At 35.0% G+C, this 63,074-nt stretch overlaps 2 protein-coding genes and 2 long non-coding RNA genes across 4 annotated transcripts; all 4 read right to left on the reverse strand.

Annotated features, from left to right (window-relative positions):
• Nucleotides 1–7,627: 7,627 nt before the first annotated feature.
• Nucleotides 7,628–9,117, reverse strand: LOC128554900 (uncharacterized). The gene is made up of 2 exons (XR_008369725.1): nt 8,755–9,117; nt 7,628–8,173 (listed from the first exon to the last, which is right to left on the reverse strand). It is a non-coding gene; the product is annotated as an uncharacterized LOC128554900 (long non-coding RNA).
• A 1,094-nt stretch (nt 9,118–10,211) lies between these two features.
• On the reverse strand, nt 10,212–19,985 carry LOC128554902 (uncharacterized). Its single transcript, XR_008369726.1, has 3 exons — nt 19,845–19,985; nt 13,072–13,157; nt 10,212–11,910 (listed from the first exon to the last, which is right to left on the reverse strand). It is a non-coding gene; the product is annotated as an uncharacterized LOC128554902 (long non-coding RNA).
• Nucleotides 19,986–28,646: 8,661 nt separating this feature from the next.
• On the reverse strand, nt 28,647–30,389 carry LOC128554901 (uncharacterized). The gene has a single exon (XM_053536237.1). The coding sequence runs from the start codon at nt 30,387–30,389 to the stop codon at nt 28,647–28,649; it is 1,743 nt and encodes a 580-aa protein (XP_053392212.1).
• A 16,987-nt stretch (nt 30,390–47,376) lies between these two features.
• On the reverse strand, nt 47,377–49,683 carry LOC128554899 (zinc-binding protein A33-like). The gene has a single exon (XM_053536236.1). The coding sequence runs from the start codon at nt 49,648–49,650 to the stop codon at nt 47,908–47,910; it is 1,743 nt and encodes a 580-aa protein (XP_053392211.1). The 5' UTR covers nt 49,651–49,683; the 3' UTR covers nt 47,377–47,907.
• Nucleotides 49,684–63,074: the final 13,391 nt, after the last annotated feature.

Genomic DNA, 63,074 nt, shown 5'->3' on the forward strand with positions numbered 1-63,074 from the left:
GATCAGAACAATAACATTGAGCAGTCTTCGAATAGTCAAGCTAGTCACTATTTAAAAGTATACATAAATGTATATATACCCGGTGTTCTACGGAAACAAGCTTTTACAAGACTTTCTATGTTAGCTGAGACTGCCTTGATCTTGTTTTAGTGCATCGACAGACCAGTCGTGATAACGGTATTCTTTCCATGTTTAATTGCCAGATACCAAGATATTAACCTGACCGGAAATATCCCTCTAATCATCAAGAGGATAGTCATGGCCCACTATCGCTCACATTAGTAATACTACACTAAACATGTTATTAAATCTGCGGTTTTTTTTTGCCATTTCAGGGGCCATAACTCTAAGACAAATAGCGTGATGTGGCTACTCTTCGAGGAAAAAAAAACAAGATATTAATGATATATAATTTCAATGCAAGTTTGGTCAAAATCAAATAATATATGTGATCTATGTCATGTTTACAATGCTTAAGTCAGCAAATTTTGTCATTTTAGGGGCCATAACTCCAGGACAAATGGAGCTCTATAGCTGGTTTTCGCAAGGAACCGAGATGGTATAGATATATAACTTCTGTACAAGTTTGGTCAAAATGAAATAATAAATATGGTCTCTATTGTGTTCACAAGACTAAAATAAGCAAATTTTGCCATTTAAGCCATTATTCCGAGACAAATGGCGCGATATGGCTGTTTTTAAAGGAAGTGAGATCCTTTATCGGTTTAACAAGGCAGTCTGAAAGACAGCTAAATTCCCCGCCACTGGTATGAATAGTGAAAGGGTAAACCTTTGACCTTGAGCTGTGACCTTGACCTTGAACTGACATGGCTGACCAATCATATTCTGCACATTGTCTAGATGAGGTGATCATTTGACCCAAGTTTCATGAAAATCCTTTAAGGGGTTTAGGAGATACAGAGCTCAAACCTTTAACCTTGAATTGTGACCTTGACCTTGAGTTGAGATAGCTGACTCATGAGTTCTTGATGAGGTGATCATTTGACCTAAGTTTAATGTAAATCCTTCAAGGGGTTTAGGAGATACAGAGTGGACACGAAATGGTACGCTCAAACCTTTGACATTGAGTAGTGACCTTGACCTTGAGACGACATGGGTTCTGCACATTGTCTTGATGAGGTGATCATTTGACCCAAGTTTCATGAATATCCTTCAATGGGTTTAGGAGATACAGAGCGGACACGAAATTGAAGGCTCAAATCTTTGACATTGAGTAGTGACCTTGACCTTGAGACAAGTTTCATGAAAATCCTTCAACAATGGGTTTAGCAGATACAGAGCGGACACAAAATGTAACGGAAGGACGGACAGAGACCATTCCTATAACCCCCACCACTCGTGGCGGGTGATTGGGGGATTAATAAAAATTAAATATTAAATGTAGTTTCCATTGTGTTGACAAGGATAAAATCAGCATGTCTTTTTTGTTGTTGCTTTTTTTTTGCCAAATCAAGGACCGTTACTCCAAGTAAAATGGTGCAATACAATTGTTTTTGAAAGGAACCTAAGAACATTTAGATATATAAGTTGTGTGCAAGTTTAGTAAAAATAAACAAAATATGTGGTCTCTGTCTCGTTCACAAGGCTAAAATCAGTAATTATTGCCATCTCTGGGGCCATGACTTCAGGACGAATAACGTGATATGTCTGGTTTTTGAAAGGAACCGAGATATCATAGATATATAAACGTTCTGTGCAAGTTTTGTCAAAACCAAATAATAAATGTTGTTTTTATCGTATTCACAAGAAAAATGTGAACGTACGGACGGTCAGACGACGGACGACGTACAAAGGATGATCACAATAGCTTACTTTGTTACTTCTAACAAGTAAGCTAAAACATGTTATAAATGTGTTTCAGATGTAAAAATGCACCTTTTTGTTCATTTTTCCGATTGAAAATGACATGTGACAAATGTGATCAGATGTCACATCAAAAATCGGCATCGATCACATTTGTCTCAAAAATTGTTACAAATGTGCTTGATTTCTGTTATATATGCGATCTCATTTGTAACACGTGTTACATATGCGATCGCACTGTTACGAATGTGGTCTTACAAAGCTGTAATGAATAAAAGAAAATTACAACACTGCTGTGCTTGACATTCATAAAATTTCTGATGAATTATCCATTTATTCTTGCAATAGCTTACTTGCATTTTTCTCTCTTTTGCACAAACTAGGTGTTTAAAGAAGTAACATGCCTTTGATTTTTTAAACTGATCATTTTTTTTCATGATAAAGCAACATTAAAAGATTATTTCTTTTACAACTTTTGAAAGCTTTAAATTGTTAAAATATTTCATAATTAGACAAAATTGTTAAACATGATCAACTATATATTAGTAATGTCATTTCTCTAGAAAATTGGTATTAACTGAGAAGTATTATACTTTCAGTAAGCTGTTTTGACTAGAAATGCACCTTTATGAAATAATTAGAATGTGTCTGTAGTACACAGGGTGTGCTCCTACTTGTACATTTGTCACCAATAAGGGACAATAATTCAAATGTTTGCAGTTTTAAGGGGGGATAACCTCAACAAACATTATATGAAAAGGATACATTACGATAAACTAACGTATTTTGAACCGAGAAATATACTAAGGAACTAAGAGAAACTATCAAGGTACCTGCTTTTTTCGTATTTTTTATAAACAATACATTATCAGTTCATGAACCACTAGTTGCCATTAACAGCACGAGAGACATCTGGCATGGTGTGCCAGATGGGTTTGGCCGGCATGGGTAAAATCACCGGAAACGCCAGTCCGATGTGCAAGAAACATTATTCTAGGCATATACTTTTTCAGCTATGAGCATCACAAACTGTAATAAGCGCTAAGATTTCCAAAAAGAAAACCAAGTGTGCAAGGTCATATCATGGTAAAGACTCAAGCAAGGTTTCATGAATTTACATTAAATACTTTTTGAGCTAGGCACAATAGTAGGTGAAAATGTGCATTTTTGACTACTTCACAGGTCATAACTTTAAAAATAGGGGGTAGAGCCAGCCAAGAAATAAGTTTGTTTGTTTTGTTTGTTTGTTTTTGGTTTAACGCCGTTTTTCAACAGTATTTCAATCATGTAACGGTGGGCAGTTAACCTAACCAGTGTTCCTGGATTCTGTACCAGTACAAACCTGTTCTCCGCAAGTAACTGCCAACTTCCCCATATGAATCAGAGGTGGAAGACTAATAATTTCAGACACAATGTCGTTTATCAAATAGTCACGGAGAACATAAGCCTAGCCCGAAGATCGAACTCACGACCCCGCGATCCGTAGACCAACGCTCTTACCTACTGAGCTAAGCGGGCGGGTCCAAAAAATAAGAGGTGCGCAAGTATGTATCATGATAAAGACTCATGCAAGTTTTCATCCATTTACATCATATACTTTTCGAGGTAGGTGCGTCACTAGGTGAAAATGTGCATTTTTATTTATTTCAGGGGCAATAACTCTGGAAATAGGGGAGAGGGTAGTCACAAAATAGGACGTGCACAAGTTCATATCATGATAAAGACTCATGCAAGGTTTAATCAATTTATATTAAATATTTTCTGAGCTAGGCGCGTCAGAAGGTGAAAATGTGTTTTTTGGACTATTTCAGGGGTCATAACTCTAAAAATAGGGGACTGAGTCAAACGAAAAATAGGAGGTGCGCAGGTTCATATCATGATTAAGACTCATGCAAGGTTTCATGAATCTATATCAATACTTTTTTGAGCTAGGCGTGTCACAAGGTGAAAATGTGCTTTTTTGACTATTTCAGGGGCAATAACTCTATAAATGGGGGAATGAGGCAGTCACAAAATAGGAGGTGCACAAGTTCATATCATGATAAAGACTCATGCAAGGTTTAATCAATTTATATTAAATACCTTTTGAGCTAGGCGCGTCACAAGGTGAAAATGTGTATTTTTGACTATTTCAGGGGCCATAACTCTAAAAATAGGGGGTGGAGCCAGACAAAAAATAGGAATTTCGCAAGTTCATATCATGAGAAAGACTTATGCAAGGTTTCATCAATTTATATCAAAAACATTTTGAGCTAGGCTCGTCACGAACTTCACGGACAAGACCAAATCTATATGCCTTCACTACTCATGGGGGCACAAAAAAAAGTTACTATTATTCTCAGTTATATTGAAAGTGTAAACGTCATTTTGTATAAAACGTACATATAAATGCATACAGATTCAATAACGACACAGTTATGCTTGGCACTTGTAATTCAATTCATAACTTATTTTCACAATTTCACAAGATACAATATAATTTAATGTAAAATGCATGTGTTGGAAACATTTTTGGAAATCAATTATCTAATATTCTTAAGTGAACTATATCTTTTAGTAGTCATAAGCTCTATGATCGGCTTTTTATGTTATTTGTTTAGAGATTTGTATACTTTCTGAAAATAATAAAAAAGATGCAGTTTCATAAAACGTTCATAAACCTGTTAATACGAACACTATTAGAAAGAAATTTTAATGGACACTATGATCCCAGGATATATAACACCGATTTCAAGTAAGACGAAACTTATAACCGCCCCCAAGCGGCACTTTACCACTGTTGTTTTGATACTTAAAAAAATCTATAAAAAGCCCTTGGAAGCCTGGAACGCAATCAAACCACATACTAGGTGACTAATTACCGATATTAGCAGACTGTATTATATTTGACAGAGTCTGCTCATGATAAAAGAGAAACGTGAAGCCCCCTAGTACCGGCTGAAGCGGAATACTACTATAATAGTACTTTTAATGGACCTGATGATCCCAAAAGATGAGAATATAATATCAATTTCGGGGAGACGTTTTGCGGCCGCTACACGGCACTTTAAAACTGATGTTGTGATATTATATAAAGAAATATAGGCTATATAAAACTCATTTGAATTTTAAAAAGTCCATTGTCTATACCTACAAATCAGATCTTTCAAGCATATTTGAATTCTACCATTACCGGATATTTCATGCTTAGTAATTGTGTAAATAAACCAACAGAATCATGTGCGGATCCAGAGGGGGAGGAGGAGGGTCCGGGGGTCCGGACCCCCCCCCCCCCACCCCCACTGAAAAATCCAAAAATAAAAGTAAGAAAGAAAGAAAGAAAAAAAAGAAAGAAGAAAAGGAGAGAAGAAGGAAAGAAAATGTTTTTTTTTTTCAAAAAGGCAACATTAGGTCCGCATTCAAAGTGTATGTTGCTGCTGCTACATACGACCTCGACATAATTCATATGTATGTTTATTATCTAAAAAACAAAGATTTTTACCTTTAAGAAAAGATAATAGGTAATGGTAGAACTAAATTTTACTATTTTTCCGAAATTTAACAGGTGAGCTCATAAAAACATGAAAATAAGGGGTATATTGTATATAAAATTGCAGTGGAAAAGGTGTTCTTAAATGCTCCTAAAATGCCCCATAATGCAGGAAATGAAGCGCTGAATTTCTAAATTTTCCAGGGGGCATGCCCCGGATCTACTTCAGCCTGCTCTTAAAACAATTTGGGCAACCCTGTACTTGTAAACGGCTAGCATCTACAAAAACACACACAGCAAAAAATGTGTATAGGCACACAGTCATGTTTTCGTCGTACTTAGTGGTCGGTCAGACCCCTCTGGTAAAATTGGCTGGATCCGCGCATGCAGACATACAGTCTAATTTGTATTAAGAGACCTCAAAATAGGTTATATAAATCAACGTCTTAGAGCTGAAAAAAAAACAACAAGAAAAAAGTAGTTTTAACAAAAATAGCAGTCTCAGATCGATTTTAAGTACAACGTTCTAACAACTGAGCTAGGAACATAAGTAAGTAAGTACGTAAGAAAGAAACAAAGAAATAAAGTTAAGTAAGTAAGTAAGTAAGTAAATTTGATAAGTAAGTAAGTAAAGAAAGAAAAAAAGAAAGAAAGAAAGAAAGAAGGAAAGAAAGAAAGTAAGTAAGTAAGTAAGGAAGGAAGAAAGTAAGGAGGGAAGGAAAGAAGGAAGGAAGGAAGACAGACAGAAAAGAAGAAAGAAAGTTAAGTAAGTAAGTAAGTAAGTAAGTAAATTATTTAAAGAGGGTAACCCATTTAGCTAAGGTAATTGTCTTAAACTGTAATGAACAGTATTATAATCATAGTAACAAATATTTACTAGAAATCAAAGTAATTATTGTCCGTAAGTATTGACCTGACACTCATGAATATTTCCGTAAATTAATTTTTGGTGTTCGAACATAAATAGCGATATGATTAAATGTTACATATATCGTTCTTAATTGATACACTTTCGCATGTGCAGGTAGCTGTGCGGACAAAGCGTGCACCTGCCAATATCAGGATTGTAGGTTCGAGTCGTACGTCTGACCATATCTTTCTTTCCCCAATTTTTTTATGCAGACATACTACTCATTTGATCAAAGGTATCGTGATATTTATGGTTCATTTATTAAGAGTAATCATATAAATAAAAATATTTACCCGTTGTAAAAAAGTGGAATAAAATTGTTTTAAATTTATCTTAGATAAAAAGACAAATTATCTGTGACCAGCGTTCCAGAAAATAAATACTACAAGAGAAAACAATTAAAATTCATGAAATATGACACAAAAAAATAATGTACTTTGCTATTTTAGAGGTTTAAAAGTTTTTATAAAATGTTTCCAGTATTAATATAAAAGATAACCATGCAGTCAGGGAGCCAGGCTAATTAAGTGATTTCTGTGTTAACGTGTGTAGAAGTCAGACACCTTACCTCTACGTCACCGTGTCATCGATTAACTTTACATGTTACTTTAGTAATGTAGATACCTTCAGGCTACTAATATTGCGTGAATTAACGAAAACGCCCGAAAATATTGGCGAAGATTAATGAGTGCCAGATCAATACTTACGGACAATATAACTAAAGATATGAAATGTAGTTAAAAACAAATCCATTTATCTTTTTTATATTGTTAGTTAAAACGTAACAGAGAAGATGGAGATTTGGTTTCTACTGGCAACTAATTCCTAGTACAAATACTATCCTAAACGGCAGTGTCGGGTCTGAATTGTTATAACTCCTTTGCCACCGTTATTTTAGTTCTTTGCGTACTACAGTATTACAAAGTGTAGAGACAGGTTAACTAGACTAAGCCAAAGCATGCAGTTTCGTATATTAGTATTTCTGTATTCTCATAAGAATAATATGAAATAAGGCACTGCCTCAATCGGGAATCGATCAGACTTCAACTCATCCCTTTAACATTTAAAAAAAACTGTCTACTAGGGTGTTAACAGGCAAATTGTTGAGAAGCACAATGACAGGCAAATTGTTGAGAAGCACAATGACAGACTTAAGGTGATCACATCAGCTCACACTGTGCTCAGGTGAGCTAAAAATCATACAAACTGAAAAGTTACTAGATTGCAACTCACTGTTAACAAGACTTAACAGACAGACACATATCAACAATCTATTTGCACCACCGCAGGTTAAGAGCTCAGTCTAGGGAGACATATTAGCCTTCTTGTGCAGGCTTGATTTTTTTCTATTTGTGTTAAGTGTAATTCTGAAATTACTCGTAAAACAAATTCTAATTTTGCTTTTATATACACATTACAAAGACTTGCATTACACTTTATTTATTGAATAAAATGTTCACATGTTTAAGGTTTATCTGTATACACATTTATAATGATCACAGATCACATAATTTGTTTTATCCATACAAGAAATAGAGCTGAACTGTGAATAACAACTTTTAATAACAGTACTGGATACTTTTGTCAGGCTTTGAAATAAGTATTGTCAAAATAAAGAAAATGTGACTTGCTGTAATCTGTATTCTAAAATGTACAATTTCTCTTACAACAAGAACAAATAAACAAGAGGGCCATGATGGCCCTGTATCGCTCACCTGACATATTGACCTAAAGATCATCAAGATAACATTCTGACCAAGTTACATTAAGATATGATCATAAATGTAGCCTCTAAAGAGTTAACTAACTTTTCCTTTGATTTGACTTGATGACCTAGTTTTTGACCCCACATGACCCAGATTCAAACTTGACTTAAAGATCATCAAGATTAACATTCTGTTTAAGTTTCATGAAGATGCAGTCATAAATGTGGCCTCTAGAGTGTTAACAAGCTTTTCCTTTGATTTGACCTGGTGACCTATTTTTTAAATTTCCCACCTGACCCAGATTTAACTTGGCCTATAGATCATCAAGATTAAAATTCTGACCAAGTTTCATTAAGATATGGTCATAAATGTGGCCACTACAGTGTTAACAAGCTTTTCCTTTGATTTGGCCTAGTGACATAGTTTTTGACCCTAGATGACCCAATTTCAAACTCATCCAATATTTTATTGAGAGTAACATTCTGACCAAGTTTCATTAAGATTGGGCCAAAATTGTGACCTCTAGAGTGTTAACAAGCTTTTCCCTTGATCTAACCTGGTGACCTAGTTTTTGACCCCACTTAAGCCAGATTTTAATCTGATCTATGGATCACTAAGATTAACATTTTGACCAAGTTTCATTAAGATATGGTCATAAATGTGGCGTCTAGAGTGTAAACTAGTTTTTTCTTTGATTTGACCTAGTGACCTAGTTTTTGACCCTACATAACCCAGATTCAGACTGGACCTTGAGATCATCAAGATAACATTCTGACCAAGTTACATTAAGATATGATCATAAATGTAGCCTCTAAAGAGTTAACTAACTTTTCCTTTGATTTGACTTGATGACCTAGTTTTTGACCCCACATGACCCAGATTCAAACTTGACTTAAAGATCATCAAGATTAACATTCTGTTTAAGTTTCATGAAGATGCAGTCATAAATGTGGCCTCTAGAGTGTTAACAAGCTTTTCCTTTGATTTGACCTGGTGACCTAGTTTTTAATCCCACCTGACCCAGATTTAACTTGGCCTATAGATCATCAAGATTAAAATTCTGACCAAGTTTCATTAAGATATGGTCATAAATGTGGCCACTACAGTGTTAGCAAGCTTTTCCTTTGATTTGGCCTAGTGAGATAGTTTTTGACCCTAGAAGACCCAATTTCAAACTCATCCAATATTTTATTGAGAGTAACATTCTGACCAAGTTTCATTAAGATTGGGCCAAAATTGTGACCTCTAGAGTGTTAACAAGCTTTTCCCTGATTTAACCTGGTGACCTAGTTTTTGACCCCACTTAAGCCAGATTTTAATCTGATCTATGGATCACTAAGATTAACATTTTGACCAAGTTTCATTAAGATATGGTCATAAATGTGGCGTCTAGAGTGTAAACTAGTTTTTTCTTTGATTTGACCTAGTGACCTAGTTTTTGACTCTACATAACCCAGATTCAGACTGGACCTTGAGATCATCAAGATAAACATTCTGACCAAGTTTCATGAAGATATAGTCTTAATTGTGACCTCTACAGTGTTAACCAGCTTTTCCTTTTATTTGACTTTGTGACCTAGTTTTTGATCCCAGATGACCCAATATCAAATGTGTCCAATATTTTATTAAGGTTAACATTCTGACCAAGTTTCATAAAGATTAGGTCAAAATTGTGACCTCTAGAGTGTTAACAGTCAAATTGTTGACGACGAACTGAACGGACACAGGGCGATCACAAAAGCTCACCTTGTTGTATGGAAAAGGTTTAAATGTTCCCCGTCATCCTGACCTTTGGAACTCTAAATCAATACAGGTAATCTGCTGGTCAAGACCAACCTTGTACTAAATTTTGTGTTTCTCATCCCAAGCATCCTGAAGTTATTGTCCAAAAACTGTTTTAAAAGAACCGTTATTTTGTTGAATTTAACATCACACCGACACAAGATAGGTCATATGGCGACTTTCCAGTTTTAATGGTGGAGGAAGACCCCAGTGCCCTCCGTGCATTATTTTAAAGAACCGGATCAGTGTGACCTTGACCTGTGACCTACAGACCTCAACATCATTAGGGGTCACCTGCTGGTCATAATCAACCTCCCTAACAATTTTCATGATCCTAGCTCAAGCATTCTCAAGTTATAATCTGAAAAACATTTCACTGTTTTGCCTTATTGTGACCTTGACCTACTGACCTCAAAGTAAAACTTGACCTGTATTTCATGATGTGACACCTGTGTACCAAACTTTATCATCCTAGGCTCAAGGTCTCAAGTATCATTCAGAAACGTTCAACTGTTCAAGGTCACTGTGACCTTGACCTTTGATCTATTGACCTCAAATTCAAACAACCTGTATTTTATCATGTTACACCTGTGTTACAAAAGCTATGATCCCAGGCCAAAGCGTTTGCAAGTTATCTTGACCTTTGACCTACTGACCCCAAAGTCGTCTTGACCTGTACCTATGTACCAAAAAATATTTAAATCGGTCAAGCTTTTCATGAGTTATCATCTGGAAGCCATGAAAACCTACTGACTGAAAGACAGACAAGCTTACTACATGGGGGTATAACAGAACAGTCTCTTTAAAATCTCATGAAAAATATTACTTTACTGTAACTATGTTAATTACAATGTAGTAGACATTCTTTACAAAATAAACCAGAAAACAATTATCTAAAATAAGATTAATGAAACTTTAGTATGTTTTATGAGAACTAGATGCCCATGGGCAATATGTCGAGCCCGCCAGCTGTCAAAAGGACTGGGAGTCGTACATGACACTCCTTGTCTCACTGAGGCAAACATTTATGCCAAATAAAAGAGATTGCAAAAAGTTACAATATAGATTATTTACAGTAACAACAAAGGAACGTAAATTTAAAAAAAAATTTAAAAAAAAAAAAAAAAAAAAAAAAAATATATAAAAATTCTAAGTCCACACAAAAATCCGCACCACCAGAGATAGGTCAAAATACACCTGAAAATTGGATGTAACATGCATGTTGTACTACAGAAAAGTGGTCTTGATTTTTCCCTATGACCAGTAATAAAACAGTTACAAATGTAAGCTATTTATAGTAACAACAAAGGGAAGTAATTCTAGATCTTATGCATGACCCTCCGTCGCATGATGAGAACAATTGTGCCAAGTTACATCAAAATCCCTCTATGCATCAAAAAGAAATGCTCCAGACAAAGTCATTCTTGTATCTGACTTTTGACCTCTAAGTGTGGCCTTGATCTTAGACCTAGGGAACTGGTTCTTCCCCATGACACTCCGTCTCATGGTGGTGAACATTTGTGCCAAGTTACATCAAAATCCCTCCATGCATGAAGAAGAAATACTCCGGACAAAGTTGTCATTCTTGTATCCTTTGACCTCTAAGTGTGACCTTGACCTTAGACCTAGGGACCTGGTTCTTGCGCATCACACTCCATCTCATGATGGTGAACAATTGTGCCAAGTTACATCAAAATCCTTCCATGCATGAAGAAGAAATGCTCCAGACAAAGTCATTTTTGAATTTGACCTTTGACCTGTAAGTGTGACCTTGGCCTTTGAGATAGGAACCTGGGGTTTGTGCATGACACTCCGTCTCACTGAGGTTAACATTCATACAAAATATAAACAAGATTGCTCCATGCATGTCCAAGTTATGGTCTGGACAAACAAATCCGGACAGACGCACGCACGCACATACACCGAACAGACATTTAGACAACTATGTCTTCGCTTCCGCAATCGGGCTCGACAATAACAAAACCAATGTGATAATACATTATCTCTTAAAGTAACAGAGCTTAGTCAATCACTACTGCTCTCAAAATAAATTTAGTTTCCAAGTAAATCCTGAATTCCTATCCTTAAAAGTTTTTTTTTTATTCAAGTTCCCTTGTATTTCTGTCTTTTCATATTTTCTGGTGTTTCTTTCTTGCTTTTCAAGTATACTGGATTTGTTGACCTTCCATTTTGTAGCTGCCTGCTCTCAAGAAGTAAACCTGTAAAACACAAATCAAACATTGTAAATTGATAAAAAGAGACCCCAACCAACTTTCATAAAGATCCCATGAAAAATGTGACCACTAGAGTGGTCACAAGCAAAAGTTTACGGACGCACGCACGGACGACGGACGCAGCGCGATCACAAAAGCTCACTAAAAAATCAATATCTGAGAACCGCTTCCTCCAGTAATACTAAGCTGTAAACAAAATTAAACCATTTGTTGATGTGATTTTTGGGAAATGTTACCTTGCATTTTGGGATGCTGGGAAAAAAATGCAATATTTTTGGATTGGGAAGTGGCCGAATATAGGCCTCTGTCATATAAGGATGAAAAGCCCTGCCGGCTAACAATTTCTGACAAGAAATCATTTTCAAAGTTTTTCTTTTCGTTGAGTTCTATATGGAATTAAATTCTTTGGGTAATTTTGAAAGAGGACTACCCCATGATCATTCTGTGAAGTTTGGTGTAAATCTGCCCAAGGGTTCTGAAGAAGATTTTTTACAAATTGTTGACACATGACGAACATCAACTCATGTTGTCACCCTGTGACATGTGATCGAGCTAATACATGTAATTGTTTAAATTTGCATACATGTATTAATTTTTATGGTTTTGTCCAGAAATGTTTTTTCATCAAGAAAATGAAATGGGAGTCTTTACTAAGGCCTAAAAAATTTCTTTGTTTCCGGTAACATGCTAAAAAAAATTAGGTAGGTATGTCGGAAAAACTTTTTCTTTGGATTTTTTAAAATTATTTTTAGGGAGACTTTTTGGAAATTATTTTTGTGTCAAAAAATAAATACAAATAGGGGTGTTATGCCTCTAGAGCATTAGTAAGTTGATTTATAACATCACTGTCCTTGTTTAAAGCATAAAAAGTGCAGTTTTGCAACTTAGTTGAAAAAAAAAGTTCTCAAAGGCCATAAAAACATTTAGGGTCTGGCCAAAAATTTATGGTAGGTCAGGATACAGGAAACAGACAATTTTCTTTACGCCTAATGTTCCTTGGTATTTGATTCTGTGCACTGACTCAATTGCAAAAATCTGTCCACACAAATACTAATTTGTATACAGTAATTATCATGCTTTTTGAATGATTGAAACTGCTGCCCACAGCTGCAACTATATAATAAAGAAACAGAAAGATAGAAATACCTTATGAGCTGCAAGCAAGTGGTTTCAGTCTGTCAACAAGCACTTTCGAGCAGTACAACAATACTCTGTATAATAGACCAAGATGCCTGAAAATAGTGAAAAAGTGAGCAAATTAAGAAAACATGGACAACCAGCAGTTTTGAAATTTCAAAGGTCTAAGGGCTAACATCTTTTTTGCAGTTTTTCAATTTTCATGCCAGTAAAATGACCCCAATTATATTATTGGCATGGCGGGAGAATTTGTGAAATAAAACTTTTTTAATGAAAACTAGAAAATGCTTTTGTAAAAAAGCGCATGTCTCCCCCAATGCAAAGTCCTATAGGCACGAAGTCAATAGGGGTCAGGAGCGAAAGTCAAAGAGACACTGATGGTTGGCTGCAATAGGGATCATCTACTTGGCATGTCCAGTCATCCGGCTAAATTTCAACACTAGTGGCCTAGTGGTTCTCAAGTCACTGTTCAGGCTCCTGTGACCTTGACCTTTGATCAAGTGACCTCAAAATAAATAGGGGTCATCTACTCTGCATGTCCAATCATCCTTTTAAGTTTCAACATTGTAGGTCAAGTGGTTCTCAAGTTATTTCCAAAAAATGATTTTACATGAACAGGCCACTGTGACCTTGACCTTTATTAGTCTGACTCCAAAATCAATAGGGGCCATCTACTCTGCATGTTCAATCATCCTATGAAGTTTCAACATTCAGGGTCAAGTGGTTCTCAAGTTATTGATCGGAACTGGTTATCAATGTTCAGGCCCCTGTGACCTTGACCTTTAACGGAGTGACCCAAAAACAATAAGGGTCATTTACTCTGCATGAACAATCATCCTATGAAGTTTCAACATTCTGGGTCGAGAGGTTCTCAAGTTATTGATTGGAAATGGTTTTCCATGTTCAGGCCCCTGTGGCTTTGACCTTTAACAGAGTGACCCTAAAATCGTTAGGGTTCATCTACTCTGCATGACCAATAATCCTACGAAGTTTCATCATTCTGGGTCAAGTGGTTCTTAAGTTACTGACCGGAAATGGTTTTTAATGTTCGGGCCCCTGTGACCTTGACCTTTCACAGAGTGACCCCAAAATCATTAGAGGTCATCTACTCTTTATGATCAATCATCCTGTTAAGTTTCAACATTCTGGGTCAAGTGGTTCTCAAGTTACTGACCGGAAATGGTTTTCAATGTTCAGGCCCCTGTGACCTTGACCTTTATTAGTCTGACTCCAAAATCAATAGGGGTCATTTACTTTGCATGTACAATCATCCTATGAAGTTTCAACATTCTGGGTCAAGTGGTTCTCTAGTTATTGATCAAAAATGGTTTTCAATGTTCAGGCCCCTGTGACCTTGACCTTTGACGGAGTGACCCCAAAAACAATAGGGGTCGTCTACTCTTTATGACCAATCATCCTATGAAGTTTCAACATTCTGGGTCAGGTGGTTCTCCAGTTATTGATTTGAAATGGTTTTCAATGTTCAGGCCCCTGTGACTTTGACCTTTGACAGAGTGACCCCAAAATCAATAGGGGTCGTCTACTCTTCATGACCAATCATCCTTTGAAGTTTCAACATTCTGGGTCAAGTGGTTCTCTAGTTATTGATCGGAAATGGTTTTCAATGTTCAGGCCCCTGTGACCTTGACCTTTGATGGAGTGACCCCAAAATCAATAGGGGTCATCTACTCTTCATGACCAATCATCCTTGAAGTTTCAACATTCTGGGTCAAGTGATTCTCTAGTTATTGATCGGAAATGGTTTTCAATGTTCAGGCCCCTGTGACCTTGACCTTTGATGGAGTGATCCCAAAAACAATAGGAGTCGTCTACTCCAGCAGCCCTACAATCCTATGAAGTTTGAAGGTTCTAGGTCAAATGGTTCTCCAGTTATTGCTCGGAAATGAAGTGTGACGTACGGACGGACGGACGGACGGACGGAGAGACGGACGGACAGGGCAAAAACAATATGTCTCCTGGGGGAGACATAATAAAACAGTAGCAAATTTTGTCAAAATGTACAATGAAACAAAGTAAATGCAGTTAAAAATTTCAGTTTTGAAAAAGAAAAGTCACTGTATGAGTATAGGTTTGTTTACACGACTGACCAGCCAGAACTGCAAAACATTACTTTAACCCAGTGAATTCCAGGTACCTCTTTGACTTGGTGGTCTATGACCTTCACTTTGCTCGATATCATTAAAAGGCAAAAACAGACTTGTAAAGCAGCTAGAAGAATCTGTTCTGCCTTCCTCAGTTAAGTATGAACACAGGAGCCGACAAAATGCTACAATTGTTTATTGGTATGTGACGGTCATGATTCATAAATGTATAAATATAACTTTAAACATATTTGAGTATGTGTGCAGTGTACAAAATTCAGATTTCAACTAACCCATTCTGGCAACCAGATAGAAAATTTTCCAAGCCTGACACCAAATTATTATTTCACATGCCTGAACTTAAAGCTGAATTTTGAACCATAAAACAACTGGTCTAGCTCATACCCTCAAAATACTTCATCATATTGTTTGGGACATGATCGACTGGGGATTCCTAGAAGAACAGGAATTGAATGCATCGGAACAACAAGTAATGTGAGCGGCTTCAGTTTGCATTTGCAGAGCTCAAATTTAACTTTTTTGACCAACGTACTGCAAATTTTATCACGTAGCTTTTTTTTCTTGTTGCTAAATCTGACATCTACTTGCAAATTTAGACTTTCAATTAAAATGTTAGAATATCCTAAAAAATCATGCTAGAACATCAATATTGTTTGCAGGGTTTTCCTTGGCATACAATTTTGTTGCGTTATAACTCAAATGACCCTCAAAGTAATTCGGAACGCATCATTGATGGTGTAACTTAACTACTGGCTGAAACTACGGCAAGGCAAATTTTCGTACTTAATATTATAAATACCGATTCAACAGTATACATGTAAGAATTAGTAAGATAGCCTGCGTTCTAGATTTAATTATAAGATAGACCTCTACATTTCTTTTAATATAATCAGTAATCCATTCAACAAAAAATGGCTAACCAAAAAAGATGTTGTGTTTTCTGTTATCCTCAAATGAAAGCGAATCTACAAACATTAACCAAAACCGCAACAATTTTGACTACTATTTGTATTTGCAAAATAAATTGTGTGAAATTTTTATCTCAACTCGCATTCCATGAAACTGACTTGCATTTAGCGAGTCCAAAATTTGAGCCCTGTGATTTGTGAAAGTAATTACAAACTTCTGCATGATATGGTTCTGACTAACTCTTAAACTCTTGCGTTTATGGAACAGTTTGAATTCAATTCCTTCATAATTCTGACCAACTAATCGAGCATGCTTCAGAGCTCCAGATAAGGGCTGTATTTTTGTAATTACGAATTTGTTAGGGATCAGATATGACTTAATCTTAAAATGTGGCCATATCAATACGGATTTATTTTAAAATGTGGTTGTATCAGTACGACATGTAAACAGTATTACATATTCCAAAGAAAGATCGAGCTGAACTGCATGTCTGCGCCAAGTTGCGCTTATCAACGCTATCCCGACTGTTGACAATTTGCACGGTTTGTCAAATGAGTGTGGTATATACGAAACAAACGCCAATAGCATAATGAAATGATTAATGTAATGCATTAACACATATTTTTTTGGACTTCAAAAATTATGCGTCATAAAAATCTGAAAAGGGGAAATAATTCTACCAAAACTGAAGGCAACCAAGTTATTTTTATTTTAATTTGTGTCATATGAACCAAGTTTGAAAGAAATATCTTTACTATTTTTCAAAAAATGTTAGTTTTTATGTCGAAAGCCAGATCGGGCAATGTTACCAGCCTGTTTAAAATCTATATTTTTTTCTATTAGCCAATCCGATTCCCTATATTTAGGCTGAGCACAGCTTATCGGCAGAATCATAAGCTCAACTTGCTCGGTGTCAAATGAGTGTGGAATATACGAAACAAACGCAAATAGTAGTGATGGGCCGATTAGCGGATATAATCGATTGACGGCTAGAAAAGTCCAACCGATTCCGATAATCGATTATGTTTTCTCAGAGTCGATAGCGGGTACGAATCTACACGGGTATGAACGAAGGTTTCCGAAGGGAAATACGGTGCGTGAGAATCTATGTTTACCTTAGAACCGAAATATGGACTACCTGCATGCATAACGGATAAAACAGAAGTATGCCGACAATCAAACGTTAGTATTTCGTTTCAGTTATCCAATGAAAATGGATTTAACATCTTACAGTTAGGATCAGCTGTTAACATGGCGGCGTCCATAGCGTCAATAAAAGTGCGGCCAAAAAAATTAGCGAAACTTGATAAATTTCGTATTTTACAACGGTATGCCCGAGGGAATTTATCTGTTGAAACTGGACACTAATGCTGTTCAAATTTCCGTGTCTATTCGTAATTTCAATGGAAAGAACTTTGGTGTTTTTATGCAGTTGCAGTTGTCATCGAGTTTTGATTTTTTTCTGCCAAAATTCCGTTAACCCAGTATTGCTGACCAGTGTACATATGGAAACAGATTAAACTCTGATTTTATCTGATCATTTTTACCAAGCTTCATGACATTGTTATATGCCATAGCAACAAGTAGTTGGAACAAGGTGCTACTCAGTAGTGTCAGGCTATGGTAACCATTGTACGAAATATTAATATTACCCGAAAAATAACTGAAAATTTATTTAATGATTTTCTACAATCACTATTTTTGTCAGCCAGAGAAAGACTGAAATATCTGTACTTCCTTGCTGTATGCTAGATATGTTACAGGTACAGGTATACCAGTCAACTGTCACAAATGACAGCTATGAGTCTATGATACATGTATGTAAACCAGATTGCAATTTATTGTTGTTTCCCTGTCTGCAACTAATTAGTCATTACTAAACAAGTTTCTGTTTACCATGAACCAGCTTTAAAACATCTGATTAATGGTAGTTCTTTATTTTTCAAAAGAGCATATGAATTTTAAGTAAAACAGTCACTTTAAAGACATGACTATCTGAATAAACAAGTATGAAAATAAATAACATTCAACCGATTATTTTTCCGATACATCGCATCGGTTTGCTAACCGATTCCAACCGATAATCGGTTGGAGTTTTCCAACCGATGTCCCATCACTAGCAAATAGCATAATGTAATGCATTAACACATAATTTTTTTGGAATTCAAAAATTATGCGTCATAAAATCTGAAAAGGGGAAATAATTCTACCAAAACTGAAGGCAACCAAGTTATTTTTATTTTAATTTGTGTCATATGAACCAAGTTTGAACGAAATATCTTTACTATTTTTCAAAAAATGTTAGTTTTTATGAAAAGCCCGATCGGGCAATGCCCGTATGAAAAAATAAGGCGGAATCTGCTCTGAATTTAAGCGTATTAAGGGCGTAATCCTGCTAAAATGGAATATTCAAAGGCGGACTATTGGCGGACATGGATTATTCTAAAAATTACGCTTAACAGGAAGGCGGAATTTTTCTTAAATTCTGGTTAATGCTTTTCAGAAAAAGGTGCATTCTCACTAGGCGGAATTTTCAGATGAAATAAGGGGAAATTTTGAACTTAGAAAAAATGGCTTTACTAAGTTAAGGCGAATTTTGGAAGGTGGTAATTGTATATCAATTAATTTGAAACAGGATCACAGTAAGGGCCCAGTGAGCTTATTACATCCAGATGTTGTGACTCCTGTTTAGAGAGAAAGCACTTTCTGAAGCCATTTATACATGGGTTGTTGTTAGTTAAGTAGACTAGACTAAGGAGTACATTATATATTTGTGGTGAGTTAGAATTTAATTGATTTACATCTGTAAATTAAGGTGCAGAGGATTTAATGAACATCTTTTCTGTTTTAACCAAATCACTATCTGTTAATTACTTACATTTCAGAAGTACATACGTATAATGCATAGCAGTTACAAGATAGCAAACAATTTAAATAATTAAGATTTCAAGTCTAAGTTAGTATTTAATTGTTATCTGAGTATCATAATTATTGCCATATTTATAGATATTTTATCACAATAGTTAGCACTGGCACCAAACATTAATGATAATTTCAGTAATAATCAGTAGTTCATGACATGTCCATGCTAATTTAGTGAAGGTTTAATAACTTTTAATTTTTTCAAGAAATGTTCATGATCTTTAGTCAGTATTGTTGTGCATTTGCTTCAGTAATTTTGTTATTAAGCCACAGCTGATATATTTGTAAAATTGAAGCTGTCTTATTAATAAATTGTATTTGGCAAAGCAAAATGAATCTAGTGAAATGTGAAAAGCTTCATGCTCAAGATAAATACTAAGGGTACTTTTTTATGTTTTACATAAGGCGGATTTTATTCCGGTCAAGCTTTTCTGGGTATTTTTTTCCCGCCTAAGCAGAAAATATCCTTAGACGGAATTTTTTCCTGCTTAAACATTTTTACGCCAATTTAGGCGGTTTCCGCCTTTCTAACAGGAAAAAATTTGCATATTTCGAGCCCTATTCTCCCTAAGGTCTCCCTAAGGCTGATATTACGCTTAATAGCAACATAAGATGGAAACCGCCTTATTTTTCTGGGCAGTTTCCGCCTAAAGTATGGGCGTACTTTTTCGTACGGGTGTTACCAGCCTGTTTAAAATCTGTATTTTTTTCTATAAGCCGACCCGATTCCCTATATTTCTAAGGCTGAGCAATAAGGAATTTCTATGCTTTTTATGGGTGGGGTGTTTGTTTACATTATTATTATACAATGGAAAGTTAGTTACTCACGTTTCTAAAAATGTCAACAGGTCCAACCATGCACATGCTGTACTGGAGTGCCGTCCATATTCTATATAAAAGTAAAATAATTCCATTTATCAGTCATGCCTGCAAGTAAAATCACGGATTTCTTAATTTTAAAAATTCAATACTGTACTGGTTGGGAATCATTTTCCGGACATGACCAGTTTCCGGACACGTGTAATATCCGCTTTATTTCGTTGATATTCATGCAATTGTTTCATCTAGATCATTTAGATATTTGTTCTTCATGTCTACAACAAACCACTATTTTATAAGGCTGTATAATGTTTGGGTTTTTGATGATAACTCACATGCGTTTACAGAACAACTTTCTGTCTTAACGGGGCATGAAGATAGCGTTGCGCATGCGCAGTAGTTCACACATGCCGAGGTATCAAGTGGGGAAGAAATAACCAAATTACATAATGGTTGTCTGCTGATAACATGTTCTTCTTTTAATTTCACGCTAAAAGTTACGTAAGATGCAGGGCTGTCTATTTTTGCACTAATTTTATTCTATATCTATTGGAATTATCAAGAATTAGTATAAGACGAAATTCGAGTTTTTTATAGTCAACCTCGGTTTGCTTTCGTAGCTGCTATTGAACGTCGGGTTATGTTTCATGTGTAATTTTGAAGAGATTAATGATAAAGAAAGGTGTAGAAATAGTTTAATTACTTATTTTGATATCAAATTAACAACAAAACACCGTCAAAATATTTGTCCGGATACTGGTTTACCTGACGGGAAAAATAACTTATTTTAGTGACCCCATTTGAGGCCCCATGGAACCCATATTTTACGTCACAACGCGATGCTTATTACAACACCGGATGTGGAAGGAGCTGAAGTTTGTGCAGTGTGGGCTTCATTTATGTCAAATATTTTTTTAGGGAATAATGGAGCCGAAATATGAAAATGTGTCCGGAAAATGGTTCCCAACCAGTATGCTTAGTGAGTAACAGAGAAGTTCAAAGAAACTAAAGTACCGGAAAGGAATTAAAATACGATCTGAAAACCGACACAAAGGTGAATCTATTCTCTCATTCCCCGAGCTGAAGAATTCGTTGGAGAATGTTTTTGTTTTCTCAAATTTTCAAAATGTCGGCGCCAGTGTAACAGTAGCAACCACAGCTGATAAGCTAATCAGGCTTCATTAATCTGGAAATTTCCTAATTTTCATGGGTCACTGCACTGAAAAAGTGTGAAACCGAACCAGCTCTCTTGCTACAAGATACCGATTGGCTAGGTGACCTAGAAACACATATACCAAACATAAGGATGTTCACTAAGGTTATCGACATAGAAAAACCCTCAGGTCTGCTTCTGAAGTTGCTTGCTGTGTCTTCCACCGGGCTATTGAAAACTGTTCAAAAACAGTTATGCGACTTTCTTGAGGGAGGTCAATTCAGTACCAAGCCATCAGAAAAAGATCTGTCCAGAACAGGCTATGCTCATGTAACAAATCTAGGATGCGAACACCATTTTGGTGATCTTGACTCGAACCAAAAAAGACGCCCTAACGCTTCCATGCATCATCATTCATCTATTCAACTCCTGAAAAGAAATAGAACTGATATGATAAAATGGATTGATAGCATGCCAGAAAAGGATAAAGAATCGCTAATGGCAAGTGCTAGGAAACGCGGTAAAGAACTGCGAAAGCAGCACCGAAGAAGTGAACAAAATGTGCAGACCGAAATACTGGAAATGATGGAGGCTGAACCGAAAAAGAAACGTCGAAAAACTGCTGTTGAAGTAAACCCGGAACAACCGTATGAGGATGTTTGTGTAAGTCTTCCAGAAGGTGACTTCAGAGTTAACGATTATGTCATAGTTGCATACCAAGATGCTTGGTATCCCGGAAAGTGACACATGTTACCAGTGTTTCAACTGCCACAGTCAGCTTCATGGCTCCATGCAAAAAGGAGGGCACATTCAGCTGGCCAGTCAGGAAAGATATTCAGGAAGTGAAGAAAGACTTTATAATCAGTATGGGTGATGTGCCTGAATGTAAGAACTCTGGTAGACAGTGGTACTTCGCAAACTATGCTGATATAAATGCAACATTTGAAGCTTTTGCTAAACAATTCTTTAATTAACTTTGTTTTTTTAGGAGTGATTTTAAAAAAACACTTTAGTGTACATATATCATGTGACAGTGTTAGAGTGGCAATGAATTATTTTATACTTGAATATGTTTTACATATGGTTATGAAATGATTGTCATTTTACAGATTTTTAATTGCAGTTTTTGCTTAATTTCTTAAAATATTTCATAATAATTTATTAAATAAATATAGTTAATTTTAACTGCTTTGCTTATTTACACATACAGAATAATAAAAGGTTTATATGCCAGGTCATATACAGATGGAATTGGTCAAAAATATCAGCCTATACTGGTTCAGTGCCTAAATCCGGACAGTGCTTAATTATTCGGACACCGTTTAAAAATGCTTTACGATCATGATTTTTTACTGAAATGAACAGGATCGACGCAAACGAAAACTTTGATGACCAGCTGTCAACAAAAGTGTACGAATGTAAGCTTTTGAAGAGAAAACTACCTTCAAATATCCGCACCGCATAAAGTTAACATTGTGTGTGTTGGGGGATGATGTCATACAGCGCGCGCCAATTATTTGAGGTGCGACGAGGTACTGATTAAATAAGAAAGATATTCTGCCTATTGCAGACGACTCTTTTTGTTTGCTGATCGAAACTGATGTAAAAGCATGTTTTAGAATTCTGTACTACCCTCAGTATTTATTTAAAAGATTTAACCAATTTCTGTTACATATCAATTAATACAATAGAGCAAAAATGCCAGCATTTTGCAGACAAGGGAAGCGATTCATTAGATAAAATCGGCGCAGTGTCATTATAATGATCCCCGTAGTTGTGTCAAAATGTATAACGACAGCGACAGAATCTACATGTAAGAAATAATAATTTTAAACATTAATTTTTGCTCAGATAAATTTTATTATATTATTGTAAGTTAGAAACTAGTCCATATGATCACGTGACGAACAGGTAATTAAATTTTATTCGGACGGAGATTTTTGTATATATTTACAGGACTGTATTTGACTGTTTTATTTTGAACGAAGTCATGTTTATTGTTATTTTTGGGTGCACATATTCGTTGCATTTTATACCCAAATAGTGTCCGAATATTTAAGCACTCTGAAGGTCAATTTTGACAGCTTTTACTGGCCCAATTCGGATGACATTTTTATGATGACATCAGCAATATACGATTTTGTTGTTTTGCAAAGTGATTTATAATGAACCTAAAATTATACAGTTAAAATTTTATGCACGTGTGGTTTCATAATGCAAAGTTACTGTCAAAAACCCACCAAAAGTGTCCGGATTTAGGCACTGGACCAGTATGAGCCAAGCTGAAAAAACAATTTCAGTATAAAAAAAAGATGTGTACCTGATCACTGTTCTTGTGGAATAGCAAGATAACCCCTTCATATATGGTTATGAAAACATCAAAAATAGCTTCTAGAGAAAAAATGCCATAAGTATACCAAGTTTCATAAAGATATCTTTAAAGATAAAAAAGTTGTGCAAGATTGAAGTATTCTGTTTAATCGCTCGGGTCCGCTACATCGCGATATTTTACTTTACTTTATATAGAGAAAAAATTCCAGAAGAAGTCGCTTTTCATGAAACTTCAATACTGCATAACTTTTTTATTTTTTAAGATATTTTGAAAATTTAAACAGTTCTGTGTTTGTTTATTCAAGCAGAATAAGATTAAAGTGTTATAACTGTGAAAATTCATGTTTGAAAAAACAGCTGTGGTTGCTAGTAACAGTACTGTATCCACTCTCACTCTAAATATAAAAATATTCAAAATGTCGCCGTTTAAAAATGCTACTCAGTATTGAATAAAGCATGTTTGTATCACAAATTAGAGTGGGCAGACCAATGCTCGGCGCATACCAACGCTCGGCGTATATCACATTTCTCTGGGAATTTCTTAATATATATTTAAAATATCAGCTCTTGTGAGTCTATTTTCGTTTGTTTACATCACGCGTAATTTTATCCAAGTGCGGTTCATTTCCGGTATGGTCACGTGGTCACAGTAGAGCAGACGATGCAAGGCTAAAAGCGGTTCAGTTTTGGGTTCTACTCTCATTAAAACAGATTTTCTGGTAAAACAGTATTAAAAAAGTAGCTTGCAGGCGGAATTATGGAGAAAAAAAGCATTTTTCTTTTTAAATATCTTATTTCTTTATACTAAAATAAACTAGATCTATTAATTAACCCTTATCATGGCATTTTATACGGACCCATTGTACTGCACTTTTCTGTAGCTTATGCTTTTCAAGTAATTGATATACTATGTGGATTAATTGCACTTTTGAAAAGATTTCGAAAAATAATGGAAATAAATCATCAAATATCATAAGTTATTGATTCTTGAAGTTAGACTCACAGAACTGTGATAAATTATCTTCAAATGAATTCCTTAAGATAATTGTTGTATTGAATGTGTTTATTCAATTTATAGATGCAGAATAGAGAGAAGGGTAATTTACGTACATGTTTATGTACTGAAAAAATAAGTTAATCAATACAACCTATGTCTTGTGTTAGATATGTCTTTTACTTCACTTTAATGCATAAATAGTTCAAAATTACAACCTGCAGATTAATATGCCGTACGCCGAGCGTTGGTATACTTCCGCATGAACCGCACGGGTTTTACTGGTACTATTTTTAGCTTCCGTCTATTACGTCACGGTGTGACTAGAAATATGTAAACAATATGATTGAATACTTACAGATTGTTTTACAAACTGACGATAAAAAATACGGTAAGTTAATGTAAAATCAGTTTTTAGATTTAAAATATGTAGTTTTTACGCCGAGCATTGGTCTGTCCACTCTATATCAGTGTAGTCACGTTACCGGCTGATTAGCTTCTGACGCAACAAAATTAACAGCTTACTTTGAATATTCTTTCGGGTCGCAGACAGCTTATTGTGCGGATATTGCGTTTCGCCTACTGATCTGACGGACGCTTATTAACATTAACGAAGACCGTGATATCCCGAATTTCATCGGGGTCGTCGCACGCCCATGGTCTAAACCGGAACTCCATATTTTTTTTTTTGGATAGTATGTGTTGTTTGGATACCCCCGTATGTTACCGTAGTGGGATTCGATCCCGATTTTTTAAGTACAATATTTTAAGTACATTTATCTCAAACTTCCGGCGATCTTGAAGAAATTGTCATATCCCGTCAAAAAAGAATTCTTTGGGTATACATTTTCACTCCGTTTGAGTCAAATTCGTAAAACTTTTACTTCGGTTGTGTTGAGGCGAGTGTGAAATTCCTCTATATTTAAGTTTCGATGTGTCGAAATTAGTAATTGTTGCCTTTATTAAGGCGTAGCCACGAGTTGCAATTATAAAATAATACAAAGTATGAAGAAACGCGTTTCGAATTCTTAGTACTCTGAAATGTATATAAATTGTACATGCCATGTCCACATATACATTTGTATGACGTTACAGCAACAAATTAAGTGAAAACTACCTGCATTATGTACTATTTGAAAGTCGCATTTCGAAGTAAAATGTTCGGTACCTTGAACGTCAAGATGGCGAACTTCAACTGTATATATACTTTAAAGGCGTCCTTCGGCGTTTATTCCCCGGGAGGAATTGAGTCGAATCAGATCACGTAACTCAAGTAAAACACTCTAACTCAGTGAACCGGACGTGGAGTTTAACAGCCTTGTTTACGGCGCTTGTTTACATTATCGACGGGGGTAAAACAACATTTCTACAAAAGTAGTGTAACTTCTTCATTCAAATAATATTTTATCATATGTTTATTTCGCTACGATGTTTCTTTGACATTGAAGTTGTACCTTCTCATTCCGCCATATTCTTCTCGCATTGTTCGCGGTCCTCCCGATTAGGAGGCGGTGTGCAATTTTGACCCGAGAACAATGTTCTTTGGCCATGTTCGTGTCATTAGGGCGATTCTATTTCGGGTCGGACGCCCAAGGACGCCCTAATACCCCTTGTGGGGTAACCCTACTTATTATTCCTGTCATTATTATTATACCAGATTATATAGCGCCCTTTCCATGATCAATTTCACGTTCAAAGGCGCTTTACATAGTTCAAATGCAGCCACACAGGGCGCATAATTCATCCTCTACTAGTACAGACACAGAGCGATCTGACCAGAGGGACAGAGTGAGACAAAGCCCCCATGACAGAGAGATCAGAAATCAGATACAGCCTAGCTCGTTGCGAATAGACAGCCTGGTTCTTTAACGTGCCCAGTTGGGTGGGAAACACTGAAAAGCGTTTCTGAAAATTCCCGAGTAGCTGCCGGGGATCGAACCTCCGGCCTCAGGATTGGAAGGCCAGTGTGCAAACCACTGAGCTATCCGTCCATCCATCATATGCATAGAATAAATGGGGAAATACCCTATTTGCATTACAAACACACGAGCATGCGTAATAGTTTATCGATTTCAATGTACAATAATTTTATAAAAATATTTAAGTAGGATTAATTTGATTCTTTATACAATCAAACATAAAAACATACCATTTCCTTTTCTGCAATGCAGAACAATATCAATACATATAATTGTCCTACATTAATTAATTGATAAACAAAAAAACATTACAAACACTAATTGATTAATAAAGCCTGACCTAGCTCCAAATTCTAGCTTATTTAAATATGAAACTTCACAAGATAGATTTATTTATTTTATTTTGTTGGGTTTAACGTCGCACCCAATCTGACTAAAGTACTTGATCTTCTAAACGAAGATCTGAGAACGACCCATTCACATTCGTCTTCTGTATATTTTGGATATCCAATATTGCTATTTTTATTTTCGCAAATCTATTTTTATTTGAACCAATCAGACAACTTGTTCGAATGTCAAAGAGTAAGAAAAATTTGCAGCCAGACCAAGGTTCGAACTCGGGACCTCTCGCTAATAGAGCAAGTGCCCTACCGACTGAGCTAACCGGCTATCTAACCTCCTACGACATAAGAATTGCAGATATCAAAAACCAAGGCTTTTTTAAGCTTGCAGAATGTTGTAAGTTAGCTTTTGATTGGCTAGTGGAAGGGTCGTCAGAACGAGGCTATCAATAGCTCGTGTTCAGATCCTAAGCGTAGCGTAATAGGATATGTACTTTAGTCAGATTGCGTCGCACCGACACAATTATAGGTCATATGGCGACTTTCCAGCTTTTATGGTGGAGGAAGACCCCAGGTGCCCCTCCGTGCATTAGGTAATTATCTTCAAGGTAAGGGAGTTAATTTAAATGGTTTCTCATCTTTGAATAGTAGGTGCAGTTTCCCGTATTTATCGTTTTTTATACTCAAAGATAAAGATACTCGACAGAACCTTGCATTAAACTCTTTTAATAAATTCAATAAGGGAAGATACTTTCATTTTGCACCGGAGGCTTTTTCGTATGCGTTGAATTTCCCAAAAATGAATGGATTTTATCCGTGTTTCCTATAACACCACTTTATAGATAACCTGTTTTGTTGTTTTGTTATTATCATTATGTTTTACCAAGATGTATAGCTAGTTATTGTAATTTACTGTAGATAGAACAGTCATGTTAAACATACTGAATGTTTTTCATACTTTGAATTCTATTTCTGTAACCTCAAATTAACGAAATTTATTCTTTCATGAATATCAAAGTTCAATTTTTTAAGGTGAGGATAGTGACTAAGTACCATCATCACCCCCATGTTTCTATTTGTCTACAACATTTCCGACCTCGGGCAAATTATTTCGATTATTGACCGGCAAGCCATTCAGTAAGTGCATATTTGATTCCACAACACTACGGCACTTTTAGCTTTTTATGTGCATTATGCAACACGCATTTGGCATTCATTGTGCAGCATTCCGCATGTAGCAATTAGCATTGATTATTTGACAATTGGTAATTGAATTCAGTATTTAGCCATTTAAAATTACGTAATTAGCATGGCAACCGGCTTCCTTAGAAGCTTAGTCTCATACCACAGGAACAAAACAATACATGTTTAACGGGATAAAAGGACAGATTGATACAGCTGTACTTTTAGACGTGTCCAAACTTATTGGTTTCTAAAACCACTTAATTGTGCGAGAACGACAACTGGGTGAGAATGTTTTCAAAAAAAGTTTGAATTTATGGTTTTGATTAAATTTTGACATATCTACTTAACTGCTCTGCCATTTCAACACAAAAATCTTGCAGAGGTTTTCTATCAGCAGTAGAAAGATGCAATCAAGTCTATATAAATGATACTCTAGATTTTTTTATTACAACCAAGCAATAATACAAATAATAACCTTATCAGAAACAAATACATGAGTTGTTTATGTACAAAGAACCTACTTGGCTGCAGTTCACACTAAAATATATATTTAATTGAGGCTTCCTATCTATATTTCAATTATAGTTTTTAATATGTTTATGATCAATTTTGCACTATCAAAGTATATGACGTTTGTACACACATAACTTTTGATATATGCTAGATCTAGCGCACAGTCTCTTTTTCACCAAAAAAATTGTTATTGTTAAAATCATTTGATTACAGTATACGGATAATCATACTCTTCTCTTTTCGATGAGAGGTTCATTGTAATTACAAAAAAAAAAAAAACTAAACTAATTTCTTTAACCTCATTTTTAATTTACATTAAGTGCATCCGTTCTTTTTATAGCCAACTGTCTCTCAGAGCACAGTATACCATTGAATTTAGTATACCAGTTTCAACAACTGCAACTTTCTTCCACCATTCAAGTTACTAGAGACAGCAATAAGTGATTTGTTCTTGGAAACACAGACTTTGTATGGATGCTTCATATCTAACTTGTACGATGATAGGACCCGACCTGTTGGAGAGATCTGTACAACGGTATGTGTTTGATTACTGCAAACTAGGATACAGTTGGATGGACCTACTGCTACACCCCATGGTTCCTTGATCTGGTCGTCCTTGACAACAACTCTAGTGTTGCTCTTGATGTCATATATGTAGACAGTATGCTCGTCTCTATCGGTGAGAACCACTTTGTCACTGTTTCTCATATATGTACACGCACTAGTGTCTACAGGATATTTCTTGTTAGGAAAGTTGATACTGAAATCTTTCTCTTCTCCTGACAGAGACACAATACGAACATGTCTTGTATCATCTTGAGTTCCAACAACAAAGTGTCTCTCATCTTTCAGACATATAGACTCATACTTTGTCTGAAATTTACATGTCCTATTTAAAGTTATTTCATTAGATTTACTGACACGTAGAAAGTCTATATTGATACCTGTTATCGCCACTTCCTCCTCAGAAACAGCAACTACACATTGTGGTTTATAAGATAACTGAAATGATCCTACTTTCTCAAGCTTCTCATTGTAAATCAAACATTTCTTGTTTTTATTATCCACGGTAACCAGTCTACCATCCGGCAGGAAATCCAGCCCTGAGTATAACGGTTCCTCGACATCATCTCCAGTCTGCTTCCGATCAATGGAAGTAATAGTCGTTAATTTAACAATCGGATCTACAGTTGTTATAGGTTTTACAGCTTCAGGTACGGAGTATTTTAATGTCAGTTGTCCTGGAACGTAGTAAGAAATCGGAAGTGGTATCAGTCTCAATGTTTCATCAAAATCAAAAGACACGGTCACGGTCTCTAACCTTTGACATTCCTTGTCAACGTTGCTGCTAAGTTCATCGACTTGCCTCTTCATTTTATGTTCCAATATAAACTGTTGTGATGGCGTCCCGTTTTGATGAACGTTATCAATTGTTGCAATAGATTTTGTTGCATCAGCAATATGTATCTCACTATTTGATCGTTTCCTTGTCAGTTTATTGAGTGTTTCTGTCTTAAATGAATCAGCATCCTTAGCAACGGAAATTTCCAAATCGTCAAACATTTTTATTACATTATCTCGCATTCGTCTAATTTTCAAAGACAATTCTTTGACATCTTGATTCAGTTGTTCTTCTGATGACTTGGAATTTTCTATGACCTTTTCAGCTTTCTCTTTTACTTCCTGCAACTTGACCTTTAATTCGGAACGTGTCGATAGAGATCTTCCGGCAATATTCTGTATTTCTACGACACTGTGGCATTTTCGGTGAGCTACAATAGCACAGGTACTGCAGCAGAGCTGATTCTCATCTTCACAGAAGAATTCTAAAACTTTTTGATGTTCATCACATTGGTCTAATCCCTTCATATCAAACGCAGCTTGTTTCGTTTTCACCTCTTTTGCATTCACTAACTTGTGATTTCTCAAGAACGCGTGCGTTGTATGTACGCTTGAACATTCTGTACACTGAAACTCGTCACATGTTGAACAAAACGCATCAGCTACTGTTTGTTTATCCTTACTTGAACACGGTTGACATAATATTTGCTCTGTTCGTCCAGGAACTGCATTATCGGAGCTGTTATTTTCCATATTCCCACTCCCCTTTTCCGCCATTTTGAATCGTATGATAGTAATCTGTTTACATACACCACATTTATGCTGTACGATACTAGTATGTTTAAACTTGTCTTCTCATATATTTGATTTAAGATAAAACCACTAGGGCCTAGAATGCGGAAGTAAATTGTGGTTGTAGGTGTACACAGTTTATAATATATTATAATTGCATTTTACTTTTTTTCCATTTATTGAAAAAGAAAAATGCTGAAAATTATCATTTATGATACTTCAGAAAACATCACAAATGAAAATAAATAAGAGAGCACAGTTTCGCCGATATAGGTTATTAAGACTAAACATTATCAAAGTTCAATGAAATATTTTGCCGACTAAAATCAGATATAAGTTATTTTTCAAATTCTTTGTGTTTATGACCTACTTGACAGCTAGGTATTTCTACAACACTTCTGCTGATTCACTTTATTACTCTAACGGGCTACAATTAAACCTGCCTCAGCGGTCACCTGCATTAAGCAGCCATTCGTCTTCACAATATCTGGCCGTTTTATGAAAACTTGTTGGTTAATTCAAAGTTCACATTACAGATTCCACACAACTTCAAAGTATACACTACATATTTCACAACTCTAATTTCGCACTACAAAGTTCACATACAGAGTTCAAACGTCAGGGTTCACACTTTAGAGTTCATACATACTATAGTACAATATTTCTAACAGTCCATACCAGAAAGTTTACACTTCAAACTTTACGTCGCAGTTCGCACTTCATACTTCGCATTTCATATTTCATACTTCACGATTTGATAGCAGCTGTGAAATAATGTAATGTGAAATAATGATATTACAGCATGAAATATTCTTTCATTTTGAATCCTTACCCTGCTAAATTTCTATAATGTACGTGTCCATCTTTCAATTTAGACGGTACCGTTATCTGTTAAAAGAGATTATTTATCATTACTGGAGACCAAATATAGAAAATAAGTAGTTAAAGCTTAAAACGGCCGCAACATTTGTATATATTGTACAAACGATAACTATGAAGAATGCAGTGTGAAGTGTGAACTAGGAGGTGAGAAGTGTGAAAAGTGAAGTATGAACTTTGAAATTGTGAACAGTGAACTTTAAACTAAAAGAAATGAACTGTGAAGCAGGAAGTATAAAATATGAAGTACGAATTGCAAAGTTAGAAGTAAAAACTGTCAAGTCTTCATTGCATTATTTTTACTTGAATTATCTCGTTTCTATCTATCTATCTTCCGTTGACATCAAACCCCTTGCGGGAACGTAGACGTTTTGCGCGTCAAAATCAAAAAGAGAAAGAATGTAGTGATAAAAATTTCGAGTGGAAGAAAGTAAAAATAACTTTGGTGATATAAAAAGGTTAAAACTTGAGTTTGCAGGATAACTAGGGCGAGGCATGTTCAAGGCTGCAAAATGCAGCACTGAACTGCTCTAGGGTAGGGAGGTGGGCGACACTGGGGTGGGGGGAGGAAGTTGGTTCCAATGGTACACTGTTCTTTGAAAATAAGAAAACTTGTAATAGTCAGTGGTTGCAGTAATTAACCTATAACTTAGGGAATGGCCATAGCGGACACATCGGGTCATTGGGGTCAGATAAACTACGATTGGGATAGCAACCAGATCATGATAAATCTTATAGAAGAGTGATAACCTAGAATCTATACGCCTTAAATCCAGTCGACGAAGGTTTAGGGAATGTAGCATATCTGTTACACTGGAAGTACGGCCGTAGTCGGTCTTGATCCAACGGGCGGCTCTCCTTTGGACGCTTTCAATTTGGTCAATTTGAGTTTGGGTGTGGGGCGACCATACCTCGTAGGCATATTCGAGCTAGGGTCGGACTAGAGTCTGGTAAGCAATGGTCTTAATGGGTTGGGATTTGACCTTAATATTTCTTCGTAAGAACCCTAGGGTTTGGTTAGCTTTCTTGGTTGACCTGTTTATGTGATTGTCCCATGATGGGTCATTTGAGAGATCCACGCCTAGATATTTAGCTGAGCTGAATGATTAAAGTTGGACTCCATGTAGGTAATACTGGGTAGGGATAGGATGTTTCCTGCTTGTGGCGTGGATTACATGACACTTGGAGGGGTTGAACTCCATATCCCAATCCAACTTTCTAGAAGTTTTAGGTCATTTTGGAGAGTGACAGATTAGTCTGCAGATGACAAAGTTAGATATATTGCCGTGTCATCTGCAAACAGACGGACTTTGGAACTGACGTTTTGTGGGAGGTCATTTATGTAAGCTAGAAAGAGCAGGGGACCAAGTACAGACCCCTGCGAGACATCTGATTATACTGGGATGGCATCAGCGGTAGTGCCATTTAGGACTACTGATTGGATCCTATTATCTAAGAAGCCTTTGACCCATCTTAGTGTGCTACCTTTGACTCCATATTCGTGCATTTTTAGAAGAACTCTCTCATGGCTAACCTTGTCGAAAGCCTTACTACAATCAAGTAGTATAATGATAGGAAAGGTAAACTTTTTTATTTTATTTTAATTTTAAAAAAAGCCCTATCTGCTTTTCGTCATGATTAATAAACGATGCGAAAGTACTGCACTGAATTTTTACACCTGCCCTAAAGCAACTCATGCACACTACTAGGAGGTGGAAATGCCAGTTTTGCTCTACCGAATATTTATATACCAATAAGTTTTATTAATTTTTTGAGAAGTTATTAGAACATCAGATTTCTTCTTTGATAAAAGTACTTCGTCGAAAATCAAGTCATCTAAGCCGAGTTCAAGTCGAAGCGCTATGGAAGGGTAGGCTATTGTGTAAATGATACTTACTCCCACCTGTAAAGTTACTGATCAATCAGAAATTGGGCCCTGGAAATATGTAAAACTGTTTTTTCCCTGCACATTGTGCGCTGTGATCAAAAGCACGAACCATTAAACGCTGCCTTTCAGTCGAGTTTGAGGAGTTCAGCTCTTCAACAGGGAAGGTACGACTGGTGTACTAACTTATACCGTTCAAGTGGTTTATCGAGTATAGAGTCGGTCTCTACTCAACCTCTGTGCTTCCTCGTGAACTCAGCCCTAAATTTCGGGTATATACTATCCTCCGTATCATTAACTATTCATTGCTTATCATAAAGGCTGTGGTAATCAGATTGGGACCATTTCATCATGATTCGTTGTCTGCACGTGCAACGCTTCATTTGGCCGGTCATATTGCCCGTAGATAGCAGCATAAACGTTCTAAGAAGGCAGTCTCCCCTAAAACAGTGCATGCATACATATGTAAATGATTAACAATTACACGATTATACACAAAGTAGACAAACAGACAACAAGGATAAAACAAATAAAGAAATACAGTTGGGCGCCGTTTTGGAAAGGTCAGTGGCATAAAAAAACACTTTTAACAGTTTAGTTAATTGATTTAGATATGGAACATTTGCAATCTGACTAAAGTACATCTCCTTTTACGCTACGCTTAGGATCTGACAACGAGCTATTGATAGCCTCGTTCTGACGACCCTTCCGCTAGCCAATCAAAAGCTAACTTACAACATTCTGCAAGCTTTAAAAAGGCTTGGTTTTTGATATCTACAATTTTTATGTCGAAAGATGTCAGATAGCCGGTTAGCTCAATCGGTAGGGCACTTGCTCTGTTAGCGAGAGGTGCCGGGTTCGAGCCCCGGATTGACTGCAAATTTTTCTTACTCTTTGACATTCGAACAAGTTGTCTGATTGGTTCAAATAGAAATAGAATTGCGAAAATAAAAATAGCAATATTGGAAATCCAATATATACAGAAGACGAATGTGAATGGGTCGTTCTCAGATCTTCGTTTAGAAGATCAAGTACTTTAGTCAGATTGGTCAGGGGTCACACGCAGGGGTATTGTTGAGTCAATTTTCAGCACTTTCTAAAGAATTGAAATTACCTGGGCTTTAGTACGGCATGTCAGCTTTTCATCTACGAAAATATATTTGAGCTCGGGACAAACAGCAATCCCACGGACCAAGGGTACATTGACAATTTTGGAACTTCATCCAATCGCTCAAAAGGTCGTTTTTGATGTTGTCTGAGAGTGTCAGTATATGCCTCGGATTTAGGATATAACCGTATTTGAGGGCTGCAGACCTAGACATTTCAGAAAAATTTTCAAAATGAATTTCGTGTAGACTAATAAATGTTGATTCTACGGAAGCGTGAAAGGGCCAACATACGCTTATACGTTTTATTAAGTTAAGGCTGCGGAAAGGATATGATTAATGTGAGCGCGATAGTGACTAGGAAAATAAGAGTATTGCTTGTTTCACAATCGTCAGTTTTTAAATATAAAGCGTGTCTCAAAATGAATGTACACCAAAAAGAAACAAAGCATTTAGAAAGAAAATGAAGTCTATATAGCCATGACTAAGCAAATTCATTTCTATTTACTTCATAACAAACGCAGACCTTAGTTTTTGTTCAATGTATACAACTCATCATTTTTTTTTCTTAATGTTTACATTTACTGGCGTGTGTAAGTTCAGCTATACATTAAACTTTCGAAAATGCCTCTTTACAAGTAAGTTAATTGGGTCGTAAAACTGGAAACGTAAAAATCTGAATTCATCATCAATATGATCTTTGACAATAGCTATAGATTTAAGTCTGTTTTGGACATAATACAAGAGGTGTAGTTTTTGTGAAAAATGAAACAGTAATTTTAACACGACCATATTTTACGTTTATAGTCAGGGTTCTTTTCTATTGTTATTATGTTATTCCTATCACCCCGATTGGTGTATTTGATATATTTCGATCTAGATGATATACCCCTGGAAGATGTGCCTAGTCTGCTGAAATTATTTTTTCCAAAAATATTCAAGAGAACCCAGTTTCGCGATTGTGTGTCACGTCATTGGCACACGAAGTATACTGGCTTACGTGATATTGGTGCAATGCATTTAGGTCAAAAACGACTATTTCAATAAATACATGGAACTTACTGGGAATAAGTTAACCGAATAATGAAAATTAGGTAATGTTTGTCCGTTCTGATTGATCAGTAATGTAAGCAAACACAGTGATTTTTATTTCTAAATTGATTTTATTACTGAATTTACAGTATTTTATTATACATTTTGACATTATTTGCTATATTTCTTATGTGATTCAGTTATATATGTATGTATGTTAATATTTCTTGTTTTTAATTTCAGTATTTCATGCATTTAACAAGGCCTGGCACGTGAATCATTTTGCATGTTCTATATGTGATAGAAAGATGAGTCAAAAGTAAGTAGAACAAAATTTGTTTGATTACATTTTGGTAATTAACTTATGGCATTAAAAACAAAAATTTTAGACAACAAAAAAATAAATGATGAATGTAAAAGCTTGATAGTAAATTATGGCCGTACGATCTTGATCATGTTCTTTTTACATTTGAAGCAAAACGAGGTTATATTCATGAGAGAGAAACAGTTATAACTTATAAATGTTAAAATCAAAATGTAAAGCTTACTTTGAAATTTGTATATTTAATGGTGTAACAGTGTGAGAAAACTGTGCACTGTCTCTGGGGCTCAAACCCAGGACACATCACATACAGGGCGAGTACTCTGAGCTAACGCCTGACTAACCAAAATTCTTACCTGATGTGCCCAAGCAAATTTACGCAAGATTGTATTTTTAAAATCCCTTTTTAAAATCAAACCCAGCTTTAAAATAGGTTTAATTTATGGAGTCAAATGAGGGTTACTGAAAACTTTTTAAATTTTCATTTTTAATTAAATTTTTCCTTTGGAAATAACAAAACTTTCAGCCTGACAAGCTATTTTTTTCGGGGTTTTTGAATTTGGGGGTTTTTCAAATTTTAAAGACAAAAATAAATGGTTTATTTTGGTTGGGAAAATTTGCATGGGTTGAGTATCTTTAAAACCCACAAAATGATTATTTTGGGGCAAAAATATGATTTACGGGTTAAATTATCCTCCCCCCAAGACAGTTTCCCTTTGGGGTTTCTTACTATAGTTCTAAAATTCTTGTGATTTACTTTTTTGGTGTACGATTTAATATTTTAAGTTGTTTCGGGCATTTTTTAAAAAAAAATTTTTGTTTTTTAACCCAGAGATATCAGGCAAACCGACTATAATTTTTTTTTATTTAGTCGACTATATGAAGAATATGGGGGAGTATTTTAAAATCCCCCCGGCGACGGTTTAATAGGAATCTGAGGATTAAATTCAGGGTTTGGGGAAAATTTTCATGGTTTTGGAAAAAAAGGAAAGTTTTGGGGGAATTTTAGTTAAAAGGGAATGTTTATCTTCAAGATAAAAAAAACGGGAAAATTTTGGGTTTGTTTGTTTGGGTTTTTTTTTTCCGTATTTAAAAAACCATGAAAAACCAAAAAATTTGCCCCCATAAATGTTTGATAAAATCACGAAATACAAAAAAAAAGGTATTTCCCCATAAATTGTTTGATAAAACCCTTTAAAACACAAAAATAGTCCCCTTTAATTTTTGATACAACCCAAAATTTAAAAAAAAAATTTTGTCCCCACGAATGTTTTGATACAATCCGAAAGACCAAAAAAAAAAATTTCCCCCTGAAAAAAACAGATAATTTTCCCAAAAAGGCCCACCCCCGGGGGGTTTACTAGTTTGTAGTAACTTAAGGGACCCAGAAAATTAAAATTTTCAAAAACTACAACCAAACAAATATTTTTTAAAATTTCAAAATTTTGAAAATAAATTCAGAAATTGCTAAACCCATTCATCAGTTTTTTAAAAACCTTTTTGTTGGTCCCTACATGGGGGGGGTTGCGTGGCGAGTGGTTACATTCTTGCTCTTCACCGCAGGGGGTTTTGAAACCCCCTTGCATCGGACGGGGCTTTGGAAGTTTCTTTGGTTCTACTCTGGTGCCCCCCCTTTTCTTAAAATAATCCCCAAGGGTGGGGTATTAATGTTTTCCCTTTGAACTTTAAAAAGTTTGGGAAAAAGCCCCTTGTACCAAAAATTTTGGTAAAGGAACTTTTTTAAAACAACAAATATGCCCAAAAAGGGTATAACGGGGAATGATTTAAAATTTATTAGTTTTTTTAAATTTTGGGTGAAGTTTTTTCCCTAATTTAACATTTTCTTTTTTTGTAAAAAAATTTTTTCGATTTAAATCTGAAACCAGTCTGAAAATTTTTTGTTACGACAAGTTTCCCAGTGATTGAAAAAACCCGACTGAAGAAAGCGAAAAAAGAACAGAAAAAAAAAAATAAAACGGGGTTTTAAATTTTCGCTTTAAATTTGTTTGAAAAACCCTTGAAAAAATTCATGCATCCCTTTTGGGAAAATTTATAGAAAAAAATTAAAGTCAAAACTGTTTGGGTTATACATTATGTAAATAAAATTTATAGCAGTTTTCAAAATACATGAAATTATAAAATTTATATATTTAACCCTTTAAATTTGGCAATATTTATATCAAAATTTCTGGGAATTTTTAACAAAAAGGGAAAATATCTTCACAAATACCTGTTATGTCTCCCACCACACGTGGGGTGGGGAAATATTGATTTACCCCAAATTCTTTGGCTGTCTGTGTGTCTGTCTGTCTGTCAAAAAAAGCTTGTCTGCAGTCTAAATCGAACTTTTCTCTTTCCGATCTTTCCCAAAATTTTCAACAAAATTGTGTCTGCAAAACAAGTGTTTGGGCCCAATTTCGTAACAAACCAAATGGGTTTAAAGGGCACGTTAAAATTATCCCCTTGATTTACCAAAAACACCCCAGATTTCTTCGCATTTTTCCCCCAAACCTGGCGCCTATACTACTATTAGTTAGGCCCCTTTTAAAGTGTAAAGAAAGCGCTGTACATGTGGATTAAGAAAACAGTATAAAAAGACTGACTTATATTTAGATGTTTTAGGCAGTTGGGGGAGACATGCGTTTTTCCTCAAAAGCATCTCTATTTTCTTTATGGATAAAGATTTTTTTGGGGTATATCCCCCGGGTTTAAAACTATGGTAAATTTTGGATGGTACTGTTTCTGGCACCCAAATCACCCATCTGTAAAACTTTTTTGAGCCTTTGTCATAAAAAAACCCAACATGGGGGTTTTGCGCCCAAATAAATGGACCCCGGGGGAACAGCCTGCGCTTTCTGCGCAGTCTGGTCGGGATCCATGCTTTTTTGCTTTTAAAGTTTCTCTAATTTAATTAGGCTTTGAAAGCGAAACGCAGGGGGGGGAATCCTGACCAAACTGTGCATGCGCAGGCGGGTTTTGGATCCTTGCGGTCAAAAAGGGCCACATTTTGGTTTTTTCCCAGGGCCCAGGGCTAAATTAAAAACTTGAACACCCTTCTCCCTGAAATTTAAAAAGTATTTTAATACCAAACTTGGTAAAAGCTTTTTTTCAAATGGTTTAGTTTGGGTCCCTGTTAGATTTAAAAAATAGAAAAACCTTTAAATGGGGTTTTCTCATGAATCACATGTCTATTGTTTGATCTTTTATCAGACTTGGTGTTTTTATTATTTTAAATTGTTAGGTTTTACCCCTTTTTAGGGGGGCCCCCCTTTTTTATTGCAAATACAGATGTTTTCAATTTATGATTCAGTGTGTCCCCCACATATTTCCCCGTCAAATAGTAGGAAAAAGGTCCCCCCTTTCCCACTATGGTCGATTGTAATTATTATACCATTAATTTTTCTTTTATTGATATGGTTGGCTTTCTAAATATCTTGGGTTTTTCAATTTAAAAAAAAAATAATTCCAGTAAAATTTAGAATGAATTTCATAAAATAAAAAGAAGATACTTTTAAAGCATTAAAAAACAGGCAAGCAAAATAAAAACAGGCCCAAATAAAAATAATAATAGACACAGTCTGGTTCGTGAAGGGGCCCTTTTTGCAACGGCCCTTTAAATGGAAATTTTATTAACAGATAAATTCAGTGGACTTTTTATCTCTTTAAAAAACCCGAAATGTAAAAAATCGGAGTCCCCGTTATGGAAAACTTTTTTTTCAAAAAAGGGTTTTTTTTGCCCGAGCTCAAAAAACCCTTTATGAAAAAACAAAAATCTGCCATAATTGATCTGGAGTAAATTTTTTGGGGGATCCAGTTTGGGTTAAACCAGAAAATTTAAAAAATCTATTAGAAGAAACCCTATTTATTACAAATGAATGTACCTTTTTACATTGTAATTTTAAATTTTAAAAAAATACTGAAAAAAATTGATTTTGTGGAGATAAAATTTCGTGGTTTCAGCTAGAAAGACTAATATGGGGGGGTCTGTTTTTTTAATATTTCCCGGATAACATTTCAAGATAAAAAAGAATTTTAAAAAATTTGCTCATTTTTATTTGGGAATTTAAAAAAGTTTAATTTACACGAACCACAGAATCCCCCCGAAAATTAGGGCCCCCCCAAAAAAATTTAAAAATATTCCCCTATAGACGCATAAAACTTTTGATATTAAAATGTATTGAAATGTTTTAAAAATTTCCAAAAAAAATTGGACAGGGCATTTCATGTACATCAAAATGGGGTAAAAATATTTGTAAATAGAAAAATAAACTAAAACAAAAATGCAATATTTAGCTTTTAACATATTAAACCCTTTAAGCAGAAAATTTAAAGGGTGTATTTATTTTGTCCCCCGTAATGTAGGAACCCCCAACTTTTTCCCTTTGTAATAACAGTGTTGAGAGATAATGGAAATGCGGGGGTGTAAAAAATGCCAAGCTGAAATCATAAGCTTCTAAATTAAAAAACATTAAAACCAAAAATCACTGCCAATTTGTTCAAGTAAACTTTAATTTTTTAGGTATTTTCTTATAATTTTGTTTAAAAAATTAATTTTAAAACATTTTTTTTATGAAAATAAAAATATAACTAAATATTTCCTACTTTAAACCCACAGGCAAAGTTCTACCTGACTTTTTTCATCAATGTCTTTAATAGGGAAATCATTTTTTTTTCCATTTTTTTGGGGTTCTTTTAAAAAAACTTCCCCAAAAGAGATCATATATTGCAAAAAAAAAAAGTTCTGAAAATATTCGGGGGGGTTTTTAAATTTTTTCATAAAAAAACATTCAAAAAGAAAGATTTTATTTTTCTTTTTCCCCTTATTCTACTTATAGAAAATTGATAAATATCAATCAGGACCTTGAAACCTTTTTTGATACATGGAGTGTTTATAAGGTATCTGTAAACAAAATCCCTAATTAAATTTTTTGCTTGGTTAAAGAAACGGTAGTAGTTTTATTGAATTTAAAAGACATGCATAGACAAATGACCAAAAAAAAGATGTCAGGTTTGGCCTATTTTATATCTCCTTATTAATGGTTTTTTAAGTATTGAAGTGCTTTCAGCCCATTCTAATTCAACAAAATTTTTTTTTTCAGGGAAGGAATCATTAGAAAGGCCCCATAGAAAAAATTTTTTAAAGAATAATTAGAAATTTTTTATAGAAAAAACCCTTTTTTTTATCATTATTGTATTATATCGTGATATAAGGTAATTATTGTAATTTTTTTTTTGATATAGCATTCTGTTAAATTTAAAAACATTTCAGTTATCATTAAAAAACAGTTGCATTTCATTGTATTTGACAGAATAAAAATTTGGGAAAGGGAAAAAGTTTTGTTTATTTTTCTTCTAAAAGTCTTTCACAAATTATTTTTAAACTGCCTGTAAATAGTGACAGGGGTGAGCTTTTGTAAACGCCCCTTTGTCCGTCGTCCCCCTCCTCAATTTCTTTTGCAAAGGGTTTGTGGTTTTATTTTTTGATTTTAATTTTTTCCAAAATTGCAAACAACTTGTATCAAAAAAAAGATCTTGGTTTTTTTCTTGAAATGGCCAGATCCCCTTATTGGTTTCCCGAGTTATGGCCCCCGAAAAGGGGCCCAAAGGGGCCCGAAAATTTGCTATTTTTTTAACATTGACTGCAATAGCGGGTTCAATTTTTGATTGGAAAATTTTTTTTAAACTTGGGACAAAACTTGTGCACCATAAGATCCGCTTCCTTTCTTTAACCGGGGCCCAACCCAAATGGGTTTAAAATTATGGGGCCCCTGAAAGGGCCAAAAATTTGTATTTTTTAAAAATTGGCTGCGCAATTGCAGCTTCATTTATGGGTTTGAATTTTTAAACAAACTTGCAAAACAACTTGTATCACTACAATATTTGATTTCTTTCTTAAAATGGGCCAAAATTTTGTTATGGTTCCAGAATAATTATGGGGCCCCCGATGGGCCAGAATTAGCTATTATGACCCTTGCTGCACAAAGCAGCTTATTTTCAATTTGAATTTAATCAAACTTTCCACAAAAACCCCCCTTTTTCAGCATAAAAATTTTTGGTTTCCCCCTTTTTTGAATGGGGCCCGATCCCCTGAGGGTTTCAGAGTTATGGCCCCCGAAATTTCCAAAAATTTGCAATTTTTACCTTGTCTGCGCCCAAAGCAGCTTCATTTTTTTATTTGATTTTAACCAAACTTGCAAAAAACCCAAATTTTTACAAACCCCAAGATCTTGGTTTTCCCTTTTTTGGCCCCGATTCCTTGTGGTTCCTAGAGTTATGGCCTCTGAAAGGGCAAAAATTATTTGTATTTTGACCTTGTCTGCACAATAGCAGCTTCATTTATGATTTGATTTTAACCCCAAACTTGCACACAACTTGTATCACCATAAGATCTCAATTCCTTTTTATACGCCCAAAGGGAGACGTATTATGTTATCCCCTCGATGTCCTTCTGTTGTCTGTTGGTTAGCAATTTCCCTTCTGCTCTGTAACTCTTGAACCCCTTGAAGGTTTTCAAAGAAACCGGGACACAATGTTCTGTCATTATTATGTTCAACCTCATCGAAACGATGTGCAGATCGCTGTTTCGGATGGCTCACTTAAAGGTCAAGGTCACACTTAGGGGTCAAAAGTCATACGATTTTGTTTTGTGTGTATATTGCTCGCTTTTGCGTTGCATTGCTGTGCTCTTGTTTTTATTTGGAAGATCCGTCTTTTGTTCACTTACAATATTTTTTAATTACTTCCTTTATGTTACTATAAATAGCTTATTTAGTAACTTTTTTTATTATTGGCCTTGGGGGAAAAAACCGAAAACCACTTTCCTGTGGTACAACATGGAGGGTACCTCCAATTTATAGGTGTATTTTGAATATCTGTCCCTTTTAAGAAAATTTCAACTATATTTTCTCATGATTTTTTTGATTGATTTTGATTATGATTTTTTGACCTTCTTGCCCTTTAAAGTGCAATGATGACAGGTGAGTGATTTAGGGCCATTATGGCCCTCCTGTAAAATAAGTCTGATTAGATACAGTTAAATCAAATATGAAAATTCATATATGCGAATGCTGTACTCCCCAGATTTTTATATCCCCAAAAGGTACGTATTATGTTATACCCCCGGTGTCCATCCATTAGCAGTTCGTGTCCGCTCTGAAACTTGAACCACTTGAAGGATTTTAAAGAATTTTACACAAATGTTTACCACAGCGAAACAACGTGCGGGAGCGCATGTTCGGGGGTGGCGCGCTTCAAGGTCAAGGTCACACTTGGGGGTAAAAAGGTAATATGAAGGGTTTTTCATGTCCGCTCAGTAACTTTTGACCCCCTTGAAGGATCTCAAAGAACTTTGCAAAAAATGTTGGACGACGTGCAGAGTGCATGTTCTGGACGGCTCACTTCAAGGTAAGGTCCAAACAAGTAGTCTGCCAGTGTGTAAAATGTGACTTTTGATGGCATTTTTAGCTCGACTATACGAAGTATAAGGAGAGCTATCCTACTCGCCCCCGGTGTCGGCGTCTTTCCACGTCCCCACTTGGTTAAAGTTTTTTTTACACTTTCTTTTTTTTTAAACTTATCTTTGTAACTACTTGATGGATTTGATTCAAACTTGAAATACTTATTTCTCATCATCATCCAGATCATCTGACATAAGGGCCATAATCTGATACCAATATTTCATGAATTATCCCCCTTTTCACTTAGATTTTCAGGTTAAAGATGCACTTTCACTCTATTTTGGGTTATTACTGAATGGATTTAATTCAAACTTAAAATAGTTGTTCAGTATCATCACCCACATCATATGACACAAGGTGCATAACTCTGCACCATTTTTTCATGAATTATTTCCCCCTTTTTATTTAGAATTTCGGGTTTAAAAGTTTTGGTGCACTTTCACTCTACCTCTGTTATTACTGAAATGATTTGATTCAAACTTAAATAGTTGTTCAGCATCATCCCCCACATCATATGACACAAGATGCATAACTCTGACACAATTTTTCATGAATTATTCCCCTTTTTACTTAAAATTTTCAGGTTAAAGTTTTATGACTTTCACTCGTCTCTGTTATCACTGAATGGATCTGATTCAAACTTAAACAATTGTTCAAACATCATTACCCTTATATGACACAAGGTGCATAACTCTGGGACCAATTTTTCATGAATTATTTCCCTTTTACTTAGAATTTCAGGTTAAGTTTTGATGCACTTTCACTCTGTCTCTGTTATTGAAGGATTTAATTCAAACTTAAAATAGTTGTTCAACATCATCACCAACACCATATGATACAAGGTGCATAACTCTGGCACCAATAGTTAATGAATTATGCCCCTTTTTTGCTTAGGATATATTATATAGTGTTTGATAATTTGATCTTTACCTCTCTTTTTTTTATCCCCCCCTTCGAAGAAGGAGGGGTATATTGTTTTGCAGATGTCTGTCGGTCTGTCTGTCTGTTGGTCGGTCTGTATGTAGACCAATCCGTTTCGGATGATAAGTCAAAAACGCTTGGGCTGGGATCTAAAAGTTGATAGGAAAGTTGGTCATTCCCTGCAGATGACCCCTATTGATTTTGAGATCCGTATGTCAAAGGTCAAGGTCAAGGTCACAGTGACCTGAAACATTTTAAACGGTTTCGGATGAAAAACTAAAGAACGCTTGGGCCTGGATCATGAATGTTGTTAGGAAGATTGGTCAGGGCCAGCAGATGACCCCTATTGATTTTGAGGTCAGTTTGTTAAAGTTCAAGGTCACAGTGACCAAAACAGTTAAACGGTTTTGGATGAAAAACTCAAGATTGGGTGGGCCTAGGATCGTGAAAGTTGATAGGGAGATTGCTTATGACCAGCAGATGACCCCTTTTGATTTTGAGGTCAGTAGGTCTAAGTTCAAGGTCACAGTGACCAGGAACAGTAAAAGGGTTTCCGGGCGATAACTCAAGAACGCTTGGGCCGAAGATCAGGAAAACTGATAGGGAGATTGATCATGACCGGCAGATGGCCCCTATTGATTTTAGGTCATTTAATTAAAGTTCAAGGTCAGATTGGCCAGGAACAGTTAAACCCGGGTTTTTGGACGATAACTTGGGGAACGCTTTGGGCCAAGGGTAATGAAAAATGATAGTGAGGTTATCATGACCCGCAGATGAACCCTGTTGATTTTAAGGTCAGTAGGTCAAAGGTCAAGGTTACAGTGACCCGGAACATTTAAACCGTTTGCAGACAATAACTCGAGAATACTTAGGCGTAGGATCATGAAACTTGATAGGGAGGTTGGTCATGACCTGTAGATGACCCCTATAGATTTTGAGATCTGTAGGCTAAAGGCCAAGGTCACATTGACCCGGAATAGTTAAACACTTTTCAGACGATACCTTGAGAACGCTTGGGTCTAGGATCACTAAACTTGATAGAGATGTTGATCATGACCAGGAGATGACCCCTGTTGATTTTTTAGATCAGTAGGTCAAAGGTCAATGTCACATTTAACCGAACGTAGAACTTTTGTTTCAGTGTGCAAATAAATTTTTGTTCCTTGGCAATTTCTGAATGCATAAGGGGGGCATTTCGTGTTCGACGAGCTCTAGTTGGGCATAGACTCAGGCTTTTGTGCAATTTTCTTCATCCAAAATTGGAGTCATTAAACACTCCAGTGACAGCTCTGTTCCTCAGATGTGCCCCGTTTCACTATCCCGGGATCGAAAGAGTCGAGCGCGCTGTCTCCTGTGACAGCTCTTGTTTGTTAATGCTCTTATATAGTATTAGAGTGTTCTTAGGCTCGAAAAATGAAATTTAAAAAAAGGGGCTGTCGCCTTTTAGGGTTCCTCATTACAGTACAAAGGGGCCAAAGGTCAAATAAGGCATTTACAAATAAAACTATGCCATGTGCACTTGTTTTATTTCAAATCCTTCTATATTAGTTTAAATATTGTGTTCAATGCCCTTTCGTATTTTCTAAATAAAACTGATGATAATAATAAAAAAACATATCTAATGTATATATAATATTATATAGAATAATATGTATCTTTGGGAAAAATGGCATACGATGGCAAAGTGTGTTTTACTTGACATGTTTGCTAATCCTTATCTTTATAAATTATGTGGATGAACTAGAGAAAAATGTTTGGAACTGGCGTATCCCAAAGGGTTATTTCAATGTAATTCAAAGGGCACCGACATGTCAATGTCAAAACTAATTTTTTAAAAAAGACTTCTAAGTTATTAAAAGTAGCAAAATGATGGGTATATTAATCATTCTCAACAACTTTTTTAAATCCCCACCTGTTTTTTTCCCTTTTTCGCCAAATTTTGATAGATTTGAATGAATGTTTTAAACAAGTTAAATGATTATTTTATTGTAATATAACATAAAGAACGATCATATCCTGATGTAAATTCATTTTATTGTAAGGTGACAAAAAAGTAACCATTAAATTAAAAGTCACATTAGTAAATTCCAAATCACAGTAGTACACTTTGATCCTATTAAATTTAATGAAATTAAGATTTTTTTATTCTGTATGTTCAACTCTGTTTAGTTGTAATGGAAACATCTGTTTAAAATTTTCAATATGTAAATGTTTTCTTTATCAGGTTTTGTGATGTCATTAATGACAGCATTAATGACAAAATTGTTTTAAACCCGCAGATGACATTACTTGCTGCATACAAACCAGCACCAAATTGCATTCATTCAGTTTACATTTTTTGGGAGAGGAGTACTTTATTAAATGTCATGGCAAAAACCAATATACGCAGAATTGGTATCGCTGTTACGTTTATTTAAAGAAGTGGGCCTTAAACATTTTGTCCAGTTTTCATTCAAATCTGTCAAATTTGGCAGAAATAAAAAAAAAAAGTCAGGTGTGCAGATGGAAAAATTGTTGGGCAAATGATTACAAAATGACACTCCAATGCATTTTTGAAATACTTTGAAAGTAACATTTATAATATTTATGGAATCTTTCCCAGCCCCTAAAGAAATGATTCCAATCTGTTGATGATTCATATATGATATATTTTATGTTAATTTGTCCACGTGGCGATAGTTAAAAAGGACCATTTAGAAATAACTGAAATTTGGTCACAAAAATAGGTTTTAACAAACTAAAAATAACAGATCTGTAGGATTTCAACTAAGTTTATCCATCCACTATTCCCTTGATTTGCTGTAATACAGTTGTTTTTTACTATCGGTCAGGCATTTATCATTATATTTTTATGTATTTTCAATTAAGTAGCACATTTCAAGAACTAGATTTTCTATCACCGAAGCTTTTCTGATATCACAAACGTTATGTGGGAAAGACAACTGGGTGAGAAGATTTTCAAGAAAGTTTGAAATTGTGGTTTTGATTAAATTTTGACTTAAGATAGCTATGCACGTTCGGATTAACTTTTTTTTTTCAAATTAGACCTCGCGCTATTTTTCATTATAGGAGTCATGTTCATAACAATTTAAGAATAGATTTTTTTTTTCTACAATGTCTTCCCAGCGTTAAATAAAAAATATGGCCTATTATAAATTAGTGAAATAATATTTTTGAGATATTTGACCTGATTAAAGTGAACCCGCACAATTCACGCTAATTTCTAGAATTATTGAATTAATTTTTGTGTCAGATGTTTTAGTTTTCATATTTTAACTTTATAAAGATAGCAGAGTGTTAGTGTAATAAAATTACTCACAGGTTGTCATTTATTCATAAATGATTTTCATTTTTCTAGGCCAAATGCTTTATTCTACCTTTTACGGACAAATGACGTTACGCCATGACTTCTTTTTTGTCAAACGTGCAGAACTACCTTGATTAACTGGTCGACCATTGAACAAAAAATTCTTGCAAATGTTTTCTTAAATCAGAAGAAAGACACGTACAGTCAAGTCTATATAATATTCTAAATCATTATCATTACAACTAATCAATGATACAAATAATAGCACAGTACTTATCATAAGACATATATAAAGTATGTTATTAATGGACAAACAGATGAATATCTACTTGACTGCAAGTTACATATAAAACTATTTTACATTTCCTATATATAGTTCAATGAGAGTTTTAGCTTTTAAACACTTTTACGATCAAAGTAAAACGCGTTTGTACTCCAATAAATTTTGATATATACTAGTGCACAATCTAATTTAGTATTGTTAAAATCATTCGATTACAGTAATCATGCCTTTCTCTTGGCAAATATAAAGCTGATTAATTTCTTTTTGAACAAAAATATCTAGTTATGACGGAGTATAGAATGCCATCGGATTTAGTATGTTACTTGTAACAGCTGCAACTTTGTTTCACCATTCATGTTACTTGAGACAGCAAGAAGTGATTTGTTCTTCGAAACACAGACACTGTAGGGGAGTTTCATATCTAACTTGTACGATGACAGGATCCGACCTGTTTGAGAGATCTGTACAATGGAATTTGTTCCTTTACTGCAAACCAGGATACAGTCGGATGGACCAACTGCTACACCATATGGTTCGTTAATCTGGTCGTCTTTGACAACAACCCTGGTGTTGCTCTTGATGTCATATATGTAGACAGTATGCTCGTACCTATCGGTGAGAACCACTTTGTCACTGTTTCTAATATATGTACAAGCACTAGTGTCTATAGGATATTTCTTGTTTGGAAAGTTGATACTGAAATCTTTCTCTTCTCCTGACAGAGACACAATACGAACAGGCCTTGTATCATCGTAAGTTCCAACAACAAAGTTTCCCTCGTCTTTCATACATATAGACTCATACACTGTCGTTACTTTACATGTCCTGATCAAAGTTATCTCATTAGATTTACTGACACGTAGAAAGTCTATACGACCACTTGTTATCGCAACTTCCTCCTCAGATATAACAACTACACTAAGTGGTATATACGATAACTGATATGATCCTACTTTCTCAAGCTTCTCATTGTAAATCAAACATTTCTTGTTTTGATTATCTACGGCAATCAGTCTACCATCCGGCAGGAAATCCAGTCCTGAGTATAACGGTTTCTCGACATCATCTCCAGTCTGCTTCAGATCAATGGAAGTAATCATCGTTAATCTAACAATTGGATCTAAAGGTATTAAAGGTTTTACAGTTTCAGGTACGGAGTATTTTAATGTCAGCTGTCCTGGAACGCAATCAGAAATCGAAAGTGGGGGTAATTTCAATGTTTCATCAAAATCAAAAGAAACGACCACGGACTCTAACCTTTGACATTCCTTGTCAACGTTGCTGCTAAGTTCATCGACTTGCCTCTTCATTCTAAGTTCCAGTATAAACTGTTGTGATGGCGTCCCATTCTGATGAACGTTATCAACTGTTTCCAGAGATTTTGTTGCATCAGCAATATGTTTCTCATTGTCAGACTGCTTTTTGGTCAGCTTATCGAGTGTTTCTGTCTTAAATGATTCAGCGTCCTTAGTAACGGATACTTCTAAATCGTCAAACATTTTCATTACATCATCCCGCATTCGTCTTACTTTTAAAGACACTTCTTTAACATCTTGATCCAGTTGCTCTTTTGATGACTTGGCATCTTTCACAATCTTTTCAGCCTTCTCTCTTACTTCCTGCAACTTGATCTTTAATTTGGAACTTGTTGATGCAGATCTTTCTGCCATCGTCTGTATTTCTACGACACTGTGGCATTTCCGGTGATCCACAATAGCACAGGTGCTGCAGCAAAGCTGATTATCATCTTCACAGAAGAATTCTAAAACTTTATGATGCTCATCACATTGGTCTAATCCCTTCATATCAAACGCAATTTGTTTCGTTTTCACCTCTTTTGCTTTCACTAGCTTGTGATTTCTCAAGAACGCGTGCGTTGTATGTACGTTTGAACATTCTGTACACTGAAACTCGTCACATGTTGAACAAAACACATCAGCTACTGTTTGTTTATCATTACTTGAACATGGCTGACACAGTACCTGCTCTATTCGTCCAGAAACTGCATCATCGGAACTGTTATTTTCCATATTCCCACTCCCTTTTTCCGCCATTTTGAATCGTATGATAATTTTCTCTTTACACAAACTTCCTTTATGTTGTACGATACTAGTATGTTTAAACTTGTCTTGCTCTATATTTGATTTAAGATTAGAAGTAGGACCAAGAATGCGGAAGTAAATTGTGTTTTGTAAATGCACTCGTGTTATAGTATATTGCAAATTTTTGTTTACTGAAAAAGTACATTGCTTGATATTATAATTTATGATACTAGTACTTCAGAAAACATAACAAATGAAAATATCAAGAGAGCCCAGTTTCGAAGATATAGAATATAAAGACTAAACGTTATCAAATTTAAATGAAATATTTTGCCGGCTAAATTCAGATACAAAATAATTTTCAAACTCTTGGTGATTATGACTTACTGGACAACTTGGTATTTCTACAACACTTTTCCGGTGATTCACTTTATCACTCATACGGGATACAGTTAAACCTGTCTCAGCGGTCACCTGCTTTATGCAGTCACTTGGTCTTAGGCAGCCAATCAATAGTCTTTCAAAATCGACACTTTGTACTTATTACCACATATCGTAAGCAACTAGAATGTGTGGCTCCACTGGCTGACTGTTTTATACAGTTTGACTGTACGTGCAATTATACTTGTGTTAATAATCAGTCAAAATGTGAATTAATCAGTTCAAAACTATCGCATCTTTGATTAATCATGGTGAAATGAAGGTATTGCATATTTTTCAAACTAAAATAGAAAAATTTACCTTTCTATTGTGGCAACGAGATAATTCAAGTATTTCACTAATTTTGAAGATAATGCAACGAAAAACCGGTGGTGACTTTACAGTTCGTACTTCACACTTTACAATTCGTTCTTCACATTTTAGACTTCCTACTCCAAAGTTCATAATTTATAGTTCATAGTTCACTGTTCACAGTTCAAATGTTACACTTCGCTCATCACACTTTACATTTGATACTTCTCAGTTTACACTTCACACTTCATGCTTCACTAAATCACTCTTCAAAGTTATCGTTTGTACAATATGTACTATTCTTTCTGAGATTGCCACAAACCATTCCAAAATGGCACCACAGTGTTACTGTATTTTACACATTCATGCATGCACCGTTTCGGGGCCTCGTTTTCGAGGTGACTGTGTTCTTGAAAAGTGGTTGGTCCTATTGCATCTTTGTCCTAGATTTTATTATATCAAACTGTCAATGTCACGGCATACGATTTATATGGTCAATATGGCCGGCAAGATATAGTGATGTGCAAATTAATCACAATGTCAGTGACTCATTAAAAGATGTCTCATGACATCTCTTGATCTTCGACGAAATGTTTATCAAATGATGAATTCTAGTGTTTTAATAATGTCCTAAAATTTTGCGCACATTTCCATAAACAATGCTGTAGATAGTTATATGTTTAATACTCATCTACTAAGTTTAGTTTAAATATCTCTCATAATGCAAGAAATGGCGCCCTTAAAAATATTCTACAATCGCATTTGCTTATATCGGAATCCTTATATAACCTCTCCAAACTTTTCGGGATAACATCATCATTTAAGAGTATAGAAGTTCCAAGTAGTGAATTTCGTCATTTCATATTTCATGATCGCGAAATAGGAAGTGTGAAATGTGAAATTTGAAAAGTGAGGCATAAAGTGCGAACTGTAAAGTATGACGTGTGAAGTGTTGAGTGTGAAGTGATGAAACTATTAGTTATTTTGTACTATAATATACTGTTAAGTGCGCAGTGTGAACTATGATGTGTAACCTATGAAGTATGAGCTCTGAAGAAATGACCTCTGAAGTGTTAAAGTTCTATGTAGAAACCATAGGGGTTTTGTATAATGCACAAGTATTGACACTTATCACACTCCTGTCTAATAGGAAATAATTTTATATGCACACTTGAAGATACTTTAATGAACAAAATGGTATTTAGTTAAACAGTCTTTTACCTTCGAAATCTTTTGACATATTGAAAAAATGTTTTCGGGTCTTGATGTTAAATGAAAACACTAGCTACTGTATTTGTGTCAACGCATGGTGGGTTTGCATATTTGTTATATGTGTTCATTGTTGGAGTTCTTTCATTTACTGACCCAAGGGTTTATCAGTTACTCTAATCATCTATCAGTAGTTTTCTAATATAAAGGTTGCCACCAAGTTGGTATAAGATTCATAGAATACCATTGCATATAAATGTCAGTATAAAGTATTTCCCTTTAGTATGGTTAAGCGGGTATAGTCTCCGACACTGCACGTGCAAAGGCAAAAAATAATTTCAAGACATATATCAATCAAAGCACTGAAAGTGCTGACAGCAATGGGCTCATTGCAGATCATGGATGTCAGTTGGTCAAATGTATACACTCAGTAATACCAGCCTAAGTACCACCATTAAAGTCAAATACATTCAAAAACCCTCTTTATTTTGTTGGTTTCATGCCAGATTTCAACAGACTTTCAGTAAGAACCAGTAGAGTGTGAGTCACGACTCATGACCACTTTCTCACATAAACAGGTCAATGGCCAAGTGTACGTCGTTGGGGTGAGTAACAGAGATGGGCTCCGCAGAGCTGAACGCAGTTGAATGAGATATTAATATCCCACTTTAGTCCATGATCTTCATGTCTAACTGTTGAATGTTGACAATTATTACCACTGATGAGGTGGCAAGACCATGACTAAGACATGTTCACTCGTAATCACAAACCTACAGGAAAATCAGATTAACATAAAAGCTATCCGACAAAATCAACCCTTATGCATCCCGTACAATAATAACTACGAGGAGATGACCACTCAATAATTCACATCTAAACAACTTGCTTCCAATGGCTTTGCAAAATGGCGAAGACACTTCTTAGGAGGATTCCCGAAAAATTGTTTTCGAGGGGATTTTATTTCCAAATCCGAAACTTGCACCGAAAAACAAATGACCCGTATTGGCGTATTTGTTATATGTATTGTATTAATATTGGCTAATTGTATAATCATTTCAAAACAATAACTCTATTTTGGTATTTATTCTACCACTATGGGCACGATTATAATTTATAAATATTTTTTTCTAAGTCGGAATTGAAATTGATTCCATTTGTAGTCTGTTCCATTAATCTGTATTAGCAATACAGTCAGTAACAAACCAAATTACATATAGCTATACCATGATCAGCCGCGCGAATGCTTATCTAAAATAGCTTGGCTTTCCCTAAGAGAAATGCAGCTCATTATAAACCTTGGTATTGAATTCTCAATCCTCCAAAAGTGGCAGGGGACAGTTTCGGGTTGAGGCCCGGGTACGTGTTTTAAATAAAATAGGTAAATGTACTATAAAGGCATTTATATTCAACTGGTTATGGATGATGTTTAGAGAACAAAAGATTCTTGCGTACGAGAAATTATTTAATCGAGTTTTCTAGCTTCGTGTAGGCGGCCGGGTCTAAACTTTTACCAGAGGCCACGGAAGTCAGACGAAATGGAAGCGGCCATCCATCTATCCATTCATTCATCCAGATTCAGCTCAAATTTACGGAAAAAAGTACACGGTTATGAGACGCTTTTCTCCCAGCCATTATTTCCGTCTGGTCACATGCTTTAATAATATACATATGTTTTAGGTCAAAACGGTACATGTCGCGAAAGGTGTGCATTTTGGGCCATTTTGCACCAAAATTTATAGTCCTGAAACCGGAGTTATACTCGTTTTTATCATAGAAACAACTGAATGGGCAGGCTGAAAATGCAACACGATAACGTGTTGAGTATATGCAATACATCCGTTCAATACTTCCAAGGGATTTCTTAAAATTGGCTATTTTATGTTTTTTCGCACTGATATTAGCGCAGAGTTGTGGAATTTTCAAATTTTCTGTCCCTTGCCTCTAACTTGCGTTTCGTTAGTTAACAAACATAACCTATTAAACCTACAACTATGAAGGTTTAAGGTAGCAGGGTACACTTGGATTCGAATATTTTTGGCACGGTCAGGCTTACAAAGAGCGAGTCTTAATAGTGCACTTCCCTCATGTGCAGAATTAGGGTGGCCATTCTATAAATTGTGTGCGTGTTTTGTGTTTTTAGTTAATGACAAAATCAGGACTCTCATACAGAATATGCAGAAAGTTATCAAAACGAAAGTTATACGGCCTATCCATTAAAACAAAGACGCCAAAATCATCAATTTTGCACTTTTTGGGCAGCCTGCAATGATCCTGTTGCAGGAACTATGTCCAAGTTTTTGCATTTCTCAATTTAATAGGCCCTACTGAACTACAGGATATTAATGGAATGTCGGCCTAGCTATCACGTTTTTTCACAAAATAGCAAAAATGTACCCGGTGTCGATCAACAAGCATGAAACCTTTCAATGACTTGAATTTCCCGCGCCGAAGATGACTCATCAATTCATACAAAGCTAGCAGCGGTTAGTTTTACAACTGACATTTACAACTTACAACATGTATCAGTTGTTTATATTTTCTAAAGAATTAACAAACATTATCTCTCACTGTAATTTACAGACATCCAAAATCACGAAGTTCTAATTATTACAAATATTGACGTGAGCCAAAATTCGAAGTGTACCCTGCTACTTAAGCAATACACAACTGATAAGCGCAGATAATCCCGGTCATCTATTGTTCGTATAGGTTCTGTGTAAAATAAGTACAGATCTACAGGTAACTTACTATAAATCCCCGCCGTTATATGACTGAAATACTGTTGAAAAAGTTTTTCGAACAAAACTATGATTTTTGGTCATTATCCTATGTTCACCAGCGTTAACCTATGTTTACGGTTGTAAACCCATGTTCACGGTCGTAAACCTAAGTTCTCGATCGTTAACAAATGTTCACGTTCGTAAGCTATGGTTTACACCCGAGAACCCTGGTTTACTCCCGTAAACATAGGTTCACGCTCGTGAACTTAAAATAACGGCCAAAATTCAAAGTTCAATTGAAAAACCTAGTTGAAACTTGGGTTCACGGGCGTGTTTTCGCCCGAAAATATTGGTAAGTATTAGAAAAACCTGGTTTTACGTTCGAAAACCCTTGTTTATCTGTAATTGTTAATTCTACTTTTTTACCGTAAACCTGGGTTAACGTTATTATTGGACAATTGGCGTGCCATAACCGTTTATATATGTTTCTTACGAAGCGATAATAAACATTGAGGGACATAATATCAGATAAAATATAAAGGTAACAAACACAACATCTATAATTCGATATGCAATCCCCCACCCAACACACACATTATGTGTGAATGTATGAACATTGATCAAATGGGGCGATTTTCTTGATGGTATGAGGGAAATTTTGGGCTCGAACCCCGCTATAAACCGGACTGTTAATGATTATTGTCTAGTCATGTTGCTTCCTTAATACGATGGTTAGGAAAATTGACGTACCCGTAATAATGTAATTTTTTTTGAAGAGTATTCAATTCCTACCATGAGATTACTTTAACTAATTTTTCAGGAGGGCGTAGGTTCAAACCCTACTAGGACCAGACTTTGTTCATTATTTTTCTTTTTTCGAGTAAGATAAACTGTTGTTTTTTTTAAGACATATTATCATTGATCTGTCGTACAAAAGCGGAAATGTTTTATTTGATTAGCCATTTTTTAGTCATTTCTTGCTTTTTTAAAATGAATTTTGACCTGAAGGGTGAATGTTTAGACATCTTTGAAAAATACTTAATTACATTTGTAAAAGTTCTTGATTTTGCATTTATTTTTACAAAGTTTTGAATAAATGTATATAGGTAGGTTTTACTTCTGCCCTATGGTTCTTTATGAATGCATAGAACAAGGTCATAATATTCAAAAGTTGGAGCTTAATTTCTTTCCGATTAAATCCTTTTACTCGAGGCTCCCCAGAAAAATTGTTATCGCCAATTTTATTTGTGTTTTATAATTGTTACGCAATATTTTGAGGTTTCATTTAGAAAAATATTTGGTAAAATGAATTATCTATGATCGTTTTGCACAATTGCTATCACTTTGAAATTTGTCTCTGTAGGACATAACATATACAAAATTAACAAATAAAAAACAAACAAACAACAACGACACGGTAAAAGTCATTTAAAGATGAATCACACTGCGAAATATGTTAACTTCAGAACTGTATCAAGTAAGTGCAATTGTTAAACATTACCAATACGGGTCCACTATCTTAATATAACCTGAAAAAGTTGAAAACGTGTGTTTAAACAAAACTCGCTACATCTACACCCCCACCCTTAAAGCAAATTGGTGACAAAGAGCTTTTTACATTATATCTTTCAGTATTCGTCAGAATGTTTAAAACGAATTTAGTATAAAAATAGCCTAAAAATAGGTATCATGTGGTCATTTGTTTCTTATCACGTTACTGTGGCAATCACGCAGCGATTGCGTCCCTTAGTACCTATAGCAAATGATCTGAAAGAATAGTTTCTAAAAACGTAAGCCCTAAATATAAGACCTGGCATAACTCATATCACTATAAGTTCATTTTAATTGATATTTCATATTTCTTATTTTCCACGTTATGTCAGGTCGTCGAATAATGCGCAGTATAATTCATATCGACGATTGTTTCTCGGAACCAGCGTTTGTTTACTTAGCTCCTTATAGACCGAGGTCATAATCTATAACGAAGCGGTCAACGTCGAGTTAGATCCATTCATACGAACATTTCATTCATGGAGGCGAATTAATTTACCATCATTATGTAATATTTTCTAATGTTATCTTTCAAGTATTTACCGTTAGAAAAATAAAACATTATTACAACATGTTTGCAAGTAGATCTATTGAAACAGGTAAGTTTAACAATCTTTATACAACTCTATGGCAAAACTGATTAACGTGGCGGACTATTTTAATTGCGCATGAAATTATATTTTGTGTTGTCAGTCTCAGCACCTGTTGAACTTTACAGAAACTCGATATATGGTTATAATAGTCTGGCGAATATCGCCAGCCTAAAAACGGCGTTAAACCCAAAACAAACAAATACTATAAATAATACTTTATCTAAACTACGATGACAGCATTGTAATTTTAAAGGTATAACTAGTTTGTGTATTATTATTTTATTAACACATTCAACTTGTTTGCGTTTAAGGAAACTGTACTGTATGTTTATTAATGCAGGAGAATGCATACTTGGCTTTTACTGTTCTTTTTGTAAATTCCATCGTATAAAGAAAAACGCAGCCGACAAAAAAAGATATAAAATAAAAGGAAGCTCGGTGTGACATTTTCATCGATATAATACACCCAGCCAATCAGCGAGTGTTATCTTTTACTAATTTCATACCTGGCTAGGGTCTAATTCCATTTTATTAATCGATAAGCTGTTTCTACACGAATATTCTAGCATTGTCCCATACAGTTCACGCCTTATAGGCACGACTCCATTCGTTGAGGGTCGCTTTTGCGTAGGGAGACATTTTGTTTTAAAAAAAAATCTGTAATTACAATATTTTAACAGCGAATTTCTCTTGGGTGATTTCTATTTTATTAAGTAACATCACTTCAAATCCATTTTCCAGCTGATATCGCAAATGCTTACCGCTGTTTTCTTTTTGTTTACCAAGGACTACTTTCTTCATGCGCATTTGGCATTTCAAATCTAAAGGCTTTCATCGAGTGTCTTCGGATTTAGCCTTGCTAAAATCCGAAACACAGTTCCCTCAAGCAGTGAAAAGTATATTAAACTCAGTAACGATTTTGAGTGTCATTTACTTTATAATCAGTTTTGACGATTTTGGCGAGTGCAATGCTATCAAGCGTTAAACGCGACATTGAGCCGAATTCTATTATAATGAACCAATGATCACAAAGGAACAGAAAATATACTGATTCCAAGTAAGATGAGACTAACTACCACCACCAAGCGGCACTTAACCACTAATGTTGTGGTAGTTAAGCCTTTGGAAGCTCAATCAATAAAATATATATGCAGGTTAGAACTCTTGAAGAGATCGTAGATCTCTGAAAGTGATCCAGTTCTATTTCATAGTATATTAGGTGGGTGGGGTATGGTAATGTATATATCTATTGATAGAGCTTCAAGCGCCTGTGATCAAACCACAAAATATCGGACTGTGACGGTTAACAGTTGTTTGTTTGACAGAGTATGTTCATTATAAAAAATATACGTGAAATATCCTTCAAGTCCCGTTACACCTACTAAAACGGAATTCTACCATAAAATATTTTGAACAGACATGATGATCCCAAAGAACAAGAAAATGATTTACTGGGAGGCATTTTGCGGCCGCTACACGTCTCTTGAAAACTACTGTTGTGATATTATATAACGAACTGTTTATAGGCTATAAATAACCCACTTGAATAAAAAAGTAAAAGTTTCACTGTCTATATCTTAACGAAGACAGAATTGAAATCTGCCATTACCAGATACATCATGCTTGATAAGTGCTAAACCGTACATTTTGCTTACAATTATGCACCATAGAAATACAGTATAACTTGCATTTAGAGACATTCAGAAAAGTACTAAAACCAACGTTTAAGAGATGAAAAGAAACGCAATTGTGTTAAAATAGTGAAAATAAAAATAGTGACCTCAGCTCATATTGAACTTACGATTAAAATACTTTGGTTCCTGGCGTAGTACTGTATAACAAAGTGTAGGGACAGGTAATCCAGACTAACCTAAAGCAGACAGTTTCGTATATTTCTGTATTCTTATAAGGATTTTAGTGCCCACTGGTGTCATAATACGGTTCCAAATTGCATAATGCTGGTATTTTGTTACATTCCGAGTAGTGACCAAGGAGAGTTCTACGCACGTCTTAAACATGTAACTGTTCATGTGTATCAAGATATATGTTTAACAAAACAAAACCTGATATGCTTCGATAATGATCCATATTCCATCACTACATACTTAAATAATTATTTTGTTAATTTTCTTCTGACTTTCTCCAAGTGTGTTTTTGGTGTAGTATGTTTTTGAGGTACCGAACATTATGTATGAAGGAAAATGTTGTACTATATTAGCCACAGAGTATCTGTTACATGTCTGAATGACTTGTCTTTGAACAATGATTAGAAAACAGACTGCCTGTCACAATTATTATATAAATTCATATCTTCTATCTATCACGTTTTAAGGTATATTGAAATCCCATATCTCGAGCTGGCTTATCTCAGAATTCTGGCTGTCTTGAAGAAATTGTCATGTCCCGTCAAATCTCATTCTTCAGTTATACATTTTCACTCCAATTCGACAAACTGCAACCTCGGTTTTCTTTATTCTTTATGTGAGAGTGAAATTTCTTTATATTTATATCTCGATGTTTCGAAATAATTAATTGTTGCCTTCATAAAGGCGTAGTCACGTATTGCAAATATGAAATAACAAAAGTATGAAGAAACGTGTTTCAAATTGCTTAGAACTCTGAAATATGTATATGAAATGTACATATGAGGTTACAGCAACAAATAAAGCGAACATTTCCAGCATTATGTACCATTTGTAAGTCGCGTATGATGTTTGATACCTTGAACTTTAAGATACCCTGTTTCAACTCTCTATATATTATCTGGTCCCTGATGGGGTAACCTTAATGTTCCCGTCATAGGCATAGAAAGGATGGAGGAATATCATATTTGCATTACAAACACACTTGCATGCGTAATAGTATATCAGTGAATACACTGGATAATAATGGTATATGAAAATTCAAGTGGGATAAATTTGATTCTTCATACAATCAAACATAAAAGCATATAATTTCCTTTTCCTCAATTCAGAACAATAACAATATATATAATGATTATACAATGATTTTAAAATTATTAAACCAAGGTCTAGCTCCAAATTCTAAATTATTTAGATAGAAACTTAACAAGATTGAAATGCGAAACTCTTAATTGTATTTAAGTTTGTTGACTAAATATTAACGTGTTTGGTGAAAACCCCAAACAATACCATTTCATCTTCAAGGTAAGGGAGCTAACTCAAATGGTTTTACATCTTTGAATAGTAGGTGCAGTTTCTCCTTATTCATCATTTTTTTAAACTCGTTCAATAAAAAAGATAAAAAAATACTCGACAGAACCTCACATTCTATTATTTTATTCAACTCGTTTACTACATTCAACATGGAAAGATACTTATGTAATATTTTCTTTTCATTTTTTGCACCAGAGGCGTTTTCATATGTCAGAAAGAATGGATTTTGCCTGTATTTTCTATAACACCACTTTATTAGTAATGCTTTTAAGATAACTTGTTGTGTTATTATTATTATTATTATTATCGTGTTTTACCAGGATACACAGCTAGTTTTGTAATTTATTGTAGATACAGCAGTTACGTTAAATATACTGAATATACTTTGAATTTAATGTCTTTGACTGATGCAACTACAAATTAACGAGATTTAGTCTTTCGTGAGTATTAATGGTCAAATGGTCAAGGTCAGGATAAGCAACTTAGTGCCATCATCATCCCCTTGTTTATGTTTCTGTTTGTCTGCTACAATACAAACTTCGGGAAAATTATTTCGTTTATTTACCGGAAATCCATTCATTTAGTATATTTTACTATATGATACTTTATATAGATTTGCCATCCATAGTTTGTGCTATATTTCACACATTCACACGCTGGACTTTTGTCAAAACTTGAATAACATCGGTGGAAATTTATTTCTGATGCCATGTTATAAAACATTTGTTCAATCGGATCTAGAGCAACACTTTTGACTTTAAGTCATTCAATAAGTGTAAAGTATTTGATGGGTTACCAGGCAGTAATGTATCAATTATGAACATGTGGATTTTACTAGCCATTCGCTGTTGAATGACTTGTCTTCAAATAGCCAGTATTAGGTCTAGAACTATTTTGGCAAAAAGACAATGTCAGAAGACGAATCTATTCGGATGCTTGTTATATAAAAGTATTACTAACCAAAATTATCTTGCATCTTTCACAATAAGTGATTTATAGCTTCAAGTTCCTCATCTGGCCTATACCGTAACAAAATCAAATAGTTTTTGCTAAGAAACGTTGAAAAGGCCAATCCGTTATTGCTGAAATTGCTGAACGCCAACTAATTGCTACTGAATTCCAAGTGATGAATGTAAAATACTTCAAGTTATATTCCAAATATGGAATTTTCACGATAATTGCCAAATGACGACTGCTAAATGCGTTATCAAATTCTTTAACAAAAATGGTTTGGGGCACCATAACGCTTAATGTCTGGCTGTTAAAATACATCTATTACCTTCACTATTTGAAGTATATCATGTTCTAACAGTTAAATTTATAGCAATACCATGTTCTATGATGGCCGAAACTGTTATATATGTTTATAAATTGCTTTAGATAAAGCTATATACAAATGACGAATGACTATTCAAAAGAAGAATTTATCCACTTCCGCAGCACTATGATAGGTTCAGCTTTTAAGTTAAAAAACATTAAACAAAGCGCACTTGGCACTCATTGCGCATTCAATTTCCCGCATTTCGCGCCTAGTAATTAGACGTGATCATTGAACCTCTTTAATGGTCTGTCACCACAAAAGAATTCTTCCAGAAGCCTCTTTTCACTAGCAAGTCTATATGATTGTTTTTATTAAAACTAAGCAAAAATACACATATTGATACTTTAGTCTGAAATTATAGGTTATTAACTTTGTATGTGGATATATGCACGAGTTCTGCAGTGGTAATATTGCGCGACTTTAGGAGCGCATTATTATCCGCGAAAGAACGAATGCATATATCCACAAACAAAGTTGATAACCTTTTTATTACATACCCACTATCAAATAATTCATTTATGTCTAAGTTATCGTTCTGTAACGAAAGACAGGAAAAAATACGAAAAGAATTTCTCCGAAAATGTAACAAACAAATCAAACTGACGCGCATTAATATTTTCCACGAAAATGACGTCAACTTGTTGTCGCAATGTGCGCGCGGATGCCACAACGTTAAGAAAACATTCCACGTCCGATATGAAAGCCTTCTACGTCAATATGGAAAACAATTTTAGGTATGTAATAATAGATTTTATTAAATCTATTTAAATGGTCTGTCATTGCACACAAATATATCTTGCCAAGACGTTTTTGAATCAGCAGACAAAAACAATCAAGTCTATGTAAATAATACTCTAAATTATATTTATTAAAACTAAGTAAAAAAAGCACATAATGATACAGTGAAATATGTATTAAAGCCCACCTGTGTACAGAGACCACCTGGTTTTAAAGACCACTGGTTTTGTTTCATAATTTAACATTTTCAATCTATTTAAAACTGTGAAGACCATCATGCAATAAAGACTACAATTTGTATCTCCAAAGGGTGACCTTTACAGACAGGCTTGACTGTACAGTACTTACCAGAAATAATATTTATCGTAAGTTTATAGTGCACAAACGTCTGAATTGTTAACTTTTAAAAACGTACTTGACTACGGTTCATCTAAAACACAAGTTTTATCAATGTTTTTCATTAATTTTTTCCAGGTTTTATTTCAGTGAGAGTTTTAGATATATTTTATAATTGATATATATTTGCAATTTTGTAGCAAACAGTCTCTTGTTCACCAAAAAACTTGTTACGATTACAGTATACGGCATATCCATGCTCTTCTCTTGGCAAATATAAAACACAAATAACTCAATGGTATTTAATTTCAAACACCATTAACCACATTTTTCAGTTTTAATTTATTCTTAATTCATATTAAGTTAATCCTTCCTTTTCAATTGTCTTTTTCAGACAGAATACAGAATGCTATTGAATTTAGTATGCTATTTTTAATAGCTGTAACATTCTTTCACCATTCAAGTTACTTGAGACAGCAATAAGTGATTTGTCTTTAGAAACACAGACTCTGTAGGGGAATTTCATATCTAACTTGTACGATGATAGAATCCGGCCTGTTGGAGAGATCTGTACAATGGAATTTGTTTGATTACTGCAAAACAGGATACAGTCGGATAGACCTACTTCTACACCACGTGGTTCCTTGATCTGGTCGTCCTTGACAACAACTCTAGTGTTGCTCTTGATGTCATATATGAAGACAGTATGCTCGTATGTATCAACGAGAACCACTTTGTTACAGTTTCTTATATATGTACAAGCACTAGTGTCTATAGGATATTTCTTGCTCGGAAAGTTGATACTGAAATCTTTCTCTTCTCCTGACAGAGATACAATACGAACAGGTCTTGTATCATCGTAACCTCCAACAACAAAGTTTCTCTCATCTTTCAGACATATAGAGCCATACTTTGTCTTAACTTTACATGTCCTGATCAAAGTTATTTCATTAGATTTACTGACACGCAGAAAGTCTATCTTGTACTGATTGGCAATTGTTATCGCCACTTCCTCCTCAGATACACAACAATACTCTGTGGATTATACGATAACTGATAT

The sequence above is a fragment of the Mercenaria mercenaria genome, unplaced genomic scaffold, assembly GCF_021730395.1.
Source record: "Mercenaria mercenaria strain notata unplaced genomic scaffold, MADL_Memer_1 contig_857, whole genome shotgun sequence".
Lineage (NCBI taxonomy): Eukaryota > Metazoa > Mollusca > Bivalvia > Venerida > Veneridae > Mercenaria > Mercenaria mercenaria.

Bases quoted from the DNA above. Each gene is read 5' to 3' on its own strand.
- LOC128554899 (XM_053536236.1), bottom strand. From the start codon at position 49,650: ATGGCGGAAAAAGGGAGTGGGAATATGGAAAATAACAGTTCCGATGAT.
- LOC128554901 (XM_053536237.1), bottom strand. From the start codon at position 30,389: ATGGCGGAAAAGGGGAGTGGGAATATGGAAAATAACAGCTCCGATAAT.